The 72,089-nt window shown below is 42.8% G+C and overlaps 1 protein-coding gene across 1 annotated transcript; it reads right to left on the bottom strand.

Annotated features, from left to right (window-relative positions):
- Positions 1-20,866: 20,866 nt before the first annotated feature.
- MICAL3 (microtubule associated monooxygenase, calponin and LIM domain containing 3) lies at positions 20,867-61,336 on the bottom strand. The gene is made up of 22 exons (XM_010157478.1): positions 60,995-61,336; positions 54,693-54,900; positions 53,097-53,213; positions 52,332-52,433; positions 51,611-51,766; positions 50,949-51,049; positions 50,034-50,291; positions 49,311-49,426; positions 47,922-48,048; positions 47,350-47,443; positions 45,522-45,669; positions 44,053-44,249; positions 43,630-43,742; positions 43,136-43,198; positions 41,879-42,052; positions 35,707-35,802; positions 33,547-33,603; positions 28,887-28,994; positions 26,160-26,267; positions 25,330-25,516; positions 22,320-22,408; positions 20,867-21,199 (listed from the first exon to the last, which is right to left on the bottom strand). The coding sequence occupies exons 1-22, from the start codon at positions 61,256-61,258 to the stop codon at positions 20,867-20,869; spliced, it is 3,216 nt and encodes a 1,071-aa protein (XP_010155780.1). The 5' UTR covers positions 61,259-61,336.
- Positions 61,337-72,089: the final 10,753 nt, after the last annotated feature.

Below are 72,089 nucleotides of genomic sequence, written 5' to 3'. Positions count from 1 at the left end.
GAAATCATGGAGTGGGTAGGGCTGAACAGAGGATACCGGAGAGCTACATTATCTCGAAAATTCTCACCCTGAGGTTTGGCCCGCACAGCCTTATCAATGCTCTGAGTACATTGTTTGCCATGCTTGGATTTGGAACACAGTTTTTTCCAGGTCAAACTGACAGGGAATTTGACGTAGTTTCTCTTTTCTCTCTATCCTAGAATGAGAGCTGCCCACTACATACTGCTTTTGGCATGCAAAATTCTACAAGTCAGTCTATTACAGACAGAGATACTCAGTTTAATACAGGTAACGATGACCTACGTAGGACAAAGGGAGGCAAATGTAACGCCCTGCGAGACAAAGATCAAACGCACTAACCTAACTGTATACTGCCCTCAGTCTCCACAATCTTTTCAAACTCCTCTTGGAGATGATCAACAGCTTCATGCCAGAACTCCACTTTTTAAAACTAACTCTTCTGCTCTTTTGGAAGTCTTCTGCCATTTACTCTGTCCTGATTTTCTGAAATCAAGACCAATAATAATAATGCTCCATCCCAGTAAATATTTTTTTTAGAGGTAGAAGCATAAAGGACTAAAGTATCAATAATGTTTATGTTGTCACAGTTGAGAGAATTCCTAGGCCTGAGCAGGGAGCTAAAGGAAGGACAAGAAAAGCTAACAGTTTGCATCTCCTAAAAATACTCCCATGATTATTCAACCAGAGCACCAGATAAGATCTCAATTATGTAAAATGTCAAAACAGTATCTTCTAAAGAGATTAATTTGTTAAGAAATTAATCACAAAGTATTATTTAGGTTTCAGAGAAAAGAGTTGCACAAGATTATAGCAATTGCCAGGCACTTACACAAAAGCCACACCTTTCTGAGTCCACATGGACAGACTCTGTCAAGGTTGAGTGCAGGCTACTAAAAGTTACCCCTTTTCCAGATGCAGCATCTTTAAATTGATCAGACAAACAAACAACAGATTCTGTACTACATTAATCCTGTAAACATTTTAATAAGTTTTCTTATTCCTGCATTCTTCACCACACCAATCCAATTTAATTTCTTCAAGGCCAGGCTGGATGAGGCTTTGAGCAACCTGGTCTAGTGGAAGGTGTCCCTGCCCATGGCAGGGGGGTTAGGACTAGATGGTCTTTTAAGGCCTCTTCCAACCCCATTCTGTGATTCTATGTATAAATGTAGTAAGGAATGCCTCACACAGCCCTATACCTGTAGGTAACACATACACAGAAAATGTTTGCAGGACCCAAGTCTCAGGAAACCAGTAACAGCATTTTCTAAGTTTATTTCAAGGAGACTATTGGACAGACTGAGAGCTGAAAAGGTAAGGGTTGCTACTGCTGCAAAGAAAAGTAGATGATTAGAAACCATCTTAAGAGATCCAGACTGCAAAAAGTGTGTAACTGACTATAAAGTTCACAAGCATTCTTCAGCAAGGGTTCTCTCTCCATGGTTCTTGTAACAACTACTTCCAGCAGCTCTACCTGCATATGTCCGGATCCTGGTGTGCTTATACACCCTTTGGCAGGTCAAGGGATATTTGTGAAGGTACAGCATGTTTTTCAACAGTCATAACTATTGCTTGAAATTGTTCTCTCTCAGGCATTGCATCAGCAGTCAGAATTACCTGTGTGTCAAGTCTGAATCTTTAAATAAGAAGCGGTTTTGAACTGGGATGCAAAACATACAGAAGTTAACTTTGGAACCCATTCCATGTTCTTTTTGCTCAAAAGACTCTTGCTTTGATACAATTTGGGAAAAAAAAAATAACCTTCCAACTCAGGGCTGAATTTCGTGGCATTATAGGTATCTTAAGAATGGTATTATCTAGAAGAACAGTGACTACAAGACAAAATGCCTGTGTTCACATGCAGAACATTTTCAACAACTTTAGAAAGGGCAACCTGGTAAACGGTATGTTAAAATGCAGGGAAAAGCAGGCAAAAGTCTGTTGGGATGGATATAAAAAAAAGCTTATGGACAACGTGTGCTAACCTGCTGGGCACATCCTCTTCTGTCCCTTTGTCCAGCACACTGCTCAGGTTGTGTTCTGCTAGCGTCTCTTCAGGAACCTCTTCCAGTTCTTCTTCCCGCTGGAGCGACAGTCGGTAGTTCTCCAGCTCGATCCGCTCCGGTGTGCCACGCAGCCGCTTAGCAAGGCTGGGCTCTTCCAGCCCGTTCACATTAGAACCTAAAGAAGAAGCCAGCAAACAAATGATAAATGCAACAGTCAGAACTGTAATCTTATAAGGAAATTGCGCAATGGGGAGAAGAAGGGCACGAGGCAGAGGGAGGTAAATAAAGCGAGAGAATACCTGTCGTCATTATCCTGTTCGCCACTACTGGGGAGCCAGACTGCAAAAGCGAACCTTAGTGGGTTTGGCTAACAGACGCTAAAAAGAATGTTAAGTGTCCTAGTTGAAAGAGGAAATAGGGACATTTTAGCTGCAAAAACCTAGAGCTGCAATGAAGCCTGTGTAGTAAGTACTGGAGAAGGCCTGGCCGCAGACTGGATATACTCCGCAACATAGCAGGGATGCCATGGGGCAACCCTGCTGCGTGTGAAAACTGTTACCAGTCAAGGTAGGACTACAGAGTTAGGGAGCAAGAAAACACTGCTACTTAAACATGAAGGAGGAAGGGAATGAAAGAGGTCCACTGGAAGTGAGTTTTGTAATGGTTTTTTTTTTAGACTTGAATTCATTTGCTTTTTAATGAGCATTTGTGATTAAATGAACCACAGGGAAAAATCTAGGTGAGGTGTTTGCAAACCCAAATACCACGATTCCCAGAAAACTGCAAGGACATGTGAACCAGGTGGTTGGAGAAAAGCAACCATATGGGAGCCTTATCCACTGTGGCACTCAACGAATTAAATTCTAACCTGCATTCACCCACCTCTTTTTAAAATTCTAGTATTTTACCTTAAATAACACCCCACCATTTACCCTTACCCAGGGTATTATTTACAGAGCGCTATCTTCCCTAGCTTCTGTTTTGCTTGGCTAAACAAGCCAAGCCTCCCTCTCCTGAGATAAGCTCTTCAGCGTGCTGCTCATCCCCTCGGTCTCTGCACCTGTCCCCGTTTGGATTAATCTTTCCAGAACCTGCATGATTAGGATTGAACACAGCTTTCCAGAGGCCTTATCACCCCAACATACAGCCCTGCCAGAAATCTCTCATCTGGTACACACGGAGAACACACTTGCCTCTTTATATGCCACCTAACACTGATGGCTTTTATTTATTGACTGATATTCAGACCTTTCTCCTTCTCTCTTTTCAATAATAGGCACCTTGCTGGTGGCCAAAATTCTCACCACTTTCTTAGTGCATGACCTGGTACTTTCTACTATTACAGTTCTATTTTTAATATTTCAGCCCGCAACATTCTGCAGTACTCAGTGGATGACATGCCTATCCTCCTCTGCATTGATGAGGGTTTGAAATGTTGCCCCAGCAATGAATGCCATTAGCAGATTTTTTCCTTGGTGGGTTTTTTTTTCTTTTTTGGCCAGTAACCTTAGTGAAAGTATTACCAAGATCAGTCCCCAGATTATTTTCCTGTGAAACTCCATAGTCTGTAGGTGTGATCCAACCCTACTATATTTCCTTTTTCAGTAAACCCTCTGACACTTCAGGCACTACACTCTCATTTCATCCAGTTTAAATAATTATTTCCATGAGGCAACCTTCAGGTGCTTTGCTGGAGTTCAGACTTTCAAATGCACCGTTTCCCTTATGGAGGAGATCAGTGAGGTAGTCAGCAGACGCTGTCAGGACAGTCCCCATAGTCTTTGGTGAATCCGTGCCATTTGGTACGCCACTTACCTTCATAACGTCAAAGGACTTCACTTGCAGAACTAGCAATCTTTAGTTTTTCCTTCAAATAAGGTGTTTTGTCTACTGTTTAGAGCAACAGATACATAATTGTTCAGATAATCCTTTTTTTTCCTGTTGTTTTCTTTTCAAGTGTTTATATGCAGGTCATAGGGCTGTCACCCAGTGGTCACACAGTACTACCCTGAATTTGAAAGCCAAGGTACATTAGGATAGCTTGATTTAACCAAAAAGCTCACAGTTTCATTGTACGATTCTTCCACTCTTCCGAGACAAAGGCTATTTGGCCCCATTTTATTTCCACTCGTTACAGTAGAGCAATCATTAAATTTTGCATCCAGCTTCGTTGGGTTAATTTCCATTTCCAAATCTTGCTACACACTGACTTGTCTTGCGCCCACGTCCAGTGGCATCGTCCCCACCGAAAATGGAGGCCCATCTGATTGCCTGACTGTACTGAAAATGGCACTTTATGTCAGCCCCACCTTCACTGTGGACCCATTTCTGCTCTCCCTGACCTTGCTTTTACTTACATGCCTAAAGCATACAGCTCTTTGCTTGCCTTCCCTTTGGGAAGTCTAACCCAGCATGAGCTTTGGCAACGTTTACTTCCTCCTCACGCGTTTTGACCTCCGAGACAGTTTTTGTTTTCTTTCTCCATTCTTTGTAGTTTCTCAGTTTATTCCTAACAGCTTTTTCTTCCAGGGCAATTACTGAGTACCATCTATGTCTTTCACACAAAACTACATGGGCTTTGCCATAATTAGTGCAATTCATTTCCAACCCCTCTTGGAAAGATAAAATCTCATAAAGACAACTGCCAGGAGTGTTCTTCTCTCTTGCTTAGTAGGACTGAACCCTCCTATGATGTGGGCAAGTGGTTGCTGTGCCCTTGGCTGGAACTACAGGGCTTCTTTATGGAATCAACCGCAGAAGCTTGCTCAGGTGGTGGGTGGGAGCATTACCTTCCATTTCCAGGGATACTGTGGTCTCTAACATTTCCTGCTGCTAAACCTTATGCTGCATTAGTGTTTTCAAAGTTTATATGGGACTGGACTGCCTTTTCAGCTCGGGTTCACGTTCCATTTCATTCTCTACACGATGATACCACCTCAGCCAAACCTATTTTTGTCATCTGTGTTACATTCCCCAGCCCTGAGTTCACAGTAACAGGGGAACTGACCTGGAATATTGTTCTGCCACTTCTGGCCAACAATGAAAACCCAAAGGACTCTGGGTAATGCAAGAACACCAAGGTGAGGGAAAACAAAGGAGGAATATACTAAACCATCATAAACCAAGAGTTTTTCTACTTGGAACTCTTTATACACAACCGAGCCATCAGCTAGGCCTAGCTACTTCAACAGGAATATCTTTTCACAAGCTGTTTTTAACGTGTTGTCTTCCCATGCATACCCCGACGGAGCCAGAAAGTCCACAACCAGGAAAAAAAAAGGATGACAACAAAAAGAACAAAATCTTTTTATCCATCTGACATTATTTCAATCCTCTTGTTTTCTAACAACACTAAGGGGTTTTTGCCAGCCTTTTCAAAGTTTAAAAAAAAAAATCTTTCCCACATGATTAAATCAAAATAACAATTTTTTTTTTTAAAAAAGCTTGTTTCAATGCTACAATATCTGGGGTGGGGAGAAAGACTAGCAGCAACCACTCTAAGGTAGAAGAGGCCTGAAAATCAAGCTGACATCTGTCTACATGCATTTTGTGAATGCATATGAACTTTCAGGTTATTCGAAATACAAATCATCATCTCCCATCTCATCCTGAAGACCCAGTGTATCTGGTACACAGAGAATCAAACCGATTCTATCACAGCACAGACTATAAGAGGGAGTAATGAAAAGACCCAGTATATCTGGTACATAGAGAATCAAACCAATTCTATCACAGCACAAACTATAAAAGGGAGTAAGTGACTCAATGCAAGAGTGTTTAAAAAAAAAAAAAGAGAAGATAGTAAATCTGCCTAAACCTTAATGCAAAAGGATGGGGTCAAGCCAAGATACCTTGTGAGCCTGACAAGCCTCCATGCCTCAAAGTCTCAAGGAAGTAGGAAGGAAATTCTCTCAGCACTTTCTCTAATTAATTTATATATCCATATAATTGAGATGCAGGACTGGTCACATCCCTCTGCTTCACTCTACAAAGAAAACAGCTCTACATTGGAGAACATGATACAGAAACTCCACTGATTACCAGCTTCAGCAAGGGATTTCTAGGAGTTTGGCCTACACAGACCATTTGGTCTACTTGGGGCTGTTGGTTTTGTTTAGAAAAGGTTCCACAAAGACTTATCTGGCTCACTGCAAAGCCACTGTCAAGCTTGTTACCAAACATGAAACTGGAGAAACATTACTGATAGCCCACTTCCTGCACCACGAAGCCATCAGCTATCAGAAGGAAAAGCATTACAGTTCACAAACCTACTTAAGGGATGAAAGTAAGCGTGAGATACAGACAGCTTTAACGTGGAAAGGTGATCAACAATTTGCTCACATTATGTCACAAAGTTCACACCAATTCATCTGAAGCTGCAATAAGAAGCTATTAACAGGGGTAAGGAAATTTGAAGCTTTCCTACTCTCATTTCCTCCATATAGATACACACACACATATATTTATAAATATATATATGATGCTCTATGCATGGGCAAGGTCTATTCCAATGCAGTTCTTGTAGTTGCTAAAGCCTCTAAAGCTTATTTTCTAATGTTCCTCTGGAGGGTAAAGGTGCTCCTCTAGAATCATTACGTGTATTCCCCAGACTGGTTTGCAGCTCGCTGGTGGGGGACAGCTGCAAAGTGCACTCGTAATCCATCAGCTGACATTTTCACCTGTCAGCGTGTCCAGGCCCAGCCAGCCAAGCCTGCAGCCAGTCACAACGGAGAGAGAAGGGGCTGACGGGGCTTCATGTGCTAGAAAAAAACCCTGTTATTAGCCAGAGAGGGGAGGCACCTGAAAGCCAAGAGCACTTCTCATGCAACCCACTGATGAGTTAAAAATCCACAAGCAACATCCAAAATACACATGTTAAAATCTGATTTTTTACTTCGGAAGACTCAGTGGGCTGTGAACATTATGTAGATCATCTGAAGGGATGTTTTTCCTAACAGGACAGGCTGCTTAGCTGTTGCATGAAAGCTGTCAGAGCCCTTGCTTTATCTCAGCCTTGACACAGCCTGCCTCCTGTAAAGAGAATCCTATGATGAGAGATAACATTCCTAACTGGACCACTCCTTGCCTGCAGGAACGTGTCCTTTTCCAGCAATTACTGGAAGGCTTGAGAAGCTCCTCTTCAGAGAGAATCCCATCTCAATTTTCCCCACTACTACCTTGTTCCGTAAAATCTACAGATTATTCTCATGAGGCAGATGAATTCTTGCCAAAGTTACTCCCTCCCATAACAATTACAGAAGATGCAGGAGAAAACTGGGAATCTGGGAACAATGAATTGTTTCCCTTTGGGAAATTACCTACCCGTTTTACTAGAATTTCTCTTTCACGAATCATGCAGTACCTCAAGACTCCCTTTTCTTAGTCCAATCTGTTAAGACTGCAAGCTCTCCAAGGTAAACGCCACCTCCCGTGCAGCGTGGGCCCAGTGCTTTGCACAGACTCAGCTGTGGCCTTGGGGAGTTACAGAAGTTCAAATAAAGGCATTTATGGTGAAAAACGTGCAAAAGGGGGAAGGCAAAGCTTCATTCTGGATTTCTCGACTCTTGTGCTTTTACGTTAATGTGAAACACTTTTTGTTTGATTTCATTCATCTATTCCAAACTCTTCAATTACTTCTACCTCCCCACAATTGGCTGAGAACACAACCGTGTCACATAAAAAGTCTCCCACAGAAATAGCAGCATCTTGCATATGACCTAGTACAGAGATGGAAGATGGGAACTTCTTTGTGGAGTTTAAAAGTGACACAGTGAGCTCCGAGTCAGAAATGCTCCGAGTCCTCAGATTCCACTGCCATTAATTTCTAAGAAACATCTGTCCGGGTAAGGTTTCTGAAGCGTGCTTGCAGTTCAGCAGATGTTATCACTGAGGTACCAAGAAAGCAGCAAACAAGAGCCAGCCACATTTTGAGGCTTCTCATTTTTCATCTGTGTTAATGGTCAAATTGAGTTTCAGTTTTTCCCTGGAAGTTTCAACCTCACCTGCTTCAATTCCACTGCCTCTTTGTATTCCAACTCCACATCTGATCCAAGGGCCTCACAAAATGTTTTACAAGTATTAGCATATGAAAACAAACTTATTTTGGAAGGAGTACTGTAGAGGCATTGCACAAGTGCAGACACAGAGATCAAATACCAGCGAGGCAACCTCACAACAGACTCGCGGCAGTGCCAGGATCCAGAATGCTCCAGATCCTTCACTCTCAACTTCACCCTAAGTCAAGACAAACCACTCTGAGGTAAGAAAGGGGCTAAAATGTGTCAGCCTTTAAGGGTAACGACGACATGGTTTACATGAGCAGGTCGAGCAACGGCCCCTCCGAAGAGATGCTCGCTGCACTCCGCAGCATGTACAAAAAGAAGAAACCCTGCTACCGAGGCCCATTGCTGGATGGGGCACGTACTGAAACGCTAAGTCACTGAAGTCATTCCATCTAAATAAATGCAACCCATTTCTTCTGAGAGATCAGCCAGAAATCCTTTCCTTAACTCTCTCCAAAATCAGTATCTAGCCACCGTTAACAATTTTTGTACCGCACAGTAAGATACACAAAACATGTAGGCAGCAACTCTAAACTGACCCGCAGCAGCCCGTTAAATGGAAAGGATGTTTTTTAAGGGTTAAGTAGTTTACAGTTTTAAACCTAGATTCATCTGTCCTTAAAAATTTATGTTAGAAACGTCTCCAGGAAACCGCTGGGAAGAGCCCAGCAGGTCTGGAGAATTCTTGTCACTGCTTGTTCACACAGCCTCACAGCACACGCTGCAGAACTGCATGCAGCCTGCTAGGATCCCCTGAATTTTGATAGGCACATCCTCAGAGTCGAAAGGGGTAATGTAATACCTGCTCAGATAGAACCAAGAAAGCATTTATTCAAACATAAATACCTAGTAGTCATCAAATGTCAATGTTATTTGGATCTAATGCCTCAATCTTCTCTATTACTATCCATGGGAGTCTGAATTACTCTGCTGTATTGAGAAGCCATCAAATCTTCAATTTTCTGATGGCTGTTTCCAGCTTGACCCATAACACATTCTGCTAAATATAAAAGCTCTGCATTCAAAGAGGACAGTAAGATAAGAAAAACAAAGCCTATCATAAGCAAGATATCCAGAGTGTCCACGCACAGGATTCAGAATGAGCTCAGACCTGAAGGTGGCCCTACTGAAATTCTTCTGTAACGCACACCAATATGAATCATGACAATAAGTAGTAACTAACTAACCTTTCTAGAAGATACGCTCTACTGAGTCAAAGCTTGTGAAGTTTGATATGAAAACTGTCTTATGCAGGTTGGACTTGGATTGATTTAACTGTCCTTGAACTGACATTTAACATCTAGGGAGCCAAGGAGCAGACACAGAGTAGAACAGCAGCATTTTCTAGCCTACCAGAAGGAAAAGGGGCTTGCCACTGTGCAACCAGCATGCTCAAGACCTCTACTACCATGTCCTAGCTCAGTCCTCAGACTGTTGGTCAAGCAATTCTTCCTAGCAAACCAGGGACCTAAACAGAGAAATGGAGAGATTAAGCCGTACAGACAGAAAGGTGTTTGGGCTATATTACCTCTGATGCGGAAATATGCAGCGGAGGGTTATTAAAGAACCAGCACTATTCCCAGTGCTGAGCAAGAAGTCATATAGCATTACTTGATTCAATAGCACACAGTATATGAAACAAAAATCAGGGAGGTTCCTGTCGGCATCTACTGGTTCCCTAAGCAACGGGGAGCAGAGAGGCCCACAAGGTCCCCCCCAACCAACTGCAACATGTATGGGAATAACTGACAGCTAAAATATTCCAGGGATTGTGAAACAGATCCCCCAGAAACAAACATATGAACACGTAAGTCCTCCTCCACAGATTCCACAACCTCCAACTACAATTAAGTTCTTCATATCTCAGACACTGTCTGTACATGTGGAAGCCCCTTGTCATTAATTATGAAAGTGAATTGGACTGACCACTGAATGAAATAATTAATGTTTATGTTTATCTTATGGATGTGCAATGTTTTCCTCCACCCTATTTTGGTTAAAACAGACACCAACAAAGCATTGCTTCCTACAGCATCAGTAGGGCAAAGCCTAGAAAGAGCTGTCCATCTGATTGATCTGACTCTTCTTTGGTTTTAGTGGCAGCAACCAGAAGTGAATATAATCAACCAGTGTCATTTCAAGGTCATCTGCAATTTTTGTCTTGAAAACAAATCCAAATTCATATGCAACTCGCACATTAAAGCTACATTTGAGAAATAGATGGTGTGTTTCATTTGCGGGTGTGTGAAGCAGCAGTATTACGTAGTGAAAGGTTAAAGCTCAGTATATGGTTTAGCGATACAGAAAAGCGCTCTCCATCACAGCAGAGGTATAGAACAATCCAGGAACACAGCTATTTTTGACTGCTGGAAAGAGTCCAGTGTTGTAGCTGGTGGGTGGAGAAAAGAAACAGGGGAAAGGAGGCATTAGGTCACCTAATCCAAGCCCCAGGGAACACTGCTAGGCTTGATCCTCCTTATTGCATCTGTTCTGGCAGAAAAACTTCACATTTGTACAGATTTCACTTTTACTGCTGCCCAAACAGGTTTCCAATACTAAAGATACAAAATCCCTACATCAATTTATATGAAGTCTGCTAATTACTGGTGTGTCTACTACTCAAGAATATTAGTAAGTCAGCAACAATGCCTCTCGCTTTCCAATCTGTTGGCATCATGTCTGAGCTCTCTCCAGCGTTTTGAGCAGCTCTATCATCTGCTGCCTGGCCTCGTTTCCATTTCCTGCAAGAGGCCGAGTGCGGGAAGGCTGATGAGCCCTAAAGGATAATCTGGCTAAGGATAAGGTTACTTTGCAGGCATAAATTTTGCCCTGGAAGCTATTAAAGGTATGTTACCTCAAAGAACCACCTGGGATGAGGCACATCCAGGGACTGGCGGGGAGAAAAAGTGAAGGTGAGAAAGGCCACACTGTATTTTGAGGTCACCATGACCTTGGCTCATGAGACTTTCTCCTCTTTTAAGTGAAGTCCTCTCTTTGAGTAACCCAGACATTAACATTTAAGGTGATTGTCCAATTATAATCCACACAGTAACCCCTTTTACGTTGTTTGACAGGAAGCTATAGCTTCGAACAGATACCTTCTTTCAACTACTGAGCTAATAACCACTCTCTCTTCTGTTCAAATGTACTACAGATTTCTGTAATTTACCTGATCTCAGAATACATTTGGATACTAACCATATCTGTGCTTAATTTCTATCAAGATTATGAAGTGCTGCAAAGGTAACAGGCTGGCAGTTACAGGAAAAGGTTACTGGGGAGTACTTGCTCTAAGTAAAAACTCCATATACTCCAAAAAGCATTGACATCTGCTCCCTCACTCTATTGCAGACTTTTCTATTATCTGCGCTTATCCCACATGCTCTTGCACAACTTGTAAAGAATATTCCAAGCAATCCAGAGTTTCACACCTTAATGGGAATTTTTCTGAAACTAAGAAAATTCTTGTATACAGGTATATGGTTAGGTATACTCAAAATCTGCCCCCGTTCCAAAAAGAAAGCTTCCAAAAGGCACATTACTGATTAAAGACAACTTACACATCAGTTCTGATGTTCTAAATCACTGAGTTACCCAAGCCTGCAAGTATTCGAAACATCTCTTGGGTAAAAAAGTCCTATTTTTAAACACATCTACCCACAAGCCATCAGATAAACTTCTCTAACAGCAGAAAGGACAGTTATGAAATTTTCCTAAAAAAGAAAACACAGCCTTCTGGGATGACAGCAAACATGAGCAACATCAGACTAAACATACATTTTTGAGAGGAGATGTAAGCAACTAAGCAAAGCGCAGAAGTGCCGTCTCATCCTTAAAGAGCATCTGCCCAGTTTTGTTTGAAGAGCCCAAGATCACCAGCATCAGCTCAGCAACCACTACTCCACCTTCCTCCACAACCACACTTCATAGAAGCAGGAGGACAGACTCAGTGTTGACTCTGGTGTATCTCTTCCTTGCCTTCTAATTGTTTTTTAATACTTTTTTTAAGTTTGGTTTTCTCCCCTTGTTTCTCCTTGTATTTTAGGATATATGATCAACTGCATACCTTCATATATTATGCTGCTGATCACAAGTAGGTGGCAAAACTATCACGTTTTAATTGGTGTAGGGGTGAAAAGACCATGATTAATTGATTTTATTATTTAAAAAGCACCTTACACTTTCTCATCACTGTTAGAGAAGGTTAGAGGAAAAGGTCTGTATGAAAGTTACTCTGCCGTCTACCATACCAGATGAAGAAGTGCAATACGCCTGAAGTGTACAACTTGCACACAGCTTGGCTTTCTCTACTACCCTACTGGGGTGTGTTGCAAAATAGATGGTCTATGCCAACATGTGTCCTGGAAAAACGGCTACCAAAACATATCTGATGAGGCAAGCTGGTTTGGGATGTGTGGTGAAAAACATCTTGGTACTCCCAAAAGCTCAGATCTTAGAATGAAGTTTCCAAATCCCTGTAACAGCTAATTGAGTCCATCTGCAGTGGAAGTCACCTGTTTTCTGGGGAAACAAAACAACCACATTGATCTCTGACTTTTGTGCGTTTGTGAATGGCTCAGCACCTCAAAGTTTAAAATTATTGACACACATAATTATGATACCTTGTTTCTAAAAGCTGTCTTTAATATATTACTCTTTATATAACAAATTTCAGTCCTTCAATTTCAGTTGTGGGATAAACAGCTGGATGTTAGTTAGCAGCCACATAAGATTTCCTGAGTCTACAAGCCCTAAATAATATTAAAGACCCTCAGACAAGACACATGCAATGGAAGGACAAATCTTTATCATTCCAAGTCCCAGGATAGCATATGCAGAAAAATGTGTTCCACGTACGTGTGAACTACAGGCAAAGCAGGACGTACACTTAGCAAGAACGTGGCCTGGCCCAAATCGTCTACTTTCCCTCCTCATTTTCAGGTCAGTTTATTTTTTGAAGGTTAAAAAGAACAATATTTGACATAGTGTGTTAGTTGGGGCTTTGTTTACAGAGTCGAGTTTCCTCCAGAGTAAATCATTTTAAGCTCAGTATCTTAGGTTGGAATGGGAGCGGGGAGGAGGGGTGGCAGGGAAGGGAAGAAGTGTTTAAAAAAGGTTCAGTTTGGTTTCACAAATAAAACTAGAATTCCTTTAATGGAAAGTGACTCCTGAGTGTCAGGACCACAGGAGTTCCCAGGCAGCACCCCTCTGCCATCCCATGGGGCAGGATACAGAGCCCAACTCTTCCCGTAAGCATTAGTATCTTTCCAGTATGTGAAGGGGGCCTACAAGGGTGCTGGGAGAGGACTTTTTACAAGAGCCTGTCGTGACAGAACAAGGGGTAATGGGTACAAATTGAAAACAGGGAGGTTTAGATTAGATATCAGGAAGAAATTCTTCCCGGAGAGGGTGGGGAGGCACTGGCACAGGTTGCCCAGAGAAGCTGTGGATGCGCCATCCCTGGATGTCTTCAAGGCCAGGCTGGATGAGGCTTGGAGCAACCTGGTCTAGTGGAAGGTGTCCCTGCCCATGGCAGGGGGGGTGGAACTGGATGATCTTTAAGGGCCCTTCCAACCCTAACCATTCTTTGTTTCTATGATTAGTAAGGGAACACCAGAAGCCATGAGAACCACAGGCACAGAAACAAAGCGTGAGGCATCCGCGGAGGCCTCAAAGAGAATGAGGCGAGAGTGCCTGGGAGCTCTCCCGTCGCACAAGTACTTGGTTTCTCCAAGTTTTGGCTGAAAACAATGACTCCTACACTGGTATGGCAAGGAAGTCAGATTTCACTTCTGATGGGGCCAAAGTTTTACACTGAACGTTGATGGCTCCTTCTCAGAACCGAGGGTCCGTTTTAGCCTCAAAATCAGTAAAGAAAAATAAAAGGCATTCTCAAAGGCATAAAGTGCTTACTTTCCTCCAAAGAACGAACTCTCAGGTGTAACAGAACTGGTTTGCGGTTGCAGCTCTGCGAGCTACCGTTTAAACGTAACGACTCTGGCCAAATGAACCCCCAGAGAGCAGACATATTCACAACCAGACTCGCCAATGTCACCGGCTAATACAAACTCTCAGTTGCCAGTGGTGCAGTAGGAAGCATGAGAAGCACATGAGAGAAGACCAGAACGAGTTCCTAACGTAGGCTAATCCAGCGGATCTCTGAGAACAGGAAAATCAGCCCAAAGCTATGATCCAGCTCCATGTGTTTGTCACGGTGAGAACATCAGAGGACAGTCTCTTAACGGCCTTGAGGAAAGGAGACCGACCCCTGAGCTGCCATTCTCCTGAGAGAAGGCAACTACTGAGCTAGAACTAAGACACGGGATTTGGCGACAATTTTGCCTCTGTACTCATTTTCTGCCTTGCCATCACACCGAAACATCCCATCATCGCAGCTGCTGCTGGACCAAATCCTGCCAAGACGCGTACCTGCCACAGCACGCGCAAAGCCTACGCCTCCCTGACCCCGGCAGCTGACTTGCACTCCCCCGCGTCCCTCCTCTCCCTCACCGTGGGTCTCGCTGCAGCAAGGCACAGCATCCCCCAGACTGTCCAGCATCGGTGAGGCCACAACGCCGCCAGCGCGTCTCTCCAAAACCAGCCTTGCCAAAGTGGTAGATATTTAGCACAGGGGTTCCTCAGCAGGTTTTCTGCAGCAACGTGTCACGCTGTCTGTGCCGTGTACGCCCTGCACTCCGAGCAAACCGCAACGCAACAGCAAAATTAACAAAAACACCAGACAGAAGAAGGCCGGAAAGTCGTACTTTGCAGTGACAGGCAGCGTGTGCCACAGAGCTCCCCAAAATGTCTTTTGCATTCGAGCTTGCCAGATCTATTCACTCCTCTCTCCCCCAGCTCTGTATCCCCTGCAGCATCCCTCACCTGGCACCAGTGGAGGGGGATGACAAAGAAAAACTCAGAAACCTGAAGTTTGTTTGGAATTTATTCCCTTGAACATTTCACACAGTTGAACAAATAATGTCTTGATTTCACAGCAACAGGAAAAACCACGTTACATAATTCAGAGACACACACACACACCCAAAACAAAAACAGGTTCAAAACAACTGCATAAATCAAAATCTTCAAAAAGGCTGTATGAAGAGACATGAAGCCTTTCTGAGCACTGATCGTCTCACTTGAACATTATCTGCCACCAAGCTTATTTTATGCACGCTCCCTCCCTTCTCTGAGGGAAACAATCTCAAATGGTAATTTCTCAGATCCCACTTTTCCAAAACCCCAGACATTTTAATTCTGCAATTTAAAAAAAACATCCAGCTCCTTCAAACTCGTTACTATTTTTTCTAAGACACAAAAACATTCAATGAAGCTCTTGAAGTGCCCAGAAAAATTCATATCACCCTTCAGAATATACACATACAAACAATAAACAAATATTCCAGTGGCACAAGTCTACAGGTCTGAAAGCTAGAGAGAAAGGTGGAATTGGGAGCCCAGTTACTCCCAGGAAAAAGTGTTCTTAGCAGGACCCAGCCACGAGCACAAACTCAGCACGTCGCTGTTTTGTATATCCTTCCTCTGTCCCCAAAATTCTTCTCAGGATTTTTCAGTGAAAGTCGATCAGGTCAGCTGCACCTCCACTCTTCACAACAAATGACCTTTCAAATGGCCTTTTCCAAATTTTCTAGGCTTCAAATTGCTGGTCTTTTAGCATTCTCCTTTCCTTTATGCTAAAGCCCCTCAAATCCTGCTAAGAACACTGACGGGGAACATGATGGACTAGGAACAGTCAAGCACTTATCCTACCAGAGATTCCTGGCTTGCTATTAAGCGATGATTCACTGGGCACTGAACCTTGGTTCTAATCGGGCAACCCACACACTCTCCTCAGCTTCCAAAAATACAGGGTCTGGTTCTTAAGTTTATATTTTAAACGTTCCAGCAGAGAGAAATAAATCTTGCATCAGATCTCTCTGGAATTGTACGAAACCCCATAAAAGGGTTCAGTATCATGTGCCCTGTCCTGCAAAACACACCACCACGGCTGTTCCAAACAGAACAGACCACATTCAAGGCACTGCAGTAGAAGAACTATCTTTCCTCCCAGTTTGGTGGTGCATCCTGAAATAGGGATGTACTCCCTTATTTCTTTTTTTGGGGGGTTGGATATGGGTATGTTTTTAAATGCACAGTTCAGTGGTTTTAAATGAAGGCACCAGAAACGAAACATGATGTCACAGAATGAGTTTGCTGCTCTCTTCTGCAGTTTAATGCTTAAAGACGACCAAATTAAAGCAAAAACTAAAGGTGAATAATAAAGAAGTGACCAAGTGGAGGATTTCATGAAGATATGTTTGTTTGCACACGCAAACAGTATTGCTTCGAGCTGACTCATTTTCACAGAGCTGTAAAGAGGCAATGTTTATGACAAGAAGCTTATTTACGCACAGAAACGGATATAAAATGTATTTGCACTTCGTTAGATACAGAAGTAGAACTGTGTGCAAATAAGATTGGATGCATTCATAAAGATTCATTAAACGTGTACAGTTAAGATCCTTTCCAAAATGTGGCTCAGATAAGTGACTTTAAAGGGCATGCCATTTCGAGGAAGCAGCCACCCTTCTCCAGCTCTCCAAGCCAGCAAAGAACTCGCTGATGTGAAGTCCAGCCTCGCTTGCTACAGACAACAGATTACTTGTTTCAGAGTCTACTGCGAGGGGCTTTGCTCAGAACATCACTCCCTGAAAACACTTAAGGCACATCCACTGGAGAATTTTTAACCTTCCATATTGTATAAGTGTATCATATACACTAAATATCTTTCTGATTTTTTAAAGCAGGAGGCCTACCGCCTCTACTTTGCATTGCATTTTCAGTTTTGCATACTATGGCTTGTAGTTGGCTTCTTAAATCTTTCACAGGTCAAGTAACTGCTGCAAAGATCTCACGACTTGGCCTTTTATTGCTGTACATTTGGAAGTATGAGTTTCCCTGGCAGGTCTCTCCTTTACAGACTCCCTGTTGCCGATAGGGATGGAAACCCGTTGCTGTGAGAGCACAAACCTGACGTGGGAAACATCGTACAACCAAACACCACCGGCTAAAGTCACCCCAAGGAGCGATATCATAAAGTTGATAGGGGAAAAGACTGTTCCAAGTCCATCTGTCAGAAAAGAGCTGAAAGTTCAGAAATATGTTCTTACAGACCTTTAGAACAAACAGAAAACCAGCATTTGCATTAAAAGCACATTAAAACCATATAAAGTACTGTAAATAATATTAAAAAAAATTCAAGACAGCACAGCAGTTACAGATTATCAAAGGGAGAGACAGTTGAAAAGCAAAGTTTGGTTTTGGTTTTTTTTTTTCCTCTTGGCAATAGCAGCAATTTTGGCACAAAGGCAAATGCAGAAGATAGAGGAAAAACAGGCAGACAGGGTACAGAGAAAGGTTACAGAATCTACGACAAGAATGTTTCAGCAGGACCAAAAGCACAGTTACAGCCTTCCCCCAACTTCCCCGGAGAGAACGGCATCCATCACTCAAAAGCTTGTTGCCACTTCCCAAACCGAAGGGTTGATCTACACTGGAGGAGCCAGTCTGACTGTAAACTCCCTGGGAACATCCCTGGCAACCATCACAGAAGGTTCCCTGGCAAACCAGGCCAAACCTTCCAAGAAGGGCACTTCCAGCGGCCTGCTAAAAACCCCTCGGCTTGCGTGTCACGGACCGTGCCCCCTGCAACTACCACCGTTCCAACGCGAGGGACAGACAAAATGCCTTTAACCCCAGCTCAGGCTGCCGCCACCCAGCGCGGGGCTGACATCGTTAGCCAAGTTAACACATGCCAACCGGGTTAGTAACCCACTGCAAGTGCTTGCTGTGACCCCTCTGACCTCAGCTGATCAAACCTCCTGAATGGTAATTTGTGGTTGAATACATTTTAAGCATTAAACTGGCTAAAAACAGCTGAGGCCAGATTTGGCGGCACAGCAAAAAAAGGCAGCGAGTGTGGGGGGAGAATCCATGCAATTTACATCCGTTTGGGATTCCATGGCAACTAGAAAGCAGGCCTTGCAGGAGTCACCAGAAGGTTCACTGAACAAGCACTTTGCCAGCTCAGGGATGAATTGAACTTGGAGATAGAAAATTTTAAGAACAGCTGGGGTTTTTGTCTTGTGTATTCTTTAACTGATGTTTCTGCTGTACCCCTTCCTTTTGCCTTCTAAGCTCTCTTTACATCTCCATCAAATATCAAACCTGTGCATTTTACACTCCTTTCTTCATTTAATCATTTTAGAGGCAACTCACCCTGTACATCAAGCTCTACCAGACTACTGAGGACTGGCTCAGACCTCAGGCTCTGAAATGGCTATTGCCAAACTTCATTTGGGAGCACGTCTTACGGGAGGTCAAACGTTTTCTCATGGATGACCTGGATTAGAGAAGGCTCCACTCCAGATGGGCAGAGCCTTGGAAACAGAGCTCTGCCTCGATCTCCATTTCAGACAGGTTTTTGCTCAAGGTGTTCGTCTGCTCTACAGAGAAAGCAGAACGTCTACAGTCTCTTAAACAGACAACTTAATGAAGTCCAAGAAAGCACATACACAGATAGTTCAAAGTCAGGAGTTAGACTGAGATGCAATCCTACAGACTCCTGTTGATTATTCAGGAATGATAGCCTGTTCTTCCACTGTATTATCAAGCTTGGCAATTCAAAAGGGTTTGTTTTGGTTGTGGGGCTGGGTTTTTTCCAACCGTATGTACCTTAAACACCTCACAGCTTTCCTGACCGCCCTGCCCAGCAGGAACAGGAGCTAAAGGCAGGTACTTGCAGCACATGGCTGTTATGCTAACAAAGCACTGACCTGTCTTTAATGACACTGTGGCTTGCTTTCAAAGTACATTGCATCTAGCCTCTTCCTGCTTCTTAACCACTGTTAGGCTGGTAGTTTTAAGATATACTTAAAACTTACTTCACAACAAAAACAACCTTGGCCACTAATGGCATTTTTCTAGCAGGAAGGGGGAGGACAGCAGGGGAATTGCTCATTCTTCTGCCAGTAAATGTACTTCTGTCCTGCACAGCCAGGAATGCACAGCAATACTCTGCCTTAAAGGCGAACTAGCTTGACCCAGCTAAGCTATGCTCTCATGTACTTCGGGCACTGCAAGAGGCAAAGCTTCAAAATGTCCAAAAGCTTCAGACACGATGCTACAGTTACACGCTGCTTTAGAAAAGCAGAAAGCAAACAGAAGGAGCCCTAGATTTCAAGTTTTGCCATTTGATAAAACGGTGTCTATTCTGTTCTACTCCTCTGGGACACACTACCGTTCTGCTACAGCACGGTGCCACCACTACATAAGGGGAGAAGGAAACATCTGGTTTATATAAGTTTATAGCAAACCATGGCCTATTGCTCACCCTACTTAGTGTTCACTTAGATGCTATTTATTGAATGTTCATTTATAAAAGTAATTAAATTTGATCAGTCTGAAGGACTAAATCAGAGGAAGAAGACATTCTGCCAGCAATTACTTTGATAAACTAATTCATATATATAGCTAAATCCTCCTTCTTCCACTTCTCATCAGTGATAACGACTCCATAAACCACCTTATTCTCACATCAGATGCCCTATGCTCCACGAGGTATTTTTTCCTATTAATCCTAAGGAATATGTTCCAGCTTAAAACAAGCAAACAAAAACCTCTTCACTTTCAGAGAAAGCAATTTAAAGTCTATTCAGTTGCACAAAAAACACTGTAGTTATCCCACTTGTCCACAGCATTTTGCAAATGCCATTTTTTCATACCTTTTCCCTTTCCTCACTTTGCCATATGGAAAATGCACACAGACGAAAGAGGGAACCGTGAAAGTAACTACACTTCAAGAATCAACTGTGCACTCTAAGAATAAATCTCTGTTAGACTGCACTCACTTACAATCTTAGAAACACTTTTAAGAATAATACATAAGTCAAACAAAATCATGATTTTTATTTGCCTGCATGTTGTTAAAGTATTTTCTTAACTAGCACTGCGAAAACATTCTTTTCTCAAAGTCTTGCTCAAAAGCAGCTGATTTAGTTTATCCATCGTGTTCTAGAAGAAACACGAGGAATCAAATCTCTTCGTTTTTCTGACATCACTAAATGAGCACTCAGGGGCTGGGCAAACGAGCATTTGTAGCACAGACACTTCTCCCATGTTAGAAGGAATTAGAATTTCAAGTTAAAAGGCAAAACTACTTCACAGTAAGACACACACATTCACCACCCCATTCCCAAAGCCATGGCTAGGAGCAGCACAGATTCTGGCAGTGAGGAAAAAGCACCATGACCTGCCAGCACCGCGAAATTTTAAGGGGTTTAAGGAATCCGATCCCATTAATTGTCAGAGACACCCAGAATTCCAAAGGAGACACAATCCAGAAATAATGGGATCTTTCCCATTCAAGTACCAGATTAATGAAGAGAAGCTTGGGAGAACAAGAAACCACACCCAGAATTCAGGCAAACACAGAAATCCAGTTTGAGAGTTATTCCAGTGCATCAGAACATCTTCACAAACACATACATTACAGACCGGGGCTCTTTATCTGGGCCCACCCGGAGGAGACCCTCAACTGAACAGCTGTGTTTTCCTGGAATTCTTTCAGATAATGTCCTTGAAAGGACGGAGAACATCTAGGCCCCAAAGCCACAGTGCAAAATAATATATTGAGACTTTCACGTAACGCACAAAATTCACACGGCACCCCAAAATCACACGAGTTATACAGCTTATAACATTGGGTCACATTAATTCTTACTGGTCAGCAGGCTGCCCACAGAATTCCCCTAGGATCTGCACAAGAACTTCTGACTGGACATAGAGAAAGGGAACCCCAAAAGCCACCAGCTGACACATGAAAAAGGAGTCCAAAGGGTTCTGGGCTACCTGGTGCCCAATCGAGGAAACCGTGCTTTGCAGGCGCTGGCTTGCCACCCTAACTCTGGCCAAGAGGCCGAGCGAGTACTGCACCACCCTGCTAAAGAAGGAAGCGGAGCTACCTGGGGCCCTCTCTGCTGAGGCGGAGATGGTATTGGCCCGTCCGCTTCCATCACTTGCCATGGCGTCCTGCAGAGGTCCTTTGGCGTCCTGTAAGAACGTGGGGAAATTAAATTCATATTAGAAAATGTCTCGGCAATACTCTATTTTTTTTTTTGTTCACATAAGGCTATACGTATGAAACACGTTGAACTAGAAAAACATCCCTCTCGCAATTATATACCCCTTAATCATTGCGTAAGGCAAGGTCTGAACTGAGTATGTTCCTTCTCAATTTATTGATTAAAGCTCTGAAAAACAAACTAGATATCCAAGAAGGTCAAAGCAGCGTGATTCCTGAAGTCTGCTCCTCTGGGAAATAAAAGAAGTACCATTTTTAGTCTTGATTTGTGGCAGGAAGTATGGCACAAATACTGGGACGGATACCTTATTCCTCCAAAAAGGAGTACAGCTTCAGCTCATACTAGTAAAACCTGAGACACAGGCAGAAAGACAAGCACCACCACTACCACAAAGGAAAATATAATTTAGGGGGAAGGACAGTTGGTAGCAGGCAAGCTTAACACAACTGGTTAGGAGACTACCATACAGTTTGCTCAGACACAGTACGCAAAAAACCTGAAAAGGGGGTCAAGGAAACAAATTAAGTGCCTTGGGAGATCTTCTGTATTACAGACTGGATCTTGATCCTACATTTAAAGCACAAACTATTACGATAGTATAGGAAAAGGGTTATCCTTTCCTTCCACATAGGTTCCCATTAAACACAGAAAACCCTCAGGAATGAAGGCAGGTCGTCCTCATAGCCTATGCAAGTGGGGTAGAAATTCATGTTTCAGTGGAAATGCAAATAATTTGTTTCATCTTAAGAAAAACCATGGAGAAGAAAAGCAAAATCAGAACTGGTAACAATTCATTTACTCTCTGCAAGTACTGAGTAAGTATTTCAGCTGACAAGAACACAAATAAAAATCCTGTTCTGAATGGGAGAGTACATGATTTTATAATAAGAACCATGAAAAAAGAAGTGGTAATTAAAGGAACTGCTTTTAAATACAACTTACAGAACTGCAAGATCTCATGGCATAAAAAACCCAACCTGATGCACTCTGAATTCTTCCACTTTCTGAGTAAAAACCCAGCACATTTACCCTTTCAAGGTTACGAATCACAGCCTACTAACATGACGTGTTAGATGAAAAGGAGTTACCTTTCCTGAGAGAGGACCCACTGCTGGCCTCTTCCTCTGAGCATAACCAGAGAGCCGGTAACAGTAGTGAGGCTTGCAGTAGAATTTACCTGCGGGTAAAGCGGGAATGATGGTCAGCAACGAGAACACAGCAGTTCAGCACAACGTAAACGCCCATCTCGCTGCAACTGATTTTCTGCTACCATTCCCGTTTGTCCATCTAGTGTATTCACTCTGTGTGGAGGCAAACGCTGGCTGAAGTTTGAACTCCAGCCCTCCTCTCTCCCCCTCCGAGCTAGCCTCCTTTCCATTGGGTGCCTGACAGCCATTTAGCTTAAAATCCTACCAAACCCCAAAGCAAAGCTGTCAGGCTTGTGTGGTATCACATGCTAACAATGCGGCAGTGTGTGAGGAACAAAGAAACCATCACATGAAAAGCTGGCAGAAGCACTTTTGGAAAAAGCAAGAATGAATACAACCAGCAGAGGAAAGTGGGAGAGGGCAGTGTTAACTCCCAGAGAACCATCTCTAAACATGTGGAAAGGACAATCCACCAGTGATTCACTTTCACAGTTGACACTTTTTGTGATAGCACCGGTTTAGTAACACCCCAGACGCTACAGGGGTTATCACCAGTACCTGAAACCCGTCAGAAGCACTAGGAATAACATAACACAAATAATACTATTAGCAGCAAATGAATGGCACAGAATTATTTTCCAGTGTTCCGCTGAAAGCATATCCTACTTGGTATATGCAGCCCTACATAGCATCCCCGACCGCTATCCTCTTCCTACAGCTATGCTAGTGCATTTTAAACCTATATTCTGGCATTTGCCCCTTCCTCCAGTTTCTCCGGGCTGGCATTTGCACAAGGCTTTGTTTTACGACAGGAAAGCGATGAACCCTGTATGTCGAGACACCTCTCCTTAAATAAACATTTCTTAATATTTACCCTTTCCAAAATCCGCTCTTTCAACTTGTCTGAAGACAGCAACAGCAGAAAAGCCCTTACATAAAAATTCTCAGGCTCTGAAGCCTAAAACCAGACACCGAGGGCAGAACGCTGCCGCATGCCCATCAGTCCAGGCAGACAGACGACTAGCAACAATGCATGTAGAGCTTTGCTATTCCTTCTCGCAAGGAAAACCCAGAATGAAACATAAGCTACATTTTCACAGTTAGCAGGTTAGATGGGATACCACAGATTTGGCCGTATCTGCTTCATATAGGTACACAACTGCTAGGGACGGAACATCATTTCAGAGTCACTGCTCTAAGTGCATGGAAATTCCGAGCTTCGTGTTTACTCTGTGGGGAATTATCTGGCCAGAAACGCATACATAAGCTTGCTGTCAGAGGGAATCACGAAAACTGGTGGCAAAAACTGTATCAGCCCATACAGCTGACACAGGAGCTCAGTCTGTTATTGCCAATCAGATACTCAGTTACTTGTGAATGCCCAAAATAACAGCCGTGCTCAAACAATGCTTTTTCCACAACTTGGATTACTGAGGAAGCTTTTACTTTTAGATGCTGATTTCAGAATTATCACTGGCCCCTTTAAACCCACATGCCAAGCCTGCTAACCTTCCGGGCAAGTAATAATGGGGTTTCTATTCCTTACTGGGAGGCGGGTTTGGTGATTCTAAGTTTCCTCAACTCTTCGTGACTGAGTCAGTCCATTACATAAAGTCATTATATGATGCATCATCAGTCCATAACTTTGGTCCTGGTTGTCTCTTAAGCCATGATGGTGTTTCCATAGCCATTATTTTAGCCAGTACATGCAGAAAGAGTCTGCCTAGCTCCACGCCTACCAACTCTATACCATTTCAATCTGCAGTAGGATACTTTGGAGCTTCCTCCTGTGGCACGCCAGTTTAATTTTTGCATCATCTTTGCCTCAGTGAGTGGGGAAATCTATCATCGCTAACACTTTTTTCCTCTTATTTTGGTTTCTACGTCATCATGTCTGAAGTAGAATCCTTCCCAAATAACCTCTCACTAGGTTTTACATCATTTTGCCCATATTTTTCTATTGAGATAGGAATAAAGACAAATGGCAGCTGTGGAAGAAAATAAAGGCATATCTGCAGATATAAATAAAGGTTTATCTGAAATATTTTCATCAGAAAATATGACATTTCTGTCAATCACTGCTCAAGCAAAGAATGCAGCACACTGCTGCTCTTAGGAGGAGATTATTCTTCACAAGAGATGTGTAATTTCAATCTACCACTTTTGATATGCACATTTTTTTGATAAATGGAGTTTCATCTGCTGCCCTATTGTCTAGTTTCTCAGATTTGTTAGGTATATCTGAAGCTTCCCTTAATTCTAAGCATCTTAGAGTCTGTTAACTGAGTCATGACCAAGTTTTGTATCACATTCCTTCCTCCTATCAGGTGCAGAACACATGAATAATTACTGAATTGTCACTAACTACTTCAACAACACTTTCTCTATATCGGTAACATTCATTTACCTCTACTCAACTTTGAGGCTCTATTTTTTGCTATATAAACAGAATTTAGTCTGTATCGAGGTATTATCACAGCCCTGATTGTAAAGTTCCTATTTTAGTACATCTAAAATAAACATACAGCGTCGGACGGTTGTGATGTCCTCAAGAGGAGAAAGCTGACTGCATTTGTCTCCAACATGTTATTTTCTCTTAAGTGCTATTAGACACCACGGAGTTTCCTCATCTGACAGTACTGAAATAAGAGTAAATTTCTAGCTTTCAAACTCGGCCTCCAAACCGTTTTAAAGCACCCAACTACTATTCATTTCTTTGCATTCTAGCAGCTGTTATTACATGAAATTAATTCCTAACAGCTCAGTTATTTTGCTGTCAGACACAGGAGATCCATATAGTTTCAACAGTTTGAGAGATGGTGTCTTTGGAAGGGCAGTTACCCTGTTCTCTAACTCAATAAACAATTTTTAAGCAAAGAAAGAGCTGAAATGACTGGATGGACTTCCCGGACAGTTAAAAGAATTCTGACAAGGCGGCCATTTCTCTTACCATCTTCAATATCGTAGGCGTAAGATGACAAGCGCAGCGTCGTGGCACAGTATTCGCACTTGAAGCAACTGCGGTGGAAGAACTTGCCTTCAGCGCTCAGCCTCTCCATCACGTAGACCCGCTTGCGGCAGAAGTAACAGACATCACTGCCTCCCAGGTTTTGGGGGAACTCCTTCTTGAGCGAGCCCTAGACAGAAATAGGCACGGCTGAATTTGTGTGTGTCCAGCCTCAGCAAGACTGCACAGTCATATTTTCCCTTCATTTATGCGGATACAGGAGCATCTGGATGCTGCAGTTTTTCACACATGGATGCTTCAGTTCTTGGACACAATTCACAGGTTTAACCAGGACACCAAAAACTAACCTTATTGTCCAGGGAAGAAGGTCCTAGGATGCCATGCCTACATAGGTCAGGAGTAAAAATAAGATCCGGATGGAAGAGTGGACACCAGTGTTATTAATGATGACCTTGAAAGAGATGACTGAACACCCCTCAAAACCAGCAATTCTTAGACCTACATTATCAGAACCAGTACCTCCTCCAGGAAACAATGCAGAAGTAGTCCCAGCAGATCAAATACATTATCATAACCATGACAAGCAGTTTCTCAAATGTTTACGCATGATTCTTGGATGCTGAGATTAGATTAAAACATTTTGTAAGGAAAGGAGGACAGGAGTGAGGGTGGATGGAGAAAGGGAAATGAAGTCTTTCACAAAGCTATGACAGATTCCACACCAGTGGTAGTAACAACTGGACACTCACAGTACTTCAGATCTACAGCACATCTAATCACAAACACGCATCGCCTTCTGCACAGCGTCTTACCAGTTCCTTCTTGTCTAGAAGGGTTTTGGGCTGCTCTTTCCTTTGAAGCTGATTGGCTATCTGCTCAGCCAATGAGCTCACTCCGCCTGTGTACATCTTTATATACTTCTACCAGGAGGATGGAACAACACAAAAGGGCGGTGAGAGAAGAAAAAACAAAAATCCAATTAAAAAAAGGACTAAAATGAGAACAGGTTAGGTGGTGAAAAGGTGCAGAGGGGTCAAATCATGCCAAGACAGTGGACAAAATGAAGTGAAAAGTAGTAACAGCAAAGCTAGTGTCAGCAAAAATCCCCAGTCCAGTCCAGGGTCAACTGTATGCTTGCATTTTGCATTCTCTAAGTGCTCGAGAAATCCTACGACAACAAAGAAAGCAGATCTTGGTTTCCCTTGTGGGGTGTTTTGCACCTGCAAACCTAAACTTCTCAAAGACAAGGCCAAATAGAACCTAAAATTTTACCCTCTCAGTAAAATTGTGACATGTCTTCAAAAAGGTATTTTTCTGATGCCAGTCTGATGCAACGTGCTGATCACAACAGCATATTTATACGCTTAGCTACTGGGAAGAACTAATTTGCAGAGCATTCATAGAGCAGGGAGAAATCCTTAACTACGGAACTCGCAGGGATTCAGAAATATCATTTTTTCCAGTGCTAAAAATACACAGAGGTTTATATGGAAAAAGATGCAAGATCCTCTTCCAATGCATTAAAGCCATACCTGCCTACACCTGAAACACATACTTGTTGAACTGAAAACACGGCTTTACGACCAGGCTTTTCTCCACCATGGGACTGACTGACTCCGTAACTTTGGAAAGCCAAGATCCCTCCAGCATTCCGAGAAATCTAGGCAGGTTGGCTGTTAACTTAGCTGGTTTAAAATGAGTGTTTGCAAGCCAAGTTCAGTCACTGCAGGAGTGGAAGAAGTGTTTTTTCACAGGAAATACAACCACTGGCAGTAATTACATGGTTAAGACAATTAGGCAGTTACATCCCCATTAGCCCAATCACACTGCAAACGCCACATATTTGACCCAGAGCAGCAAGGAGCACGCCGAGCAATTTTCCTTTTTCAGACTAAGCAGCATTATGAATGTTTTTAGCTGGAGTCTCCTCAGTAAATGGAAGGATCAGAGAGACGCTCCAGCTTCTGGCAAGTGTAGAAGACCAGGGATAACACTGTTCTGAAGGGAAGGACTATAGCTGTATCTCAACACCCTCTTTACTCATATGGCAGGACTCGTTTGAAGCACACCAGTTATTTCCCACAACTAATAAACCAGCATAAATTTCATCCATGTGGCTATTAGCCTTCTAGGAACGTTTAAGACCTTCACATGTTCAGGCAGGACGACAGCAGGAAGCGTCACAAAACCCGAAATTCACCACAAAATGGGTGGTACTTTGAGGAAAAAGCTTTTGGACATGGAGTGCTCAGCCATCAGATTACCACTGCAACCACTGAAGCTCCTTGTGCTCTGCACCACTGCAGTAATGACTGTTTATTCCTACCCAGAAAGAACTTCTACCTGTCTACTGATTCCACCCCAAAACGCAGAGCACTTGCAGTATTTATATATGCAAGAAATAACACAATTGGTCTTTCAAAATTTTCCAGGTGCCATATCCCTCCTCAGCCCTTGTGTGCACACACAGATGTGCGGAGCTGCCTTTCAATGCCACACGTCATCGCACCTTGTCAAGTATTACATTTCAAGTGGTGCTCACTGGAAGAATTTTTCTTCCTTTCATTCAATACTGATCTTTAAACGGCCAAAATCATTTGGCCAACATTTTTCCATTTTCATCTAAAAGACTAGAAACCTTTGCGGCTTTTTAAGTTTTCTTAAAAAACAGTTCAAGCTTTTCCATGGAAAAAAATTTCTTTTAGCTGAACCAGACTTCCCCTGAACAAGTTTTGATGCAAAACCTCCACCCAACCTTAACAGCTTCAAGATCTTTACATTTCTACCAGCACGTATGAAGTTCCATGCTTAAAAAGTGTTTATGCCGATCTGAACTCACAGTACCTTGGACTATTTGGTGTGGGAAATGTAGTTGCTGAATTTTTGATTTGGCGTTCTGTGTTTCTGATTTGGTTCTGCTTTTTATCCTGTACATCACATGTGGCCCAAAACTGGGCTTTAAACGAAGCATTTTTATCTTTCCTCCCGTGGGCAAAAGCCTTCAAGGCATACAAGGTGCTGCAACATTTTCAAGAGCGGCAAAGAACCCACTCCGGCCTAGGTCAAATCAAGTTCCTGGTGTTTATGCATGACAACTGCAACTAGTTCAAATTCTGGGTGGTTTTTCAGAAAGCTGAGGTACTCCTTAGTTCACACCGACCATTAAGCACATATGCACAAACGCATTCCGTAGTTTGGCCCAACATCTCGGCAAAAGCAGCAAGCAAAACAAGAAAGCTTTACTGCAAAGCCAGAAGGACTACCAGTGCTCAAAAAACCCACTTGGAGAGTGAGATGGACCACAAGCTTTTCATTTACACCAAAACCCGATTGAGTTTCAAACTGCTTGATGGCCGACAGTCACCAAGCCATGCCACAGGTGGCTTCTCATCCGTGCAGGCGTATGCACCGACATCGCGTTGCGCGGGTGAAGCACCGCAAGCCTCGCCATCTCTCGCGGCGCGCCCTTGGCTGGTGGGACCGGGGTGCCGCAAGCGAACACGGCTGGGTGCACCTTGCAAGGCTCAGGCTAACGCTACCTGTCGAAGAGAGTCAGATGAAGGTGAAGAAGGGCGATTAGAAGAACGGAGGCTAAGAGAGAGCTCCCACTGGTCAACAAAGAATCGGCGAGACGGTTCAGTCTCAGGCTAAAAAATAAAATAAGAATCAAAACAATCGCACATGGCTACAGAGGGAAGAGGGGAGAAAATAAACACATACTCAGGTCCTTCTGCCCACCATCAAAAATAATTTCTTAAAGACTCTTGTAGGAAAACTCAGGAGAAAAATGTCCAGTCCATCTTCACTTTCTCCCTAGTGAGGCAGAGTAAGTTATTCTTAACTTGCTCTTTATTAGGTTGTAAGTTATTTAGGACTGTTTGGAAGCAGTTACGTACTTCCACAGACATCCAGCCTCCCGTAAGCCAACCACCTAAGCCACTGGCAAAGATCCCAAATCAATTTCCTCTGCTCTTCCTCTATCTCCCATTGTTCTGTATTACTGGCCCAAGGCACTAAGACTGCATTTCAGGCCATGTGAAACCTCTTCTGTATTTTAACTACATAAACCAAGAGCCTGCTCTCCTTGGGAATGGAAGAGAAGGAAATTACCTTGTATGCATTGCCAGTAATTAGCAGCGAATTTCCAACCTAAAATTCACTGTAAGCAGATTGGAAACGTCAGACTAAAAAGTACAAAACAATATAAAAGAATCTGCGGTTCTTGCTTATCAAATAGTAAACAATAAATCCCAAACTGAGAATTTGCATCCTTCTGAAACTGGTTTCTCACAGGAGGAGCCAAAATTTGGTCCGATATATCTCTCTCATCATCTCTACAGCTCACTGTGCCAAGAAATACTTCACATAAAGAGAGGAAAAAAATAGCTGGGAGTACGAGACAAGTAGAGCTGGTAGAAACTGCACATTCCTAGAAATTAGAATCTGGAAAGATAAATTATGAAAGTTTCAAATATTTGACCCTCTTTTACAAGAAAATTATGTTTTCCATTATAAAAAGGAAAAATAAATGTCACGTAGCTGCATGACCCACAAAACCAGCTATTGCTAGCACTTAGCCTAGCCTAGCCTCACTAGCCTCAAGATTAAATCTACTGGACAAAGGCAAACCAGCTTGGCTTTCACAATTTCCCCCATTTAAAGAGATATAATTGTTTATACACCTATTTTCTGTAATTAAGATCATCAACGTTCAATTAGATTTCTTTTCTGAAACTGTCTTTGTCTGTTAGGCTTTCTTTCTCTTACTATTTTTCTTGCTTTCTTCCCTGAAGTCCCACAGCATAATCTACCACTGCCTGCAGCGTTCCAACATCTGTTTCCTTTTTCCTCTCTGCCCTACCCACTTTATCCTTTCCTCTAATTTGTGTCCTCCACCTCCCCTGTATTTTCTCTCCTCCTTAATTCTGCACTATACAGAAATCAGGTAGCTTCTAGAATAATTTTTATCTTTGCATTTTAATGCCGTTAATCTTTTCCACCCTCAAAAAGAGCTTTAAAGTGCTAAAGAGCCCCACAAAAGATAGGAGAAAGATGTTTTGGTCTAGACATTCATTTCTGTATTGTCATTTCAACTGCGTAAGGAAACGCACATGAGCATGTTGTCCCTGGATCATGCCCGAGATCTTCAGTTGTGTCACCCATTAATAAATGAATGCTAATATGTTTAAATTAGTCTTCTTACCCAGCCTTTCACAGTTTCTTCAACATCCCCAAATTCTATGTCAAATACAGCCAAAGCTTCACTCTTCCATCCTCATGAACAACTTCTGACTTTAATTATCAGCAGAGACAGCATCCCCAAAAGAACAGCAGTGGAAAGTGACTTAAATGTTATAAGTTTCCTTTTGACATGGCTTGGAGAAGTTATGCCCATTAACAAAAGCTCTGGGACTGCTTATTCTCCAGCCCAAGAACAGAGCTTGATTTTGGATGGTTAACTCAAAACAGTAAGTTATGACAAAAATCACTTCTGTAGATGGTGTTTTCCAAAAGCACTCTCCAATTTGCCTAATGCCGTTGAAGACAACTGAAAACAAAGATGGGTCAAGCAACTAAAAACTAAAGAAACCACTGTTCGAACTGTCACGCTCCCAGTACACCAAGGATGACACACTGGAGAGGAAATTAGGCACAAAACCAAACCAAAGTGTACAATGGAATCAAAGAAAATCCACACAACCTGCCAACTCTACCGTTGGAAATAATGTGTACAGCAAGTATGGACACAAAAGTCGTACTGCAGAGCCAGGAATTATGCTCGGAAAATGCGGATATTCTTGCTTCCAGAAGCCAGTAAAATCTGTGAGCAGCTGACCGGTAAAGGACTGCAGTGAGATGAACTGCTCTGGTGTGCAGCTGGCTTTCAGCTTGTACTCTGAAGCTTGGAGGCTGGTTTTTACCTCATCATTTACACTGTCTTTTGAGAAACAGAAACACAATCACTCATCAAACAAGGAGACAGTTAAGAACCGGCAAATAGACTTGGCCAGGCCTATTTAATCACGTGACTCCACAGCAGCGGTCATTGTATTCTGGTGAATTTTTCTATCCCTCTGACCCCACATGTCACCAGCACCCAGGATCCCGCACTGCTCCAGGACACCAGATAGGCAGGGCTGTAGTCACCTGAGGCCTCACCGCAGGTCTGGACTCCTGGAGGGCAGCCAGCTGACCTGCCCTTTGCTCAACATTCTCAGGCACTTGGTCATCAGAAAATAAACGAGGAGATCTCTGTGAGATGAGGAAGGAGGGAGGAAGTAAACAAACTATTCCCAAAAAGAAACAGACACCGAAATGCCAGCCAAAAGGTAAGAAATTCACATGCAGAACAGCAAGAGGAGCTCCCATGGGAAGACTGTTTTTATTTCCAATAAATGGAAATCATTTATTTCCTTCCAATGCCTACTCTTCTAAAGTGTTAAGTTTTGAGGTAAGAAATTCACATGCAGAACAGCAAGAGGAGCTCCCATGTGAAGACTGTTTTTATTTCCAATAAATGGAAATCATTTATTTCCAATGCCTACTCTTCTAAAATGCTAAGTTTTGACCCTCAAGGCCGAGAAAAAGCAGTTGAGTTAGCCGTTATTCACAACACTCCTACCTAGGACTGCTGCAGCCAAAACCAAAAAAGCGTGTGGCCTCTCTCTCTCTGGCATTACCATCCAAAAAAAAAAAAAAAGGGGCTTTATCATGCTCAAAGGAGCTTATTTGCCAACTTATTTCACCATAGTTCTCGATTCTCAAGGATTTCTTTTACATATCTAAACCTGCACTTGTGTTTCTCAGGATTTTGTGCACAGACACGCACTTTTTTCAGGGTAAAAAAGAAGTGCGGGTTTGTCTCCACTGGTACATGAAGAGCGAATGCTGTACTTACCAAAGAGAGGATGTTTAATGAAACAAAGCACAGCAAAAATCACCCTATCGCAGAAGTTGCCGGTTTCACAACTTCACTGCCCTACTTGTTGTTGCTGCACTGTCGTGCCAACACATCCCAGGCACAGTGTTTGACCCCTCTGATATTCTGACCTTTCATACCAATCTTCTTAGGCTGTTGTATGGTGTACTTAGTGCTATGGAAAAAAGACCTGGCTCGTGGCCTGCTGTACAGGACAGGAGTATCACCTGCAACACCACACAGACCTCAGCTAATTTGTCTGTAGAGTACAAAAGTAAATGGACCAGGAACTACAAACGCGTGCATGAAGAATGATCAGGCTTGATCTGTCAAGAATACCAGGGTGCTGCTAACTGTACTCTAAAGCAGAACAAAAAATTGGGTTCACATCCAATTTACGAGAAACACTTTTCCCATTCAGACGAATTAATAATACTCTATATACTTTCAGCTGCTTTCAGTTCCACCTACTCCTTCCTACTAGATCATTTTCACTAAAACTAGGGTCTATTATAAAGCTGTGGGCTTCTGTGTCACTGCAGACACATGCTTATTCATTTTCTACTGCCTGTCAAACAACATTCGGCCCACAAGAGTCTTTTGTTACAATACATTCTGAAAGTTGCAATCGTTTTATAGCTGGCTACCACTTATGACTTAATTCATTCAAAGCCTTTACTGGAATGTCAATTAATTTGTCAATATGAGTTCAAATCAACCAGTTCTTCTGAGTGCCTATCTTTCCTTTTCCCATGCTTCTGTAGAATACTGAGCCAATTCAGACAGACCATTGAATATTTCATTGTTAAGAAGGCTTCGAAGTCTGTATGTTAAATAATGTCTCATCATTTTTCCTTTTACTTTGGCCTGTAGGAGGCAGGATGGAATGCCAGTTGTTTAACCATCCAGAAAGCAAGCAGTGGAAACAATGCAACCATGTTCGCACGAATTAGCACAAAACATAACTCCTCTTTTTCTGCTACAGCCACAGCACACTTCAGTAAAGAGGTGTAAGAGAAAAAGAAGAATGGGAAGAGCTTAAGTGCTAGATCTAGGGCAAAATAAAAGCATATAGCAAACTGTTGATGAAGGCTTGTTATGCATTTATGTGGGTATCACACAGAAATAATCACTCCTAATTGACTTTCAGCAGTTCCAGCGTGTTAACAGCAGCATTAGGATAAGTGTGTTTCACTATCCAGGACATTTGCTCTCTGTATTACACACATCCACCACAGCCTTGTGTCATCAGTATCCATGCTGTTTGTCATGCTCTTTACCCTCTCCTGTCTGGGACTCTGCTCCCCGGGATAGTCAGCACCAGGTTCCCTGTTTCTCTGCAGGCAAAAATTACAAGCTTAGTAACAACCACAGACCAAGTTCCTAATCAGAACACACTTCACCTGATTTTCTGTATGATGCAGGCAGAAAAGAGGACATAATGACAGCTGGAGAGTTTATTAAGAAGAATATTCTTTAAGTGACTGTAGGGAAAATTTTAAAAGAACAGTCCATATATAACCATATTGGGTCACTAAAACACAATATAGTACCACGACGTAATGAAATTAGTACGATAAAGATGGGAAGACACTCTGTAACTCATACTGTGATGTTAGATCAAGGGAAGAAAATGAAAGGTTTAAAAGGAGTGGCAGAACGAATGCATTAGAAGCGCAGAGGTACAGGTTTTAAAAGACATCCGTGTAACAAGGACATAGATCCGTCTGATTCTATAAAACCTGGGCCAAGACAACTTCAGGAAAAGAAATAATTCCCAAGGAAAAAAGAATGCCTCCCAAAGTAGACCCCTCTCAACTGAGTCTAACAGATCAGTTCTGTAGCACAGGGGGTAAAAATTCCTCAGATCTAAAAGGAAGAAGCTGAAGGGTGTTTTACTTACTACTTGTCAGAGCGAGAAGACAGGCAAAAAAGTTTCCTAGAGGACACAACGCAGAAAACAGTCCAGCTTGGACCCAGCAGCAGCTGGCTCTCATGGCTGAACTAAGCAACCAAAAAGACACAGGACGAACAAACACTTGGAGAAGCAAGTGAAGAAAAATACAAAGCTAAAGGGTCCTTAGTGACTGAAAGCAAATTTCTCTATATGGAAAATTAAACCCACACCATGGATGAAAAAGTAAAACTCAGTATTTAACTGCCTTAGTTTCTCTACCTGTAAACCTGAGGAAAATCTTTCTTCTCTCGTAAAATGTATCTGTTGAAAATTTCCAAGGATGTTGCCCAGAGGGTGGCAGCTGGCTAGCACATCGTCTGATAATACAACACCCTGTTCCGCTTAAATGCAGGTTTTGCTAATGAAAAGGGCTTTCCCCACCCACCCTACCTAGATGCCCATTCCTGTACTCTTTCTTGAATCACACTATCCAGTGTGCCAGAAAACTAACCACTCTTTTTTTATTAGACCAGTTTTAAACCAGATCAGTAAGCAGACCTGACCCACCTTGCAGATGCAGAGACAGCAGAGAATGTGCTCTCCAGAGCCAGATAAATGCAACGTGTAACAACACACTGAGAAATCGCAGCAGTAAGGCAGGTCCAACTTAAGCCTTGTCTACTCTGCTAAAAGGCAACATGCCTTTACAGTGTTTACAGGCATACAAGTGTTCGGCAAAGACACTTTTTCCACCTACGGGGACATTTATTTGTACAATTCCCAGTTGAAGTTATGGGAGGTCTGTGGAACTGCAGCTGCCTTTTTATCACCTCGAGGTCAGTTCAGGATTGACCAGGAAGGAGTGGAATTTACTAGTGCAGTAGGAAGGCAAACCAAAAAATTAATGTAAAGAAGCACGATGACAGCGTACAACAAGACGGAAATAAAGGATTTCAGGTAGTATCTAAGCAGGAGGACAAACATCTGGATGGACATTTATACACCCTGATCAGAACAGCTCTCACTGCTCCAAATTCAAACTCGGACTGAACACAAACTCTTGTGAGACAAAGGCTTTGGGGGAGGGAACAGAAAGACCACACTGGACATGTGCAGACTGCTGCAACACAAAAAAAAGGCACTTCATACAAGTAATCCTCAAAGTTTCATGAATACAAGGGCAAATCTTCATTCACACTTGTTTAAATGAAGAGTGGTGATAGAGAAAAGTTCCATTTTCTTTCCCTGCTCTACTCCAAACCTTTAATTTCTGTTTTGCTGCAACTCAAAACTGGAAAAGGCCACTGTAATTACAAATCACCCTACAGTAGAATCTCAGAGCCTCCGGTACATCAGACAACCATCACAATCGTACTTTTGGTGAGCTAACACCAACCTGTTTCTAATCTACGTGGCTGAAGAAGCCCTATCACCATCTGAAAAAACTGGAAATACATTTGTAAGTGGGGCACCGGGTAACTGATCCAGTCACTTGTACAAGCAGTAATGAAGAGAGAGGGACAGAGCATGCAGAGGGAGTCACCTGCTGCCTGGGATATGGTGGAGAGGAGGGTGGAGTGGAAGAAGAGAGCATGATCACTTTTTTGGGGCAGGTCCGAGAACGTTCCTTACTCCTCAGCTTTTTTTAAAACAGAAAAAGAAAAAAAATAATCATAATAATGGTAGAAAAGCGGTAACATTACCATTGGCTTTGGTGAGACTGGCCAGAACACGTCAACGGAGAGGCCGTGATCCTAAGCGCACACCTCTCACGAATGACCTCAAGTCACATTTCATCTGAAGCCAAAGACGGAAGCTTTTCGCTCACAGCCACACAATCACACGTCCATTTGACAGATACTTCTAGGGGCAGCCAACATGTACTTACACCAATCATCAGTGGAATTTCTGACCCCAGGTCTTACAACCAGTGCAAGGTACAACCTGGAACACTCCACAGCACAGCTGGACTGCTCTCTGCTTCATGTAAAAGATATCTGTCCTGCTGACCTAATTCCTCTTGCTTGCAATACAACTCGTCAAAGTGTTGTGTTCTCAGCTACAGATCCTTCCTTGTTAACTTACAGATACTAAACCATCTCAGTTGAGTTAAACTGTCTTGCATCATTCTACTAGAAGAGAAATCCAGCTGTTTTCTAGATAAATTGTAGCCGTATCTCAGACTATACAATACACACACATTTTAATATACCAGAAAACATGCCTTTCTAGCTCTGTACCTCTGTACTATCTACAGTTTTTTCCCCCACCACTTCTTGATTACTAATTATCTTCTGCCTGATATTCCTTTCTGAGCTCTCACCAGAGCATATCTGGAAATTGTCACACTGCGATAAAAAAAATGCTGTGATTCCAAAGAGGCAGCATGCTGTTTCAAGACATTACGGATGTTCTTTATAGCCCTTACACCTGAGCAGCCACTAACATCTGTTTGGGTGTTCAGAAAAAAAAAAAAAGGAAAAAGAAAAATCAACTCTTCTAATTCAAAGAGATGCTACAAGCAGCTTACCCTAAAGCACAGGACTTCACACTGAAGTGGATGAGGAACATCCACACACTGTTTCAAAAGGCTCAGCTGTGAAGTCACTGATTCCCAGCTAAACATTTTCAACCACTCCAGCTATTCATGGATTTTCATCTGGCCACAGCCAAGTTTGCATTTTCAATTTCAACATTTTCACAAACACGTGTATTTTTCCATGGCAGATCTCAGAACGTATTACTGTACGGGTATCCGAACAACATGTTCAGTCCTCCAGTGGGATGCATTTCTGAGCATGCAAGGCAACGATGGCTATAGGAAAGATGTATCACCAGATGTAAATAAAAAATGAAGTAGAAAAATAATATTTGCATAGATCATTGGTGTTCTAAGTTCCCTTCTGTTAAGATTTCAGCTCCTGATGACTGTGGTCAGCTCAGTCTTTGTATGTGTTCCAAAACCAGAGTTCCAACAGAATTACTGTAAAGAATTTGTAAGTGCTACACCTTTATCACACTTTGGGGGAATATCTCAAAAGAACAAGCATCACACCTGCAGAGGCAGAAAAGATTTGCACCAAAGGACATGTGATCTCCATCTCACAAACATCTTCGCACACATCAGTGATTTAAGCTTATATATTACACGCATACCTCGTTGCTGTTGGGAGACCTATGAAACTATAGCAGGAAACTGCTGAAGGCCATAAGCTGAGACTCTGGAAAACCAGGACAAAATTCAGTTTAAAAGGTTCATTTCCCATACCATACCCAACCAGGCAGATCCTCTTCTGGATCGATCACATGGCTTTTCAATGGCTTCATGATCCCTGATGAGATGCTCTTTCCCAAAAGCAGCCAAAATGGCTTGGAAAGACATAGAACACACACCATGGAAGATGGTTTTATACAAGTAGGTCTTCATTTGAGGAGATTAACCACCATACCACGAAACAAAACAAGTTTAAGAGATACTACCCTCACATAAGATTACACACATTTCCACTGTGCGCGCACACTTAACAGTATTTTCATGCATTACTAGCTGCTGCTGAGATGCTCATAATAGCACAACCCTAGTTCTGACAACGCAGATCAACATTCTCAAACTGTAGCCCAATAAAACAATCTCTGTACTCTAATTCATGAGGAAAATGCAGGTCACACAGAACGCAGCGAACAGCAGAGTGGTGAGGTTTTTAACCTGCTTGATCTTCTGAAGATTTTCCCTTTCTAAGAGAGATAGCATTAAAAGGTCTTGTGATGAAAGTGAAAACTGGTTCAGAACAGATCCTGCCAGGATTTCACTCTTTCTAGGAATCCTGTCTTAGCAAGCCAGCCCGACCCCACCTGTACAACAGACCCAGAGACAGTCTGCCTCAGAAACTCACTGAAACTGCTGGCCTTGTAACCCAACTCCAGGGCAAAGCAGGACTCTAGACTTCAATAGATAAACCAGTACAGCTAAGGAAGTCTACCTGACAGGCACTGGCAGCCAATAGCCCAAGGCAGTTGTAAATTTTCCATCAAATTGGGGGTCCAACCCAGACCACAGCCTTTGAAACTGTGTGATTTCTCCCCTGCAATCGCTCTTCTGCTTTTGCAGTATACCTTCCTCTGCCACGCAGTCTCCAACACGCAGGACCAAACCTATCAAACACGTGACACAGAAATTTCCTTCTCCCAAAGACCCCCGAGAACCTCAACTTCATAGGATCATAGAATCATAGAATGGTTTGGGCTGGAAGGGACCTTAAAGATCATCTAGTTCCAACCCCCCTGCCATGGGCAGGGACACCTTCCACTAGACCAGGTTGCTCAAAGCCTCATCCACCCTGGCCTTGAACACTTCCAGGGATGGGGCATCTACAGCTTCTCTGGGCAACCTGTTCCAGTGCCTCACCACCCTCTCCGGGAAGAACTTCTTCCTGATATCTAAATCTAAGCCTCCCGACTTTCTATTTAAACCCATTACCCCTTGTCCTGTCACCACAGGCCCTTGCAGAAAGTCCCCTCTTCCAGCTTCCTTGTAGGCCCATCCTACCTACTGGCAAGAACATCAGGCAACTTGTGGTTTCCCTGAATAACACGTCATCACTTTGCTCCTCTTCAAAGGACTCTCCAGTAGACGGTATCTGCTACGGAATCTCTCTCATATGCAGTCACTGACAGAAGCTCCCACTCACAAACTCTGCCACCTGTGCCAAACAAGACAACTCCTTCCCATAGCTTCACGAACAGCTTTTCCCAGTAAACCTTCATCCTCCCTAAAGAGCTCCAGGAGCAATAATCCTTTACATTACCTCCAGTAACACGGACTGGCACCCCGCACCAACTCCACTGCTGATAATCTGTGGCCCAGGAAATAGCTCTGTGGCTGGAGTGCCCAGTGTCTCAGCAGAAAGATGTTTCAGTGCCACAGTAACACACCGTCTCAGCTATCAGATTCTGCGCGTGTAAGCCACCAGAATTAGGAATCCCAGCAGCCAGCTGAGGCACTGCTTCAGCAACAACTTCCTGCAGGATGGATTTCTGTCCAAGCTCGGCAAAGCTGGCTGCTTGGCTCAGTGGCTTCCTGCCTCAGCTGATCTCTGATCAGTCGAGAATAAATGATTCTATATGCTCCCGTAGCTTTTGAATGAAGATGTTCTTCGTTTCTCCAGGCAAATAATAAGGAACCTTTGGGATAGGGACTGTTTCAATTGTTTCTTTGATCCTACTGTATCCTGCAGATTTTGCACCCTTGAGACCCAGGTTTTTGTATTCTCCATTTCAGTTGTCAGATGAAAAGCATGAAACATGGACCCAAGAACCAACCATCTTCTGTTGACACAGTGAACACCTGCAAGGTCTTAAAAAATCATGGATGATGTGTATCCACCCGAAAGTGCTCCTTAGTCTACAAAGAAGACTTTGATGACACAGAATGCAGAAGAAAAGATACCCAGTCAAGAAAACTAAACATAATGCTGACATATTTTTAAGAGTCTCTTGACAGTCCTACTGACAACAATTCCCCTGGGTCTAGGTCTTCTTTCTCGGGGAGGAATTTCCCAGATCATGGCACTGGTCAGGACACGCAGCACTAATTGTGTTGAATGCCTTGAACATGAAGTTCAACGTGAAACTCTAAACATGCAGAACAGTAAATTTCCAAACCAGTGTGACTTCTTCCTCTCGACTCCAAAGTATGCTCTGGTTAAACTGCAACCAGGAAGAAGCAGACGTTTCTCCAGATTATGGCTGCCAGAAAAACATCTCAGCACTACTGGAAACATGAGGAGGCCATTTGGACAGGGAAACAGTGGAAGCAGAGGAAGCCAGTGAGATAGGTATTCCTATCTGCCTGAAAAGAGTGTCTATTGCACGCCTTGTATTTGAAAGTGTAGTGCTGAGAGAAAACCACTGGCAATGACACTGAGTCAAAACACACGCGAGAAAATAAAATTTGATACCTGCTGATTTTTCTGCTGTTGATCCCTATTCTGACTCCCTCTGTGGCAGAAAACCTAAAATCTACTTAAATCACAGTAATGCAGGAATCTACAGTCTTCTGTAACTGCAGAACACAAGACTCCACATGTGAATAGCAAAACTGATAACCAATTTCACTACTTATACCAAGGAAGAGCTTTAATATCATAGATGGCGTGACACATTTAACCCCACTGGTTGCAATAATTACTTACGTATTTTCTTTCTTTTTTTAAACAGAGAAGTCTTTTTTTAAACAGAAAAGTCCAGATGATGAAATATCTACGCTAGGTTGCATCTGTAGGCAAGATTTCTGCTAAAACATCCACTGAAACCCTGGGAAGTTGAAACTAGCATGAGAGGGCAGGGAAAATTTGACTAAATCCTTTTGAAACATTAAACCATGCATCATTACTAGAGGTAGATGTTGATTTTATTCATTAAAAGTTCCATTATTTAAAACAATGAACTCCCAACAAGGTGCTAGAAAAGGACTGGTTTAAAAACAGGACAGTGACAGGTGGTGCTGGGTGCAGGCAATGCATTGTATTCATAATCAGTGTCTTTACCTGTTTCCACTGGGGTATGGGAGCAAGACGGCCCTGCTCTCGTCTGCTGGATGGTTGGTTGTGAACACGTTCTTGATAAGGCAGGACAGGTTGCTGCGTTTAGGGAAAGTGGGTTGGGACCAAGGAGGAAAGATAAAACAGTAAGGGAAACTCAAAGAAAGCCAGAGGAATGGGATACAGAACAAGACAGACAAACATTTAAGAAAAAAAAAATAAGGTAGGGGAGAATTCATTTAGCATGTAAAATATAAAAACGGAAAAAACATCCAAAAACGGGAGACTATATATGCTTTGGGACTTTCCCTGTATTTTCATTTTCCCTTCAAATCAGCCTGGTTATTGCAGGCAATATGTAGTGGCGGAGGAAACGTTTGCTTGCTAAAGGGTGGGATAAATGTCACCCTTTTGAGATTATGTTACACTACTGGTGTGCAGTGTAGCACAGACACACGACCTGGCTTTAAAGCAGCCAGGGCAGGTCCCACCCGCAGCCTGGCCACGGCAGCACAGAGCTCGGCACAAGCTGCGACGACAGACTGCGCAGCAGAGAAAGAACTCAGGCACTTCAACCACGTTCAGCCTTACACTGCTGGTACTGCAGAAGCTCGGAGAGACACGGTCTAACCTCAAACACCCTGCAGTTGCAGTGGTTCAGGTACCATCCTGAATAATCAGCAGCCATCAGGAAGCCTCACTTGGAATCACAGAAACATGCTGATTGCAAAGAAACTCCCAGGCACTCATCGGCTGCACTGACACACACTCAAAACTTAACCATGGCTCACAAGAACAAGCACATACACCCAGGCATGAACCAGTTCAAATCAGAAATGACTTCTGATATAGTTCTTAAACATTAGAAATGGGATGTTCCTAGAAAGCTTTTGAAAAGCAATAATAGTCATAAAAGAAACCTAATTGCTGGTAAGATGTTTTTGAAAGAGATTATGTAACATAACACAGGCAATGACAGGGAAACAGATTTTTATTAGTAAGTCCTTCTCCATCCTATAGTGCTAAATTTAAATTTTTTTGAGTAAGCTTCACTCTTCCCTAGGACAGCCTTCGAAAGAGAAGAGCACCATTAGCATCCTGACAAGGAATGCATGTTATTATTCATAATTTTCCTCCATAATTCCAAAACAGAGGGGTTTATTATCCATCTCCTACCTGTCTCCGTAAGCTTGAGGACTGCACCGGTGCATTCTCCTCAAACTTGGCCAGTAGCTGGGTTGCCATAGACTTGACTTTGTTCTGATTTCCAATGGCAGCATCAATTCTCCTCTCGGTCAGGGCGCTCACCAGGGTGGGCCTTTCTTCTCTGTAGCTTCGTGGGATGTCCTCCTGAAAATCAGCGATATCAAAATTTAACGAGATGCAACTGGATCACATCTTTTCCATTCTACCCCTTTGTGGTGATAGATTTCTAACACTGTAGAAAACAAATCTACTAGTCTGCACTTGAAAGTTCACATTTCAATTTCCTTTGGCATGTCAAAAGTTCTGTTAAACTTTACTTATCTTTTTAACCTTATTTCACAGAATCATAGAATGGTTTGGGTTGGAAGGGACCTTAAAGTCCATCCAGTTCCAACCCCCTGCCATGGGCAGGGACACCTTCCACTAGACCAGGTTGCTCAAAGCCTCAACCCAGCCTGGCCTTGAACACTTCCAGGGATGGGGCATCCACAGCTTCTCTGGGCAACCTGTGCCAGTGCCTCACCACCCTCTCCAGGAAGAACTTCTTCCTTACATCCAATCTAAACCTCCCTGCTTTCAATTTAACCCTGTTACCCCTTGTCCTGTCACTACAGGCCCTTGCAAAAAGGCCCCCCCCAGCTTCCTTGTAGCCCCTTCAGGTACTGGAAGGCTGCAATAAGGTCTCCCTGGAGAAGAGATACGCTTACCTAACAAAGAGAGCACAGGTGAAACACTCCCATGAACCCACTGACACAAAGCAAAGGCCTATCTTCAAACCTTCACTGACAACTCCAAGCACTAAATTTTAGAGTCCCTTGTACCTAATTGGGATATAGACATTTCAAGTGAAGGACTGCCTCATGGGGCACACTAGAAACATGTGCTTTTTGCCGTAACCAAGGCTAAAGACTGAATATGAATGAAAATTCTGACTACACTTCATGACTTCTGAATGAAAGTTTCATTCTTGGTGTCCTCATCAAATCAAACTGCAGTCAAAACAGAATGAGGGAACTGCAACATTTCATTTGTTGTGTACTGTTTTTTCATCAGTAAAATACTTGCACTAAAGCTACAACAAAGTGTAACCTCTGAAGAATAATTAATTTCTGTTTTAAAAAGTATCATATAAACCTTCTCTGAATATAAAAATGAAAGGACTGAAGTAGGAACAAGGAGCCTACCACATGTCTTCCTCCCTGACACCTTCCTCACTGCAATACTTACATCCTCAGATTGGCTGGTTTTTCTCCTCTTTCCTGCACCGTCCAGTTCCTTTTCTTTTTTGTCCTGAAAATGGAAGGAGGAGGAAAAAAACCCAGAGATAAGGAGTCTAATACCTTTCTGGCTGGAGATAAATGTCACCACTATACCTAAATAAGTTTCGCAACACAACTGTTTAATTCTCTGGCCTCATTCTCCATACACTTAAGGGGGTTCTCACCTTCAAATTGGACATTCTTTAACACTTTCAACTAATTGAGAACTGAGCAATCCGTTCTGTTCCAATACAAAATATATCCCCAAATACTACCACAAGGCCAGGACTTTAAGACTAAAATATACCAGTAATTGAGTACATACTACAGATGTAATTCTGCAGTGGCAAGTGTCATGCCTTGTGCCATGCCAGATACACGCTTACACATACATTTTGAGTACCACCCACTTGGACAGCAGCCTGACAGACACAAGAGTTCTCAGGACTGTGGTGTGGTTACCTTTGGAGTGCGTTTCCGAGAGATGCTTTGTCCTAGTTTACTGAGAAAAGAGATGGGCGATTTGGTACTGGCAATGAGGGCAGCTTTTTCTTCTGCATTCAGGTCCAGACTTTCTGTTAGCAAAAAAAGGTAGGACAAGGGAATATCAAGAAATTACTTCTATGGTGATATTACTAAACCTACACTATTATGGTGCTATTATTTGAGGACATCACTTGGAGAACATATTTTGCCTCAACTCCTTTTTTTGCTCCTGATGATGCTAACATGGGGTCTTGGTCAGCACCAATAAGTCAACTTTTGTAATGGCAAGTTACTGAGTGACTCCTAAGCTTATGCAGAAGCAGCATGAAGGTAACTCAAGCACAGACATTTATCCTGAAGCTGCCGTTAAATTGGAGAGACCTGCCCCAAAGTCCTTACCGCTAGAGGGGATGGTGTCTCTGAACATCTCGTAGAACTGTGTGAGGTACATCACCATCGACAGTTTGTCCGGCTCTCCGACAGATGCCATTTCCTTTCCAGTCATAATGGGAGATATTCCAAACTCTTTTTCAGCGATATCAAAGGCCAGCTGGTTATTCTTCTCCACATTGTGCTCATCCAAAGAATCAAAGTCTCTATAAAGGGCAGAAAGACAGCATGCACTGAATCAAGTAGAAACCAGTCTTCTGAAAGAACTCAGGGATCCTCTCTTTGATTTTTTCCTCCAAAACCTCTCAAATTTATTGCCCAGCAACCTCTTTGTATTGCAGAATTGATGTTACTTAATTGTGGTGAACATCGGCTCAAACATATTCTTTTTTCATTTTTTGCTCCTCCTCCAAACCCAGGTTTTTCTTCTTAAAGCTTTAAGCTCTGAAATATATCTTCACTTCCTCCTTTGCTGGAAGACTACTTTTTCCTGCTACGTAAAATATTCTGTGTGCTTGGAACGAAATTAAGCCTTCACTTTTGTGCCCTTTTTTTCTTGACTGATCCATATTTTAGTTCTTGTGGCTTTTAGCAAAACCTGTAGAACTATTTAAAAACTGTGCAAAATGCTGTAGCTTGTAGAGAGTTACATAAACCCTTTAGAAAGCTCTCCGAAATCTCCACAAGCTATGCAGCTATTCAACAGACTACCTCAGGTTAACGCGAGTACACCAACAGAGCAGTAATTCAGCGCACATGGAATGGAATAACCAAGTGATTTTGCAGCATGCTTCGCCTTGGATTGTGTCTTTAAATACAGGTCTAGCATTTATTTTTTCTAATGTCCCTTTGGGAAGTTGAAGCCATTTCAGATTTCTATTAAAGTACCAGAGTCTTTGCTCCTATTACTACTTCCAGCCAGTGTTTTCCCCCCTCCAGAATCTGGGCACTGTTTTACCTAATACAGAATGTAAGAGGATGCCTCTCTCCGTTATCCAATCAGCATGTTAGTGCACAAACAGCAGCAATGTCTCTATTTAGACTGTGGGTCATTACTTCTAAAAAGAGCAGCCTAAAAGTCTTTTAAAAGAGGTACTGTTAAACATCTGTAAAGGGCTGTGTAGAGGCTTGTTCGTGAGAACTTCAACGGAAGCTCTGAACTCCTGCTGACTAACTTCACAGAGAAAAGAGCTGTCAGTCAGTAACGCTTTCCAGTCAGTACCAATTTGAAGCTTAATTCTGTCAAATCAGCCAGAAGGGAAAACGACAACACATTTATCTTCATATTCATCAAGCTATTATGACCTTCCACTCTGCTGGTGAATCACCATACATTACCTTCTAGCAAGTTTAATTGAATTCATTTCAATCCATTTCTCCATAAGTCACAAACGCATTGCCTCAGACTCCATGCTCTCAGTGCCAACTATCACTAACGTTCTGCTCTTCCCGGTTATTCCAAACAGCCAGTTACTCACATTAAGTCTGGACGGTATCTGTGGATAATGGCACATAGAGCTAGGCCGCTTTTCCACGACATCGTGAGATCAGTCACATTTACGCCAGCGTATCCATCAGTCTGCCTCTGGCACCAACTGAGCAATTTACTAGAGCGAGCGACAGACTCTGCAAGAAAGCACATTTTTAAGTAGACATGTACCACAGCTCTTCCAGGAATTCTGGAACCAACATAAAAAACAATGAATCAACAAATAAAATCTTTAGGAAAACAAGCAACTCCTTCTACATCCAGCAATACAGGATAGAATTTTTTATCTTTTTTAATATAATCTTATCTATTTTGGATCCAAGAAAAGAATTTTAATTTGCTAAAACATAATGTGCTGGTTTTGGCTGGGAAAGATTTAATTTTCTTCAGACTACCCAGTACAGAGCTGTGTTTTGGATTTGTGCTGCAAACAGTGTTGCTAACACAGGGATGTTTTCCTTACTTCTGAGCAGTGCTTGGAGAATCAAGGCCTTTTCTGCTCCTCACCCAATCGGCGAGCGGGCTGGGGGTGCACAAGGAGTTGGAAGGGGACACATTCGGGACAGCTGAGCCCAACTGACCACAGGGATATCCCCATACTGTATGACATCAAGCTCAGCATATAAAGTTGAAGGAATAAGGATGTTTGGGGTGATGGCATTTGTCTTCCCAAGGACCAACTAAGCATGATGGAGCCCTGCTTCCCTGGGGATGGCTGAACAGCTGCCTATGCATGGGAAGTAGCGAATGAATTCCTTGTTCTGCTTTGTCTATGTGCACAGCTTTTGCTTTACCCATTAAATTGTTGTTATCTCAACCCACCAGTTTTCTATTACCCTTCCTATTCTCTCCCTCTCCCACCAAGGGTGAGTGAATGAGCAGCTGTGTGGTGCTTAGTTGCTGGCTGGTGTTTAACCATGACAACAAGTAATTATCTAAGTTATAACTTGACAGGGTTCTCACCCAAGCCCTTGTAAAAGGGCCCCAGGAATCATAAAACAGTCACAAAGGCTTGTTTTAAATATGATCAAAAGGATACACAGTAGCACTCAAGCCCAGATAGAGTATTTCTAACAGAAGAACTACAAATGCACTTCTGCAACTTCTTCTCTTCTCTTGAAAGCTTTCCTTTAGAAGCCCTGACCTGTTTTGACCTGACCTTACTGCAAGATCTGACAAGATTACAGCCTAAAGGGATGTGGTTGCAGGCCAAAGAACAAATCAAAAGTCTACGTAGCTATTCAGCAGTGAAAGGGAGGCTTAGCAGCAAAGTGCCATTCTGAGAGTCCCCAGACGCTATCTGGACATCCAAAGGCAAGGTGTGCCAAAAGAAAAGTTCAACATAGCCCCCAGGGTACAGGACAAGTAGGCAGATACAGAGATGATTATCACAAGGCATCTAACTTTCAGAATAATGCAAGCCAAGTGAGGTTTCATTTAGTTAAGCTAAGAGATGAGAGTAAGTAAAGGAAAGGATGCACATGGACGACTGCACAAGAAATACCTTCTGCTGTGTGTGTAAGAATTCAGAGTTTACTGTTAGAGTGAATTCAGGCTAGGCTTCTGCACTCAAAGTAAGGGCATTGTTATAGGATAAAGGAGGTGAAAAAACCTCCTTATTTGCATAAGCAAATATAACAGCATAATAAAGCAAGGGAAATTAGGCAAACAAAAATATAGTTACATGTTAACTGAAAATTGAAAAATCAGAAAACCTAAAAAGACTGGTTAAGTAATGCTTCAGAGCCTTGCTGCTCTATGTCCTGAACTAATCCAGTTCCAGAACACTGAAAGGAACGAGCAGTTGCCAGGCTTACCATTCCGAGTCAGCTTCGGTGTCCTAGAGTTGACAAAGTTCTCTATTTCCAGGTGAATGTCTTTCAAGTCTCCTGTATTATACAAGTGGCGTACCTAAAATGACACCAAAAAATGAAGAATTACCAACACGCCACACACCCAAGATCCCTACAGGAAGAGGAGGCCAAGAAGGAGCCATCCCAAGGCAAAAGCGGAAGACAAGTACACTTCAGGAGCAGAAATCTCTGGTCCAAGAACCCCAGAACAACAGAGACAGCTAGTCAGTCTAGCTGACTGCTGCTGCTCAGCGGATACCAAACCGAGGTGACAGACTGCTACACTAGATTATTACAAAGAAAATCCACGCGTGCATGCATTTCACGTATCATTGCACCAAGGTTATGCTGTCCAAATAAAACATTCCTAAACAGGAATTTGTTAAAAGTACAGAGAGCCACTCGTGACTGACATATCTGGTTTTCACTACTCCAAGCTATACTGCCTCATCAGGTCCCTATCTGGCCCCAAATCATTAGCACAGCTGCAGCTCTGGAAAGGCAACGCAGACTGGGAGCATTCAGAATCCAGTTACCTGCTGTGGCCGCAAGAAGTTGACGTTGATATTGGGATACCGGGTGGCAGGATCAATGCTGTAGTGGCTGAAGTTTTTACTCACATTCTCAGGGGTGGTCTGAGGCAGTAGTCTATAAATGCTTTCCCTTGGGAAAATTTAAAAAAAAAAAAAAAAGTTTTGGGTTGTGTTTTGGCTTGTTTGTTTGTTTTAGGTTTTGCGCGTTGGTTGTTTTGTGGTTCGGTTTTGGTTTGGGTTTTTTTCAAGAGATGCATCACTACTAATACTGCTAAACTAATCCTAGAGAGATAAACATTTAAATCAGAAATCTAACCACTTCAGACACTGAATAGGTAAGTTAAAATGTATTAAAATCTGCAATTTAATACAACTCAGGAAATCAAAAGGAGGAAAGAAAACAAGACATTAAGCATAACCGAAAGGGTTCCCAATACAAGACAGACACTGAGACATGGGAGCAACTCAGGAAGAAGGCCACCAAGGGGACTGGAGCCCTTGCCCAGCAAGAAGAGGCCAAAGGAACTGGGTTTGTTCAGCGTGCAGAAGAGAGGGCTCGGGGAAGATCTTACTGCTGTCTGCAAATGTCTAACGGACAGGTGATGGAAGTCTGGCTCCAACTGCAACATCATCTTCACCATTTTTAAAAATTCAACCAAATGGAACTTTAAATATCCATTAGGCCATTTATACAATTTTTAAATGATACCACAGCTCCTGATGGTCAGAAGGTGCAGTTGCTTAGATTTAAAATAGGTTCTGTCAGACCTTGCTTTTCCTTACTCCATCTTTCAACTACCCAAGTTGTGATCTCTAAGGTATCATCTGGAGTTACCAAAACAACACTCAAAACAAAGATAAGAACACGAAGAACTCCATACTCCAAAAGAAACACAAGGTGCTGTTTGGCTTATATGAAACAAAGCAATCAATTTAGGAGAACATAAAATAAAAGCAGGTCTCCACTTCCTTAAAAGAAAATCATAAAATGTATTTACAAGATAATAGGAAATGGCAAGAATTTTTGTCTCTGGTACTTTAAAGGCATCTACATCTTCATCTGCTTTGCTATTGCAAGGCTGGTGACAGCAAGTAGGCTCACTTTCTCCATGTAAGACGAGAAACCACCAAAAACTCTTTGTCTAATCTGTTTTTAAAACTAGGACCAACACCTGCAACATTTCTTATTTCTTTATAAATATACTTTAGTTTACCAGCTCCTTAGGGAAATTTTTTCTTTGACTGAATTATACCCACAAACATCCCCTAAAAAACAGTGAGACTTTGTTTCTCCCACTCTATATATTTGTACTACAAGAAACTAGAATGCATGATGAGACAGACATTGGAGGATTAGATTAGAACTGAAAGTGTATTCATTTTCTCTATTACCTCTCTGCCAGAACTTCCAAAGGACTAGCTCCAAGTGACCAACTTCGTACCATCCAAGCAGAGTCCATTGCAGCCAAAAAACCCCTGGCTATTCCAGTTCCCATTGGCCAGAAAGGCTAATATTATAGTTTACAAAAAAAAAAAAAAAAAAAGAAAAAGAGAAAGGAAAAGCATGAGTTAGGGAAAATTTTAAACAACTATCAAGAATATATTCAGATGGTAATCTACTGGGAAATTATAGCACAGTAATTATCTTGAAGCTCCACTCCTGCTGGGCTGGAGGAAGCCAGATATATGGTGAATTACCCATGAGCTCCCCCAAAGCCAACGTTCCTCTATTTCCAACAACAATTCATAGCCTGGAGTACCCTAACAGCTTCTCTTCAAGACTGTGCTTTTTAACCAATGACAAAATGCTAATTATTAACAGGCCTACAGCTGGTTCTGTAGAGAGTCTAACTGTCCCAGTAAGAAACAGATGGAACAGACAACTTGAGAAAAAAAAAATCTCTGCACACATTTTCTTAAGCAAGATCATTGCCATCCTAAATATTGTTTTCTCAATACTCCTGCCCTTCCTTCAAACCTCCCATTTCCTTATATAACAAACAGCAGCTTTCCTTACAGTAACTATCTTATAGCAAGTCCACCTTTCAGTGATGGGTGCAATGGCTTGTGCTTATGCTTCAATTCACCATTTACAAGCAAGTTTAGAACACAAACCTCCAAGAGACTGTCCCCAACCAGTGCCACAAGTAACTGGTGGCCGTTCTGCTCTCGCACCAGGGCTGCGTTTTCCGATGCGTACATGCACGTGAAGTCAAACATGGCCACATCTGGCTGACCGTAGTGATTGATGGCAAAGTCCAGCGATGGCAGCTGCTGATTAGTGGAGAAGTCAGCTGCTTCTCTGGCATAGTTTAGCAGAGCCTCCTGGTCCACATTCTCCCGTGAGAGTAATAACTCTGTGTCAGCATAATCCTGCCAAAAAGAGAAAATTAGAAGTGCAATAGCCAAATCCACAAGTTTAAGACTGGTATACGAAATAGTTGGCATTAAAACTCCTACAAACCCACTGACACAGGTTTGCCCTTCAATTTCTTTCATTCCTATCTGTGTTTATGCTTCCAAGAGAAAAATCTGTAAATCTTTTATAGCCAACAGCCATCAGTCCTACTAGCGTTTCTGACTGAAAGGGCTAAGAAACTTCAGAGCATTTCTCTTCACACACTTCAGATAAAAGGCACAAGACCCCAAATCCTTATTTATTAATTTGTGGCCAAATGACTTTTAAATCGTCTTCTGTCAGAATTAAAGTTAATTCCAATGCTTTCTTCACTTCCTGTTGTTTCATTCCCATAAAATAAGGGAAGCTCAACTAAGCTATCAAAGGTCCTTTAAGCTTATTTTATCTCAACATGAAAGAAACACCCAAGTCTACAAAGGAATAAAAATTTGGAGAGGATAGATGTCGTAACACTCTTCTAACGGCGCAAAATACTTCAGAAGGGCATTAAACACATATATTTGTGGTCTAAAATACACCTGTATAAAAACATTATGGGATGAAAGAAAAGTGTTTCCCTTCCCTCAGCATAGTGAAATCTAATACAGAGTACAGGAGAAGTTAATACCCACATGCCGAATCACTCCTTTTTCCAGCAAGCTCTGTTTTTTGGCAGTCATGACAAAGTAGTGCGTATCATCTTTGTAGTAGACAATGTTCTCCAAGTCAATACCTTGTGACAGAACAAAAGACATGGTAGTGAGGGAACAAGCTGTGCGCCACGTGTAACACAAGCTCTATCGGAAGAAAGTGAATTGAAACGATGTGGTTAGAAAGCCTTAGAGAATGCAAAGCAGCTTTCTCCCATGCTTTTGATGACTTGAAAATATGAAAATTGACCAAACCACAAACAGCACATTTCACTTGCATATAGCTATCTCTTAAAAAAATGTACTTATCACCCTGAAGTTTGCATTCAGATGTGGAATGCAGGAAGCTGAACTCAGGATTCAGACTTTTCCTATTTAGCACTCAAATTTCCTGAAAACCTTCAGGGAAGTAAGTTCTCCACTTCTGGACAAAAAGGACACACATCTGAATGATACGCATTTGCTTTGTACAGCTGCACGGAACAGCTGTAAAAACGAGGAAGTCAGATTTCAAAGAGAGACAGCAGTGGCTGACTTCCTCACACAAGGTGCCCATTCACTGATTAAACACGATACCAGAGTTACAAAGCTGTAATAATAAAGACAAATGGTTTTCACTGGAAATCTGGCAATTGCTGGCCAACCTGTGGCTTCTCGTAGATCCTGGAAGAACTTCTGGTTGAATATGAAGGCCACACCGCTGATCTCTTCTACTTTGGCTTCAGCTGTGGTGTTGCGATTGATGAAGTTTGCTGTGATAGCAATTGCGAGTTTACCACGGAATTCTTTTCGGCGGAACCCTGTGGGAAGGATAAAGTATGAACACTGAACACTAGAGCACACCTTCGGAGAAGGCTCAGCATTCCACACACAGGTGCTCTTACAAAAGAGAGAAAGAACGGATTTGATGACTTACAAACCCCTTCACAGAGAAAGCAACAATTGCTTCATCAGAAAAATAAAAGCTCTTGTTAGGGAAAAAGCTCTCCTCTCCTTCTTACCCCTTTTCCAAAAATTTCAACTTGCATCAAAAATATTAAGATAGAATTTCCTACTACACAGAATAATATTCAACCCTTCAATTCCTACTGCCAAAAGTGAGAGCTACAACACTGCTCAACTGAAGAAAAAATGTAGGAAAAATTATCCACGTCAAAACACCTAAATCCATTGCTAGTGGACAGGAAGAGGAAAAAGATGTCCCACGTGTCTTGAACATCAATGGATTTTCACATGGACTTTTCATCTCCCTTTTCACTAATAAAACATTTTCTCAGATTTTGATTGGGACAGTAAAGGCAATTTTTTTTCTATCGGAATTAAGGGTAAGTTCCACTTGGAAGTGAATTATGGACACACCATTACCTTCTAAGGTGTTCCTCCTGCCATCCCCTCCAATGATGACTTCAAACTCATACTCAGAGACTGGATGGGTTTTCGGGTGGACCAACGCACGCCAACCTATTCCTGTTGATAAATCCCGAGTTAATGACAACATAAACAGTGCTTATAATAGAACAAATACATAAAACCACTTCTTACTATCCATAATCCCTTCCTCACATGGACAGTAAGGACACCCTGCAGAACAGCTATATTGTTGACACGGCTGTTACTGACTTGCAGAGCCATTCTGTGTGAATCAGAGGCAGAGACAGCTCCAGCAAAACCCCCCCGACTATTACTCTCAAGGATCACTACAACTTCTTTACGACCTATTCAATTAATAGGATGCCAACAGTTAAGTAAAGCCACCATCTCCCATGGTGATCGGAGAACAGGTTTCTCAAAGATACGTAAGATATGGATCACTCACTGCCATAAATATCTTCAGTGGAAGGAAGGAAAGGAGTTGTTTTACAAAGGCATCTCATAAGTGTAATTTAGGAGCAATTACGATGTACCGTGTGGTGGTCTGTTTCTGTGTAGTACTTCAGGTGACTTTGTTTTATACAGTTACTAATCTGAATTTGTCACTAGAATGAATAAATCCTACTAAAAGTTCAAGCAAAAGTGTATTAATACTCTCATTAATGGAGCCTGGGAGTCACAAGTGGCGTTAAGGAGCAGCAGTCTGTGCATCCTACCGTAACTTCCCCTTTCTCTACTACCCGTTTCAATGCTACTTGCTTTCATTCTCCTGGTCCTCTGGAGGGTAAACAAGCCCCTGAAATTCCACATTGACATGGATCTCTATTCCCAAGATCAAGGCAACCTTCAATAGGATAAGCTGGAGCTGACGGATACCTGCAAGAAAGCAGACAATAAAGAAAGAGAAGTGCACAAGTGCCCACATCTCTCTGATAGTGCTGATAAACCAATTCAAAGGCCAACTACTTTTTTTTCCCCGTTGCATTCCCAGCATTTCATCTGGGCAGCAATGGTGTGTATCACAGCATGCCAACAAACCCCAGCCCTTTTCAACGAATAAAAAGTAAATAATTCTGTAATGTTTCAGTCCCCAAACCAGCAACAAGGGAAACGACCAGCCCATGCACTGCAGGAGAGGGAGGGAAGAGAGCATGAGCAGGACTGCACTTTTGTCACAGATGGCAACCAGCCAGCCATTCGGTCAGCCTAGCTGTAATACTGAACTGCACCTTTGGGTTAGGGAGGGCCTAAGTTCCTCACCACCTATCCCTCTTCAGCTCATGCAGGTAGCAGGTATGAAAATGGCAGTGTGCAAACCCTCTTAGTTGGAAGGAATACACCTTTCTGTCATGTTTTTCAGACACTGAAATGAAAAAGTGCTCCACTGAAACAATTTCAGCTGTGCTGAGATACAAAAGAAGGCATCATGCATCAAGTAATGGAAGGATAAAAATGGCAAGAAACTGGAAGGGAAGAAGCAATCTGCAAGACCGACCGTTCCAAAGATCTTCCAGTTTTACCATCCATTGCCAATAAAAAAGCAGTTTTTGTTTTGGACAAGAAGCCAAATCTTATCTACGATGTTTGTGCCTCCTGATACTTCCCACATATGCCCAGTGGAGAACACAGACTGGTGGGCAAAACTTGGCTGTGCCACATCCAGTAAATTTTGGGGAAAAAAAAAGAAAGAAGAAAAACTGAAAAATAATGACTCCTGCTTCACCAAAGCATTCAGCTTTCAAAGGAGACCCATTTCTCAGCATTTGTGAATCATCAAAATTCTTCTCAATTTCAATATGTAAAGCTCTGCTTAATCAAAACTTATTCATAAGCTGACAGTGTTCTTGAAAATATCTTAATTGCTCCTCCAAAAATTAACAAAGCCAAAATTGTTCCTCTGTTTTCCAGATCAACGTTCCCAAGAACGTTCAAAAGCATTCAGTAATTTTTTCTTTTTTACAAGCCACTTGCAATACCCAAGAGAAACAGAATAAAGTGGCAGCTGCAGGAATATAACAGCAAAACCATGAAAATTATCCACTAAGAAAAACCCCAACCAAACAAAACCAAACAGCTCGAGCCTTACATGTACTTTACATTTTAGGAAAAAGATAATGGCTTGGAAAGTAATAGGTGTAAAAGATGATAGATGTACAGTGCATGTGTGGTAATGCCTCCTTTCACATCTAGGTCTAGCCTGAAACGCACTACGCAAAGTTAATGCTGAACTGCACCCTAAGGACTTGGGAGCAGTGACTGGTGTGGGCCAAATTTTAACAGGCTACCCCCATGCCCTCCCCCACCTCTCCCCCGTGAAGGCCGAGCACTGCTGTGCCTACCAGCGGCCGTACTTACTGATATGGTCTATGGATCCTGCACAGAACTTGCCGTAAAACTTTTTGGCGCCGAGGCCCCTCAAGTCATGTATGGTGAATGGCCACAAATGCAGCACGTTGTTGCGGGAGAAGGCATCCCTCTTTTCTATGACCACCACCTTGGCTCCTAGGAATGACAGGTCGATGGCTGTACGAAGGCCACAGGGTCCAGCCCCAATGATCAGACACTGCAAAACAACCAGCACAGGGTGACTTTACAGTCCTAGGAGGAAAAAGGTGGTTTCACCACAGCTTTCAAGCATCCCACAGCACTCAGGAGTAAGTGCTCTTTGTCTGCAACATAAGCTGAAATTTCAGATCAGTGTGTTGATGCCTGCCACCGACACCTTAAAACAAACCTGAAAACAAAGCCTAGCACAGCGCAGTGAAAGACCTGGAGAAGCAGGCAAGTCACCTGCCTCTTTCAAACCCTTGTTTTAAGAAGAGATGCCCAGGTGTATTCTCCAAGTGGAGAACAGCAATACTTCTGAAGGCTTCTTCCCCTCGTTCCATCCACGTGCTTTTTTCCTTCAAACAAAAGGTGGTGCAGTGTCTTCCTCTCCATTTCCAAAGTCTGAGGTGGCCTCTCTTGAGAAAATCTTCAGGAACACCAAACACTCCTCATCCTCACTGAGTAGCATAGCAATGGCTAAGCAGATAAACACAGGAGAAGCTGGTGTTTTTATAAACGTCACCTTTTGGAGTAGCACAGGCAGCAGCCCAGTCAGAGAACTCTAAGTTACACCTATGTTGCTGCTTCTACCACTGCAGGAAAGGAAACTTCAGGAAAGTAAATACAACATAAATACGAACTTTGTGTGACTTGTCAACTTTCACCAAAACATGTTTTCTCCAACCTAACCTTTGTCATTATCAAAGGCCTTTCATCTTCTCGTATCTTTTTCCATCAGAGGCTAACAATCAACTTGAGAATGTAAAACTCTTGCATACTTAGCATTGGAAGTACTTTTGGAGAAACAAATGATACAGCAAGATTATCTTTTAGGATTAAAACACCAAAATAGTCAGTTGACACTTCCTGCCCACAGAAACTGAGGTCCACAAAGAGAGCTGGCACCGTTATGTGCATTCACAGGAACGGAGTAAACAGCCCACACTGTCATATTATTTTTGTGCTTCGATTTCTACCGAGTATAAACCAGATCCACAGAATAAAGACCCTGCTACAGCGGTGACTGCTGCTGCCACGTGAGCATTTTCCACATCCCCTTATGGCTGGACAACAAAACCCTTTGAGAAGACCTTAAGTATGAAAAACTTAACCAGACCCCAACTTCTGAGAAATAGCCTATCCCAAAGCAAAGCTCTTTGTTCTTTGGCTGTCCCCACATGCCAATTTTTACAGGTCACCACATTTTCACCAGTTATTCATTGGGGCATAAATTCTGCAAATGATGTGAAACTGCAAATATAAAGCCTGAATGATGAATAGAACAATACAAGTTACAGCAGTGATGACATAACAACTGACATGCAAATTCAAAGTAAGTCTACTGTATAAGAAGTCACATAAATCCGAGGGCAGAGATCCAAGTCTAGAGGGAAGGGAACGGAAGGGAAGAATAACAGCGCTGCTTCTTCACTAGTTTCAGGAACCTGAAGGCATACAGGAGAAAAGGCAAGCCCAATCACCAAACCTTTAAATTCCAAAATAGACTTGTATATTGAACAGATGTCAAGGGATAATCAATTAGGATCTAATACATTCATCCTTTTCTATGTGGGTAAGTAGGTATAACCCTCAAACACCATGTAGTCTTTCTTCTTTTAAACTTGTAAGAAAATTAGCTGAGTGTGTCATATTTATTCAGGTAATAATTTTGCTCATCTGACAACTACAATCTTCAAAGAGCCTGGATTCAATAAGCAAGAAAACTACATTGAGTTGGGTGACATCCTTTGATAACTCTCCCCACATAAAATAGTTGTGATGGAGTACACAACAGCAAAGGAATCGTACTGATAGCAGACTATTCAAACTCAGGAAATTATAAATTAATTGCCTGTAATTCTGTCATGGAAATGTAAAAACATTTTTCTCCACAACTTTCCCCCCTGCCCCCAAACAAGGATGTGGTTAACATCTAGGTGGTGTTAGATGTTCTGGATATAAAATATATGGTAATCTGAAGTAATTCATGGCCAACATTGTCTTTTTTTTCCTTTAACTATCTAAATTATGTTGTTAAAACACAAAATTAGTTTTAAGCACAATTAGAAACAGAGGAAAAGATTCTACTCCCTTTTCCACCTCTAGCACTTCATCCAGTTTCAGCTCTCTGGTAGAAACCTACCCCCTGATACTCTCACAGGCAGCAGTGACTACACGAGACGCCAAGTACATCAGGCAGCGACTGCTGTTCCTTGTTCCCTTTCCCCTCCGTGACTCCATGCACTCAAGCTGTCTCACCCCTCAGACACACTTCTTGCTCAGGATCTTTCGGCCAGATTATATTAAGTTTTCAGTAACAACACCATGTTAATGGAACACGAGACGCAAACTGAAATCCTGTATTCTCCGTAGGACCGACAAAGAGAGCGCGCTATTTGTAACTCTTCACATCTGACCAACCCGTCACGTCCAAGTCTTGCTTCCATCAACGCTGATTATCTGAATTCTTGCTAACCCAGACGCTGACCGTGCGAGGCACTAACTGCCCAACTCCTGCCCAACTCCCTCAGCAACTTTCAAATGGGGAAGTAAGAGGAATGCGACAGAGGGCGAGAACTTCAGACCTGGCATGCATTGGGGTGCATACAGGCCGAGCTTACTACAGACATTACTGACTTTTGTTCTGACAGCACGGCTAAACCACTGACCTCTAGTTTGAATTCTACTATCTCCACTTGCACACTTAAACTTCAGTATTTTTAATCGGTGGTTTGCAAACTGCATTAAACATCAGGAATAGAAAACTAAGTGATACAGGAAACATCAAATCAGGTATGATTCAATTCTCAAGAGGGCTCTACTTTGAATAGTTATGATTAGGAATTACATATAAACATTTAATGGCAGATGCTGTTAGAATATGAAACAAGTAATCAACAGAAACATATATGAAAAATACAATACATATATATAGAATTCCTTTACATTAAAATTTTAAATTTTATATGCAAAGCCACACAAAAATCATTTATTATCACAGGTATGCATTCTTTAAGACATACTAACAGCAAAAAAAAAAAAAAAAAAAAAATTAACTGAATTTCATTTTCTCTCAGCTACTAATTTCACTACCCAAAATGGCATGAATCCCAAACCCACAGTTCTATATGTTTCTGAGTTGGGGCACAGGGGGTGCCACCTTAATTTAGTCACCATCCACCCTTTTTTCTTGTGTTTCTACAGAGCATCTCAAAACCAGCTTCTTAGAAACACTGGTAAATTACACTCTCTGCCTTGCTTCCACTCCTCTTCTCCCTTACTCTTTCCTCCCTGTCACCCACACAGGAGAGCAGCTACGGAATAAGTCGTCCCTCTCCTCTAGCAGAGACCCATTCAGCTTGATCACTGACATGTCCACTGCAATCATTCCCCCTCCCACCCCTCTGCTCCTTCACGCCAACACCAGCAAGCTCTGAGGTTTCCCTCATCCTAAAACAAGGAAGAATCACGCATAGTCCCATGAATGTCTGTCTCCCCACCACCCCATATCCAAGATCACTGCACGCCACTTCTACGGTCACCCTCTGGGTCCCACTTCTCCAGTTGCATCCTACGCTCTCTCCAGCTTGGCTTTGGTGCGTGGAACAGGCTATGCTTTTGGACCATACAGGTCTCTAGTGAACGCTTTAGTCAACCACCACTCCAAGTATGCCTTACTCCTTTCACTAACTTCTCATTTGTACGTGAAGAGATGTTTGCAGACAGTTGGCTACCTGTATTTCTTGAAAGTGTGTCCTTTTCTGGTTTCTTTTAAGACTCGGTACTCCTCTATGTCCCCAGCTATTCTTTCCGAGCACTATCAGAAGGAATTCCCTCATTTCTCCCAGTCCTCTCACCAACAGGGCTTCGCCCATCATCTCCTCATCGTCTTTCCTTACAATCTGCCTTGGCATCACCTCAGTGACAGGCCCCGGTTCAGGCAGCCTGGCAGTGCTGTAGATTCACAAAACTTTTCCAACTCAGCTTTGACTGCATTTTGCCCAAGCTAAAATCAGTACCTTTCTGACACCTCCTCGTGGCTGCCTTGTCAGTACAAGCCCAACATGACAAATCAGAACTAGAACTCCTTCTAAACTCACTCACAACTTCACTTCTAGAGAAGTGTCACAACCAATTTTCTGAACGTCTTTCACAGCTGGATGCCAACCTCCACTCACATCTGCTTTTGGTACATCCTCATAATCAAGCACTATCCAAGTCATACACTTACTCTTCCACTAAATCTCTTCTTCCGTGTTGCAGCTCCTGTATCAATGCAACCTTTTCTTCAGTGTCAACACATACAGTCTTGCCGACCAAGGTATGTTCAGAGCCCAGATGCAAAGTCACCCCGGTACTCTATTACTCCAAATACGTTAATACCTCTACATGCTTCCACAGCCCGACCAACCTCTTTCTCATCGAAACATAAGCCACCTGTCTTCATTTCACAGCCTTCACCACCCTATTTCAGTTCTACCTACCACGTTTCAGGCAAAATAAACCCAATTCCTGAATCCAATGAAAGCAAGGTGCGGTCAAGTTTTCAGACCAACAATTTTGAATTTTTCCCTATGATTTCCATAGTGCTGAGAAGGTTTATTCCTAAATGTAGACAAAAATCACTGCATTTCTCTTCCTGTAAATCCCTCCTTTCTTATGCTGCCTGAAAAATGTAAATCTTGAGAGTGCCTGGACTCCTGGAGCGTTGAAGCTAGTGCCCACCATGATGACCAACACTGCCCAACTGATTTATTTTCTTCCAAGCTGGCCTATATGCACCTGCTACCTATAATCCAATGCACCAACTGCAAACTGTGCAGAAAGCATTATCTTTACAGGACCTAGGACAAGCAGATCTTGGTCCATCAGTAATCTTTCCTAGTGTTTCTGCAGTAATTAATTGTAAGTGCCACCATCCACACGAAAATGGCCATTGAAAAGCGAAACAGAATAAACAATCAAGACATGAACATAACTTGCTAACAGCAAGTTGGGAATTAAACTGCAGTCCAGAGTTCTGAAATGACTGACATATCCTCAACAGGATCTATTTCTCCCTCAGTTCTCTATTGAGGAATTAGTCATTAATTCCTCCAATTAAGATATTTCCTTCTCCCAATAGGTGACTATTAGAGAGAAAAAGCAGCATCTATTGTCCTCAATGAAGAAGAGCAGAATCCTGTTCTAATTTTATCATATTCCATGCTATCTTCCTTTTCTAAAAAAGGAAGGGTGTATGATTATTTGGAAAAATTATCTATTCCATTCACATTTTGCTCAATGATATAAAGAACTGCTTACAGTAACAAAGAAACAAATAGATAAGCTCATACTGTACAGTCCAAGGGTGCAGCACATAAATATCAGCTTACAGTAATTCATGTTTGGTTTTTTTTTTAAAAAATAGGGTGTGTGTAAAAGCAGGAATTCCTGCACTGAATGCCACACATACCAACATTTTAAAAGTAAGCGTTATGAGTTTCCACAGCATTTTTTTTCATCTGAGCCTAGAATATAAATGATCACTTTCTAAGTAATGGTAAATAGAATATTTTGTCAAAATGGCAACGAAGTTCACTTTTCTTGAGAGGCTCATGAGAATTTTCAAATTAAAATTGGAAATTTCCACAAACATACATATTTTTTATCTAGACTCCAACATCAAGTTTCACGTCCCTTTTATTGCCTAGTAAAAGTGTAAAAAAAAAAAAAAAAGATAAAGCCTACCAAAATCAAAGGTATACCAATTAAGATTTTCTAACCCATCCCTAGTATTGATGCACAAAAACATAAAACAAACTTGCAGGCTGCTTCTGAATAAATCACAAGTATTTGGACATTTCCATTCTGCTGATTCCCGTTTAGCTTTCCCTGTTCAGGTGGGGAGTCAAATTTGGTAGTGGCAAACGCAATTTTTGACTGAAAGTCAAATGCTAACCAATTGTGACTGTATTATAAATAATACGGGTGAGAACATTCCTAAATCTCTCCTGGGCTTATAGTGACAACCAGTTAAACATCGTTCTACACTGAGACATTTTTATTGTGTATTCCAGAGACGAACTGGGCAACAGCTCTCTTGACCACCGAGAATGAAAGACTCTTACCTTCGTGTTGGCGCATGCTTTCCCCTTCTTATAGTCCTTATGGCTGCCTCTTTTATCCAATTTGGCCCACAAGGCTTTGGCTTTCCAGTAATTTAGCTTGGATTTGAGTTTGTGATAGAAAGAACGATAGTCCTTGGGCTTTAGTTCTAGGTAGTCGCAGAGCTCCTGGAAAGCCTTGAGAGTCCCCTTGCAGGTTGAAGCCTGGACAAATCTGTCAAAGAGAACATGAGCCTGGTTCACCTTCCCGTTCTTACTGTCCTCCATGCTTCACACTTGGCAGCTGCCCTGGGGGGCAGCTGTTCTCTTCCAGTCTGCCAGATTTCCCAATGTTGCTCTGCTGAGCCACTTTCACTTCTGGCTTACAAGCATTATTGACCTATAAAAGAAGAAAAAGAAAATGTAACTGAGTTTGCCCTTTTTTTTCTTTTACAAATTTTACCTCATCCTGCAGAACTGAAAGCCCAGACTCTCAGTAACTAGTAAAGCATCAGCCCTAAGTAAGTCAACTGATTGGTACCCTGACAAGTGCTGCCCAGGCTGACTGACATGGAGCCTCCCAAGCTCACCGAGCCTCACTGCAGACAGTAGTGGGACATCTCACCTCCGTTAAGTCATAGAATCACAGAATGGTTTGGGTTAGAAGGGACCTTACAGACCATCCAGTTCCAAACCCCCTGCCATGGGCAGGGACACCTTCCATAAGACCAGGTTGCTCAAAGCCTCATCCAGCCTGGCCTTGAACACTTCCAGGGATGGGGCATCCACAGCTTCTCTGGGCAACCTGCTCCAGTGCCTCCCCCCCCTCTCTGTGAAGAATTTCTTCCTGATATCCAATCTAACCCTCCCCACTTTCAGTTTAAACCCGTTACCCCTTGTCCTGTAGCGACAGGACAAGGGGTACTTGACCTGAGCCAGTCCCTAGGAAGTTTTACCAAAACTCATTTCACATGAACAGCAGAGAAGTTACAAGTGGTGGATGTTATGTGATGTTTGGAAGTTGGCAGAGGTTTTAAAGCAGAAAATAGACTTAATAATGTAGCAATCACTGTGCTAACCGGATCACCGTGGTAACACAACAGCAATGATGACATGCTGGTCTTAAAATTACTACTGCCACAAAGCACTTTAGGAGCTGATATTCCACCAGTAAAGTAAGTTTCGATTCCTTCACTCTAAACGGACATGGTCCTTTGCTCATGATAAATAGAGGAAAGAGGATGGCATAGCACAAGCTGACACCTCTGTCAGAAGCTTGCAAACACTGCTTTTGTGCAGTGACACAAACCCATGATGGCTACTGCACTCCTAGAAAGAAACTAAACCTGCCAACAGCAATCAAATGCTTAAGAAGAGATGTCAAGACTGGGGAAAAAAAAATGCCTGTCTGTGTTGCATCAAGCAATATAAACTTTTGCCTCACCTAGAGCCTATGCATATATTCCTGTTTGTCAGCAAAGCAGCACTGGAGTGAAATGTGTCTGATACATGATCCCCATGAGATTCCCAAAGTACTTCCACTATGCTGTGATTTTCAACTTCTTTCATACGCAGGTCCCTATAAAATTCTAGCTGGTAGTTGGGCTCCTCAGCAGAATAAATACGCTAAAAGGAGGACTGCTACTCTTAGGTGCTACTCTGGGATCCCTCAGAAGCAGCAGGCAGACCTACTGAATGAATTGTTTGGGTCACAAATAGCAGATTTTGTTTAAAGAGTAGGTATTTTTCCCTCCCTATCTCTTTTTTATATATAATAAATCTCCTTCTTCTTTTTATACATAATACTAAGTACATACATATAATAGATTGCTCTCTAAGAAAGAGTCGTTCTGTTGGCCTTCAGATAGGAGGGCAGCATGGGAACGTACACAGGAACCACGGGAGTGAAAGCATTTCTGAGGTGCTTTTCGTCCTTTGGGTTTTTTTGCAAAGGGTACTAAGGTAAAAAAGGAAATATGTGGACTCGGACAAAAACTTTTAGATTCTCACCAGCTCTTTTCCTGCTTCCAGCAGACAGGAAGCCAAGTCAAACATTACAGCTCATGTCTCTTCCCTTCCCATATGACAGCTGTGCAGCAGTTTGTTTGGGCACTCCTGCATTTCACCTTAACATGGTATTTATTGCTTACGTTTAAACAGACCTGGAAACCTTTACAGACAGCCACAGACTGTTTGTTATTAAACATAAAAATAAAATTACCTACAGAAGCCACAGTACAACAAGAAGTTATACTGGAGAATGCAATTATGACTTTATTAGGACAAATACCTTAGAGGACTCGCGCACACAAAGCTGTTTTTCTAAGCAGCTGATAGTGATGCCACGTCCATATCAGTACTGCTCGCTAAGCAGGACAGAACTAACAGATTTCCTTGTTTTTAATGTTCAATTTCACTGTTGTGAAGCTGGAAACTCCAGGCTTACACCTCAGGGTAAACACCGCACTACTGCAGAGGTCTAAGGCACTGTGCTTTAAGCCCGCGTCTCCTCTTCTGTTCTCAAGACAAACGTAAAGAGCTCCAACAAATTGCTGAAGGAGTAATTTCAGCGTGTCTTCGTAATACAGATACAACAAAATACCTTCCGTCTAAAGCCATGTGCCTCATCAATCAGCACAGTGTTGCAAGCCGAACACTATTTTGGGCTATGTAACCCCCCCCTCTTGCATCCAAACACCCCCTTTGCACCAGCCCTTCAGGCGACTGACACTTCCTGAGGAAAAGCAACAGAAGTTACATGACCCAAATTTAGTGGAGTGGCCATTTAAGTCTGTTAGTCCACATATACAGATGGAAGGACACCACAGGTCTCATTTCTTCCTCTTGCTCCTACTGTCCTCTTTCACCATAGGAGCGAAGCAGCTCTGGTTCTGCACCGCTCCGAGATCCCAAAGTTCAAATCCAACCTACTCCCATTGTAGGAACTTCCTGTGCTGTGTTCAAGGTTTGCCAAGCCAGGAGACAAACCTGCAAAAGCAGGTGATTTAATGCAGCGCAGCCCGAGCGGCACGCTAACACAGCCACTCTGCAGGCATCCCATTTTGTGCGGGCTGTGAAGTCAGTTATGCCCACAGGTCAAACACGGAGGCTCCAGTCACTGCAATTAGTCACTCCCCAGAACTCTGCATTCTTGATGTAAACACCCAAAGCCCTTGGAACCCGTGAGCAACACGTCAGAGATCATGGAAATTACAGGAGGCAAAGCAAGGGCAGGCAAGAATTATTTGCCAGGTTTCCAGGGCCTTTGTATGCTTTGTTGGCTACGCTGCAATCTGCAGTATCCTGCAAGTTTTGTCTCGAGGCAGCTGACTGCTGACTCAGAAGCTCTGTAAATTCCTTGGCTGGAGTGTTGGGAGAGAAAGACAAAGCCTGTGAAAAAACGCATGCAGAAACAGTGTTCGTGTTGCTATTTACAATAATAGCATGAGGTTGTCACTGACTCATGACTGCAAGTACGCTCAGGATCTCCAGCGCTTGCCCAGGACAAAAGGAACCAAGGAAAAACAGAGGCACGGGCAGTGAAAAATTCCAGGTGGTGGTTCCTTCCCACAGTCACCACGGATGCAGGAATATCAATATTTTACCAAATGCACATACAAGAAAAAGTCCAGTGCCCTACTTCTGTCAAATGCAAGAGACAGGAAGAGATTTGGCAAATCATACGCGTGGGAAATCTGGTTGTACAAATTCAAGTTCCTGCAGAAAGTGTTGCAAACGCAGGGTTCCTACGTTCCATGCCAACACCCCCCCATTATAGGAGTCACCCTCCCTACATTTTCCATCCTGATTTCGTTAAAAGTGCTCATTCAACTAACGACTTGAGCCTGGAAAAATAAAATATTATGGCAATGTATTTTCCAGCATTCCTCTCAATTTTTTTCTTTTTTTCGGCGGAAACTATTGACTTCTTCCATCTAAATTCACAGCTTGTTCTGTCCAGCTTAAACCAGCATTTTGAGTGAATAAAACATTTGCCAAAGTAACTGTCCGGCTCCACTTCCGAGTGCTGATTTCTCCGACACAATGTGAATATTTTGTATACATATTGTATACATTTGTATACATACAAATTCTTGTATTTTGGTTATTGCCCAGCCAGGCAAACACCACAGATGCACCCTCAACCAACAGAGCTCTCAAGTCCAGGGTCACCAAACTGCAGTACCCGATGGAACCTGAAAGCTAGTTGGTCCATCAATCATACTGATAGCTCCAACAGCCCCGATTTCCATTGATTTCATTCCTTCCCTAAATTTCCAGCTCGCCAGCAACATTCCCTATGCCCCCGTCTCCCTTTCGAGGCCCCTCAGCTTCTGCCTAAGCGAGACTCGGTAACACGTGCTGGGAACGCCGAGATTACTGCAGTACCTAGGCAGCCAGGAGACACTTGCAACTTGGCTAGCAAAAGCCTAAGCACAGATTATTCTTAAGCTTATGCTGCAGACAGAGGGGACACCTATTTTTGTCTCTCTCCTCCACCCAGGCCCCCATTTTCTTGCAAAAAATGAATTACCTTTAATACTTCCATTCCCTGTCAAATCTGGATGGAATTGTTCAAAAGTTATTAAGGATGAAGTGAAAAGCAGATGGACAAACGGCTCAATCCCCTAAGTCTCCCTTCTTCAGAAAACCACACTAAAAGAAGTCTTTATTCCAACAAATGGAGAAGCTCTGTTTTCATTTCCAGGATTTGATTTATTTTACTTTTAACTAAAGCAAAAGAAATTAACTTTGCTACAATATGTTCATGACTTTCTAAGTGAGCAGGGGTATCAAAAAGTGCAGGTTTAGGGCAGCAGTAAGACTGTGGAACAGATGGCAAAACCGGGACAGTTTTGACAAGAAAAGCTAAAGCCAGAACTGGCAATTGTTTCAGCTCCATATTATGCAGACAAGGAATGGGAAAGCAGGAGGACGAAGGCGTGGTTGCCATTGTTTGCAGCTTCCCTTTTATACCAGATGGAAAAAAGGAATGTCAGCACTGTCCACACCATGTTTTAAGATGGAATTTAGATCTTCTCTCGTTCATAAAAGTCAATGCTCAAGCAAACACGCTGGCAAAGAGATGTTTGTATTTTAATGCACATCGAACCTGAGTTGGTGGGCTTCCTCCCGGGAAGGAGACTTTTGGGTCTCCACCTCCTTCCTGTTTTACCCCCAACTCCCAAGCTAGGAGGGAAGTGGGAGAAAGATCAAATGTGAACTCGGTTGCAACAGAAGAACCCATTCTTAAGGTGAAGACTAAAGCACACATCACAGAATTCTCCCATCAAGAAAAATTCAATCCAGTAATGATTTGAAGAGAAATGCAAACTATATCCAGGAACATGGAAACATAACAAACACAGAAGTAGTTACAGATCACATTTTGGTTCCCAAATTCATATCAAGGTACTGAGTAAAAACATGTACGTTGTTCATTGCTATTTCTTAAGTGCCACTACACGAGAACTGAAAACATCAGACCTACACAGGAAAACCTTTTATCTGCATGAACATGACAAACACGCTATTGTGCTGCTCTGTTGTACACCACACTGACCACAGCAGGATCCCCACGCTGAACGAACACCAGCATCAAGAAAGAGGCCAAGAAATGGATCAACCCTCTTCCTCGGAAGAAAAAAAAAAAAGTTATACCAAGGAAGAGGTAGCTGCCCCCTACAAGATAATAAGGGAACTGTGGGCCATCTGGATAGCTGTCATACTGTAAGACAAGCCTCAAGGACTATTAGCTTAAATGCCTGACACAGCCACGTACCAGGGAGATCCCTCATAGCACAAATCTTCACCCTGGGCAACCAGTAACCAATACAGTGATCCCGTCTCACCTAGCACCAACCCACCAGCTGCGTCTTTGGGAAGCTGGGGCCGTCCTTTGCATCTTGGAACTGCCACCATGCTGTGAAGAACCACACGGTATTCTACATGCACAGCAAAAGAAAAATGTATTTCTCAAGGAAGTAAATGTGCTTTTATTGCAATGGTAATAAATACTACATCCCACTAGAATCACAACTCCCGTGACAAACTCTCTGGAGCATGGCCATTAATGCAGCAAGCCAGGGGAGCAACACTTCCCTTCACAGGCCTCCCCAAACCTGATGACACACAGCAGCGAAGGCTCCACTGGTTATCTGGGTGGTGAAATCCATGCGTCTCCCGCAAATCCTCACAGCACAAACCCACCTGTTTCAGCGCAGGGAGCCCTCGGCCTCCAGGTGCTTCCCATCCAGGCCATACCCCACCCCCGTAGGCAGTGGGACCGTGGGCATTTTCTGACCAGCACCACAACCCCACGCTAAGGTACGCGTGCAGTCACTGCACACCCAGTGAAGGTGACCAGGCTGCGGGGCTGAAGCACACGGAGGCTTCTCACTCCACCCCTTACCAGGGCAAGAAGGTCCAACATCATTCCCTCGTTTTGAGTGCTTCAAAGCTGTTCCTGATGTTACATGTCAATGCGGAAACCCATCCTAAAGTCAGGCCCTACCCAGTTTTACAAGCTGGACTTCCCCAGAGTTCTCCAAACACTATCAAATAACCTGAGGAAAGCTGCTATACCAAAAAAGGCCTTTAAGAAATGACTGGAATGAGAGTTTTGCAAAACTTTATTTCTGACTCCAAATGGGGATTAAAAAAAAATGAATCAGTCACTTTAGCACAGCAAGACATACCAGCTTTTGACATCGCATAGGACGTGGATCGATTCATCTTGCTGAGCCAACAGGCTATGCCACAAGAAAAGGAAGTTTTCAGGAAAGCCTTACTGATCATTATAGAACACGAGCTTTGCTCTCACCCAATTAAGAAATTTTAAGCAGACGAAGACTGGAGGCCACAAACACACTGTAATAGCCCACTGCAGCCCAGTGAGCCAAGTCCTCTGAGGCCTTCAGGTTCTACCAGCACACTGATCACCCCAAGGCATTCCACAACACAGTGAGGAAACAAGTAGAGCCTTTTTTTCTTTTCTTTTTTTTTTAAGAAAAAAATCTCACTAAAGAAATTCTCTATTGAAACTCACACTTCTAAAAACTTATATAAATGAAGGTTTCTGTCTGTCAGAACCTGGTACCAAAATACAGACTGCAATGATCACAAAAGTTAATCCAGGAAAGATAACCAACAGCGGCAGAGACAGATACAACCACACGGTCTGCAAGTGACAAAAGCAGATAAAACTGCCATTCTTTAAAGAGAACAAAATGCTTCATGAGATGTGAAAAGTCAAGAGGGCTAGCATCTAATGTAGTACGTGCTTGCCTTCTGCTATATGCACTTGTCTCCACTTACGAGTTCAGTTCCCCCTTTTATTACCCAATTCTGCCTCGCACAGATCAAAGAGTACCGATCACGTATAATCACGGGGTCCAAACTAGGCTGAACCCACCCAAGCCACCTTCATTTGCGTCATCGAGAGAAGCATCTTAACACCTCGGGAGCAAACTCAAAGATTGGTCACTTGTGCCAGCATTTATTGTACTCAAGGCAGATGGCTGCCTGGACTTTTAACGCCAAGGCTCACTCCTCAGTGGTTTGGTAAACACCAGACTCTAAGAAAACAAAGAACAAATATTCCAGTTACAGACACTAAAAATGTACATGGGAAAGCAAGTTTTATTTGTGCTGCTTCCAATTCTCAGCTGTTATGGGTGTGGAAAAGAGGTAGGCACTTTCTCCAAGGAAGTGGTGGAGGAGAAGGGAATTAGAAAACAGGATTAGAAGACTCCTAATTCCACCCTCCACACACACGCAGCTAGCTAAGGCATCACAAATTGAGTATGCTGCCCAGAGCAGTTCAAACACATTATTTAATGGATGTATATCCTGTTTCTGTGGAGGAAGACTGAATATGGAAAGCAGAAGGACTTAAAAATTTTAGAATTTTTTTTCCTAATGCAGATCTTGCAAATCTCTTTTGGGAGCCAAGAAACATAAGTAAACAGACGTTTGAATAAAAGAGCCATAAAGATTTCTCCAGCCCACAAACCACTTCATTTAAAGGCTGCTGAACTTTAAAAACAAAACAAACCCCAAGCTTTATTCTAGGAAAAGTCCAGGAAGGGTTGGGACCATGCCACAACCCATGGGTGCAACCTCAGCCTTATAGTTGCCAGGTAAAATATACACGCACAGCTCAAAAAGACACCCAAGAAAATGGACCTTAAAACCCAAACGTCCAGAATTGCCGCCCCCTTTCCCTTAACCAGAAAGGTCCAACCAAGAACAGCATCTCGAGGACTCACCTGCCGAGGAGGACCAGCACCTTACTCACTACCCTGTCACACGCCTTCGCTTGTCACAGGTAACACACCTGGCACTACATCCCAGCTATCACATGCCCCAGGCTGCCCCTGCCCCCAGCCCACGCACGGCCAACCGACCCAAGCGACTCCCCCACGCTCCACTGCTGCCAAAGGACATCCCGCTGCGTTTACAACCGCTGACGGGTGCGCCGTACTTGTGTAGCTCAAATCACGGCACCCGGCCTCCCTTTCTCCTTCGAAGTTGTGCATGAAAACATGTGCTGTGTGGTCTCTCTAAATACCTAAAACCAGAAACAGCAACGGCAAGGAACTCGATCCAGGGTGGATGCAGCAGGCTGTTCCTTGATGCTCCGCAGGCCACCACAGGCCTGTATCGTCCCCCCACATGATTAGACCATAATAGAAATTAAGCAATTTCATTTTGTTTTGCAGAGGCAGGGAATTACACACCTCAGCAAGAGCACTACTGACTGAATGGAGTTTGAGCAGGACACAAAGCAGGATTTGAAGGGAACAAGAGAGAGACTGGTTTCCATCATGTTTTAGATTTTCTTTTTTTGTAATGCCCAGCATATCCCGCATGGAGCTACACCTCACTCTCTCGGTAGAAACTACTTGTCTAGGCTCAAACGTGTGGCTTCTAGGTAACAGAAAAGACACTGAACGTGGTCAGTGGACACAAAACTAAATCCCAAACTCATTAGATCACAGGAAGGAAACACACACACTAATCCTGTATTTTTTTATTTCATAAATACATAAAATAGATAATTTAATTGAGGTCTATTCCACAGGTCCCACAAGCCTCTTCTAAACCTGTCCTAGGCTGAATTCCTGCGGACATGTTTCTGTTCTCAGAGGGGAGAAACACTAACTACCCTACCCTTTTCTCAAAGCTTGCTCTGACTGTACTTACACCTGGGAGTTCTTAATTTGACAGTATGTTAAATTTCCATTTACTGTTAACTCCTGACAAATGTAGTCATGTAAATCTTTGCTCTCCTAAAGGTAAGAATACCCACCCTCTGCACTCCGGTACGCCTCGTGATCTCTAGTAACAATAAGAATTAAAACATCAAGCAAAATGCAACCCCTCACAACTAACAACCTTCACTGTGAGACAGTCAAATCACAACTCATCGAATCCAGCGCTTAATGAAAATTCATCCCTATTGCACAATCCTGCATGTGTAATGCTTCCCATCATTTATTTTCCTCATAGGTACAAGGAAAGCTTTTACCAGGAGACAGGAATATATTCTAAGCAAGTAACTGGTTTACTATTTTGGCTAAACTATGACAAACAGGTGGAATAAAGAAGTTCTCATGCTACAAAATACACCAAAACCTTGAGAGGGAATCCAGACTATAGGCATAGTATGGCACAACCAAAACTTGGAACGTCAAACTTTCGACTCTGGGCATAGTATCAGTTGGACATAGCGTTACACAGCTTAAAAATAGTAACCAGGCAGCATGTTCCCCGCTTGGCCGGACATCTGACCCTGGGTACATGCTGAAACACCTTCAACCGGCCAGATAGCGACACCCCTCCAGCTGCCCAGCACGCAGGAGACGCCTCCCTCAGCAAAGACCATGCCAAGCTCCGTGCCTCCAGCAGATGAAAATCTGTTAGGAAACCAGTTACAGAGGAAAGAGGTGGAGGCGGGTCTGTGATTTGCTCTCCTTTCCCTGAGGCTTTGGCAGGCAGTTTCTGAAATAAGATGGCAGTCATCACTTCCAGAGGCAGACGTCCTCTCCGGTACAGCTGCGCTGGTGGGGGCATGAAAAGACTTGGTACGAATTAGTCAGAGATTTAATCCAATCTAAGTGTAAGGATGCCATTCAGCAGAATTTGTTCCTAGTAGTGAGCACACATAAAAGCTTCTCTCTTTGCCTTTCATCCTCAAGGACTTTTCCGTCTAGTCTTTTTAATTCCACCCTCCGTCGGATAAAACCCATCCCTCTGAGGGTATCTGAGGGTCTGAGGCAGATAGCCTTAGCTGAACCTCCCAGGTCTCTGGCAGAGAAGGAGGCATGAGCACCCCCTTCAGCTAACGTAGGTCTGAGAGCCGCCGTCAAAGGGCCTACAACCACCTCTTGTGCGATACATCTCCACACTGAAACGATGCGAAACGTCCAGCGTCGCATGACAGCCCCGAGGCAGCGCTTTGCCACTACGCCGCTTCCACGCTGGAATTTGTCTTGTAGGACATTCCAGGACTTCCACTGGCAGATCATTCAGTTCTGGATCTTGGGCTCAAACTGAGCAATTTCCAAAATCCCTCACTTTGTAATGCCACCCTCCGTCTGGTATTTGAGCACCAGGCAGACCAATCCTTTTGCGAAATGCTTCTAATGCAGCAAGGAGAAGGGCAAGAGAGACTAAAGGTAACTTGGGACTTTCTGAGGGCTAATGCCAACAGATGCTGCTAGAAGGCCAGCAGTAACTTCAGAATCAGACTGACAAGATCTCTTTAAAAAGACTGACATTAAGAAATACTTCCTTGCACTCCATTCAACGGCTGCTTCCAGGCTCAGCCAGCCCCACGGACCCCCAGCACAGACGGCCCCGCAAACCAGCGAGGACCCGTGCTGGAGGCAGAACTGCAGCGTGACAGCAGCCCCTTCCCTGTAAATCCGTACGGTGCTCCCCGCAGCAGACCACCGCCTTAACAAGGCTCCTCTCCAGTGAGGGCAACCCGAGGCCTTCAGCGCCTGGAAAGCACCCTCCCCCCAGTTGCTCATTTGCACTGAACAGTTTAGCATTGGTCTGTTTACCATTACTTTATGCCAACAGAAGCATATGCTGCGATTCAGGCGCCTTG

The sequence above is a fragment of the Eurypyga helias genome, unplaced genomic scaffold (genome assembly GCF_000690775.1).
Source record: "Eurypyga helias isolate BGI_N326 unplaced genomic scaffold, ASM69077v1 scaffold9588, whole genome shotgun sequence".
Taxonomy (NCBI): domain Eukaryota; kingdom Metazoa; phylum Chordata; class Aves; order Eurypygiformes; family Eurypygidae; genus Eurypyga; species Eurypyga helias.
Note: the sequence above shows the minus strand (reverse complement) of the source record. Positions and strands in the feature narration are given on the sequence as shown.

Excerpts from the sequence above, each read along its gene's own strand:
- MICAL3 (XM_010157478.1), bottom strand. The coding sequence starts at position 61,258 with ATGGAGGACAGTAAGAACGGGAAGGTGAACCAGGCTCATGTTCTCTTT. Across the intron at positions 47,444-47,921 it reads ACTTCTTGCGGCCACAGCAG|GTACGCCACTTGTATAATAC; the intron begins GTAACTGGATTC and ends GTGTCATTTTAG. Across the intron at positions 25,517-26,159 it reads TTCTAGACAAGAAGGAACTG|GGCTCGCTCAAGAAGGAGTT; the intron begins GTAAGACGCTGT and ends ATTTCTGTCTAG.